The sequence below is a fragment of the Trachypithecus francoisi genome, unplaced genomic scaffold, assembly GCF_009764315.1.
Source record: "Trachypithecus francoisi isolate TF-2019V2 unplaced genomic scaffold, Tfra_2.0 Lachesis_group6, whole genome shotgun sequence".
Lineage (NCBI taxonomy): Eukaryota > Metazoa > Chordata > Mammalia > Primates > Cercopithecidae > Trachypithecus > Trachypithecus francoisi.
This window is the reverse complement of record NW_022681471.1, coordinates 111,976,257-112,048,345: the sequence shown is the minus strand read 5'-3', so window position 1 is coordinate 112,048,345 and position 72,089 is coordinate 111,976,257.

Sequence of the window (72,089 nt, the reverse complement as noted above, 5' to 3'; positions counted from 1 at the left end):
AGTCAATATTGGAACACTTAAATATATAAAATAAATATTAACAGAATTGAAGAGAGAAATAGACAGCAATACAGTAGGGGATATCAATACCCCACATTCAACAATGTATAAATAATCCAGGGAGAAAATAAAGACACAGTATACTTGAACACCATAGTCCAAAAGGATCTAACAGGCATATACAGAACATTCCATCCAATTATATATTGTAGAATACATATTCTTTACAAGAGTACATGAAACATTGTCCACAATCAATCACATATTGAGCCACAAACAAGTCTTAAGAAATTCAAGAAAATTAAAATCATATCAAGTATCTTTTGCAGCCACATGATATAAAACTAGAAATCAGTAACAGGAAGAAAATTGGAAAATATGCAGGTGTGTAAATACACAAGACACTCCTGAACAACAAATGGATTAAAGAAACCAAGAGAGAAATAAAAAATACCATTAGACAAAAATGGAAACACATCACACCAAATCCTATAAGATCCAGAAGAGTTCTGAGAGAAGTTTATAAAGATAAGTGCCTACATTAAGAAATAAAAGAAAGATCAGAAATAAACAAGCTAACTCTTCACCCTCAAGGAACTAGGAAAAAAAACTAAGCCCAAAGTCAGCAGAAGAAAGAAAATAAAGATCAGAGGAGAAATAAATGAAATAGAGACTAAAGAAACAGTAGAAAAGGTCAACAAAACTGAGGTTTTTTTTAAAGAGATAAAACAAGATTGTAAAACCTTTAGCTAGACTAACCAAAAAAATAGAAAAGACAAAAATAAATTATAAGTTAAAAAGTAGACATAAAAACTGATACAGAAGCAAGAAGTATCATAAAATACTACTATGAACAATTATACACGAATGAATTGGGTAACCTAAAAGAAATGGAAAAATTCCTAGAAACATACAACATACTAAGACTGAATTATGAAGATATACAAAATCTGAACATGCCAATAACAAGTAAAGAGATTGAATCAGTAAGAAATAAAATCTCCCAGTGAAAAAAGCCCAGGACCACATGGCTTCACAGCTGAAGTCTACCAAACACTTAAAGAATTAATATCAATCCTTCTTAAAATCTTCCAAAATTGTAAGAGGAGGAAACACTTCCAAACTAATTTTATGACACCAGCATTACCCTGGTACCAAAGTCAGACAAGATCACTATAAGAAAATAAAATTATAGGCTAATATCCCTGATGAATATATAAGCAAAAATCCTCAACAAAATACTAGTAAACTGAATTCAGTAGTACATTAAGAGAATCATACTCCATAATCAAGTGGAATTTATCTCAGGGATGCAAGAATGGCTCAGCATATGTAAATCAATGTGATACACACAGAACATTAACAGAACGAAGGATAAAATAATATAATCATCTAAAGAGATGCAGAAGAGTCATTTGTCAAAATTCAACCTCCCTTCATGATTTAAAAAAAAAAACTGTCAACAAATTAGATGTAGAAGCATGTACCTTAACATAATAAAGGCCATATATGGCAAGGCCACAGCTTACATAATACTCAAAGTAAAAGGTGGGAAGCTTTTCCTCTAAGATCAAGAAAAAGACAAGGTTGCCTACCCTCACCACTTCGGTTCAACATAGCACTGGAAGTCCTAGCCAGAGCAATCAAAGGAGGAAAAGCAAATTGGATTGGAAGAATTAAAACTGGCTATGTTTGCCGATGACATGACCTTAATGTACAAACCCCTAAAAAATTCACCAAAACTTAAAAATCAATTAGAAAAGGATAAGCACTCCAACAGGAACATGGGAAAAGGAGATGGATATTCCATTAAAGAAAACAAAAGCTAAAAACATAAATACCAGAGTATTATCAAAGTTGTCCAAGTTTCGGTAGTTAGCAAAAAACACTTCAGATTCTGATTTCCCCTATCAACTTGGGAAATAGTCACATAAAATTGTGTGTGTGTGTGTGTGTGTGTGCATTTGTTTACCCTCTAATTGATAAGAGATGATCTGGAATTCAATTTGGTGATATGCTTTCAAATTCTAAATCAAGAGATTCCATGAAAAAAAAATTCAGGTGAATTATGCTTAGGAAATCTTCAATGATGTACACAAAGTTTAGTGTATAAGAATGATTACCACAGCATTCATTTATTCAACAAATACGTATGAAGCATGATCTGCATAAAAATTAGTGTTCTGGCCCTACTTCCATAACATGCATTATGCAGCTTATTTTTTATAGGAGAAGGCAAACAATTAAAAGTGCAATGAGAAATGCTAATTACATAAGAACTATGAAAATAATAAAACATGGTAATATGGTAGGCAGTGAGAAGAAGAAAATAACTCCCCAAGGCAGTGACATTCCAGCTAACTAATATAAAGAAGCCACCATGGCTCTGGGGAGATAATATTTTCCCAAGCAGAGGAAACAGCAAGGACAAGTAGGAAATGAAAGTGGAATGAGCAACAGAAAAAAACATAACTGTATGAGTAAGACTAGTCAGAGCATAGTAAGAGGAGGAAGAGACGTAGAAGATGAAGAGATAGACAGGCAGGGAGATTTCTAAACTTTGCAAAATAATATGGCTTTTGTTCTAAGCCCAATGCAAATTACTGGAGAATTTTCAGCAGGAAAATACTGAAAACTGATTAAACTTATTAGCAGAATCACTTTGGTTGAAGAGAGGAAAATGTAGTGTAGTATGGGAGAAGTAGTAGAGAGACCAGTTAGGAAGCTAAAGAAATTAGAGATGGTGGTGATTTTCAGCACAGTGATTATATTAGTCTGTTCTCATGCTGCTAATCAAGACATACCTGAGACTGGGTAATTTATAAAGGAAAGAGGTTTAATGGACTCACAGTTCCATGTGGCTAGGGAGGCCTCACAATAATGGTGTAAGACAAAGGAAGAGCAAAGGGACGTCTTACATGGTGGCAGGCAAGAGAGTCTGTGCAGGGGAACTCCCCTTTATAAAACCATCATATCTTGTAAGAGTTATTCACTATCAGGAAAACAGCATGGGAAAGACCCACCCCCATGATTTAATAAGCTTCCACTGGGTTCCTTCCATGACACGTGGGAATTATGGGAGCTACAATTCAAGATGACATTTGGGTGGGGACACAGCCAAACCATATCAGTGATTCTTCTCTAACTCTGCTGTTGATATGATTCTCTTATGAATCAGGTTGAAGTTCAGATTCTGACTCAGTATGATTGAGATAGGGCCTGAGATTTTCTATGTTTAACAGGCTCTTTGGTGATAGGGGTACCGATAGTCCACAGACCAAACTCTATTAATGCTCTAGTCTAGAGGGCATCTTTAAAATTTTAAGTCAGAGAAGGAAGAATGCAGTTTCCATTTACATTTGGAGTTATAGCTCATTAATGCTGTTGAGGGGTTGAATATAGGGAGTAAGGAAAAGAAATGAATCAGTTATGATTATTGGCTTTCTTGTAATATTTTTATAAATTAACAGATAAAATTATATGTATTTATTGTGTACAATATGATGTTTTAAAGTATATATACATTATGAAATGAGTAAATCTAGCTAATTAACATATGCGTTACCTCACATAGTTATAATTTTGTGATGAAACAGTATCTACTATCAGCATTTTTAATAATACAATACATTGTTATTAACTATAGTCACAATGTTATACAATAGATCTCCTAAACTTATTCTTATCAACTGAAACTTTGTATCCTTTGACCAATATCTCACCAATCCACTCCCACTAACCACCCCAGTCTCTGATAACCAGCTTTCTATTCTCTATTTCTATGAGATCTACTATTTTAAGTTCCACATATGAGGGAGGATCATGTCGTATTTATCTTTCTGTGCCAGTCTTATTTCACTTAACATAATGGCTTCCAGGTTCATCCTAGAATTCTTTATGATAGTAAAAACTAAAAACAACATAATTATTTAATAATAGATCAATGGTAGCAGGTGATAAAAATCGTATTTTAAAATAATATTTTTACGTAAAAAACAATGTTTTTGATAGAATCCCAACTGTACAACAGGTGTAGCACATATATACATCAAAATGATATAATTTTTTCTTAAATTTTAATAATCAACATCGATTACTTTTATCATCAGAAATACTTTTTTCTTTAAATATATAAAACCTATATAGCAAGATGGCATCATCTGCTCAATCTATAGTTGTGAACACATATATTTGTTATATATTCTTCTGTTATAGGCATGTTTGAAATATAATTAAAAACGATCTATAATTAAATTAAAATTAAGTTGCTATTTAAAAATGACCTCTTATTCTTAATTTCGCAAAGTGTAATGTAACCTCATGTCCATTTGCATTGCTTTACCAGGTATTCAGGTAAAGGAATACCTGAGATGGGGTAAATTATAAAGAAAAAGGTTTATTTTGGTCCAAAGTTCTGCAGGCTATATGAGAAACATGGTGCCAGCATATGCTTGGCTTCTGGTGAGGGTCTCAGGAAGCTTACAATCATGGCAGGAGGTGAAGAGGAGCCAGTGTGTCACATGAGGAGGAGGAATAAAGTGCTATCCTCTTTTAAACAACCAGATCTCCTGTGAACTCAGAGGAGAACTCACTATTACCATGAGAAGGGCACCAAGCCATTCATGAGGGATCCACCCCAATGACCCAAACACCTCCCAGTAGGTCCCACCTCCAACACTAGGAATCACATTTCAACATGAGATTTGGAGGGGACACACATTCAAACCATATTACCCCAGCTATATACAAATATCTGTTTTAGTATGTGGACCACCTAAATCAGTGTTTTGACTGATTTTTTCTCTCTACTGTGTGATTTATCTACCTGAAGAGTTTATTTTCGTTGACTGTATTTCAGCAACCTCTTCATAGCAACTTTACTCTTTAGTCAAGGGTTCACCTTTTTATAGTGTCTGTGTTTTTAAGGGTAGCCACAACTTTCAAATTCTGCTTCTACCTTTATACAAAATAATCCTGCTAGAAGAGCCAATAGCCCAAGTTCTGATGGTTGGGACATGGTGCTTGGCTGAGCAAGTACGATTCTTGGAGACATGTGGAATGGTGGATATGACCCTGGCAGGTGGCTTGCAGTAGGGGTGAGAATGTGTTGGAGTGTTTGGCATGGCAGTATGGAGGGGACATCCATGTGGCCCTGCAGAGCCAGCAGGAGTGAGGAAGCACAATTATGTTAATAAGAAAAGGCCTGATTCCATTGCTGTTATGATGTGACAAGACAAGAATGGACTTGGGTCTAAACCTGTGCTTTTTAAATAATTTATCAATCTGCAAGTGTGAGTGGACAATACCACATATGAAGTCCTGAGGGACACAAAAGCAGATTTTAGGTCCTGTTCCTCACCCTTGATGCAGTTTAAAACCTACAGAAAAGATCTACACAAAAGTACCAATTTAACAACAGATTTTAAAAGTTCTACAAGAAAAAAGTAATATCTTTCATGATAAACAGCTGATTGTATCAGTTGCTATCACTGATTTTGCTTAACCAAGTCTTCTCAATGTATTATGCCTAAAGTAACTTAAATATCTGTTCATTTTTTTCTGTGTAAAATGATTTTAGATAATAGCAAAAATGAAATTTGTACTTGCTTTGTATTTTCGCAATTGTTTATCCAATTGGTTTCATCCACAAGTAATGAAATGTGAAGGTGCCCAGCAGTCTATTAACATATGTTAAGAGGATGAACACTATGTACAAAGTCTAAAACATTTACCTTAACTGGACAAAATGTGAGTTATTTCCCATCAGAGGTTCTAAGAAATTGGAATATGCTCTCTGTTAATAACACTACTATGAATAAAAAGAACCCATATGCATTATATCTCCCATATGCATATATCTATGTTACACATTATATACGTGTATATTTATATATATTACTAATTTTCCATTATATCAAATGTATATTCCTGTGTTAAATATGGATGAGAAGATGAAAATCATAAATATCTGTGTTCTCTGAAGCAATGGTATTTTTTTAATATGAAAAGGCTAATTAAAAGTTATGAGGGCTGGTAAATTAGAAAGTCATTTTGTATAGTTTATTTCATCTAAATATGTATATTTAATGAGTGAATAAAATGAGGTCAGCAACTTTGTTTGCATTCTCAGGCTTCATTTCTTGTCTCAATAGTGTGGCACAAGAGGACAGTTAGGTTGGGACAACAGCATGACAGAAGGGAAAAGGAGTATCAGGATTGTGGGGAAAATAATTTATTGACAAAAAACTGTCCACCTGAAGAAAAGCAGAGAGCGGCCATTTACAGTTCTCCCGCTGGTTCCCTGAGTGGTCACTGTCTCAGAGACCCAAAGTGAGGATTAAACATTGGAAGGAGGGAGGAAATGGCTGGGTGTTTGTTATGGTTTGGCTCTGTGTCCCCACCCAAATCTCATCTTGAATTGTAATCCCCAGGTGTCCAGGGAGGGAGCTGGTGAGAGGTGACTGGAACATGGGGCAGTTTCCCCTATGCTGTTCTCATGATAGTGAGTGAGTTCTCACAAGATCTGATGGCTTTATAAGGGACTCTTCCTCTTTCACTTTCTTCTCTCTCTCCTGCCACCATGTGAAGAAGGTTTTTGCTTCCCCTTCACCTTCTGCCATGATTGTAAGTTTCCTGAGGCCTCCCTAGTCACATGGAACTGTGAGTCAATTAAACCTCTTTCCTTTAGAAATTACCCAGTCTTGGGTTTGTCTTTATAGCAGTGTGAAAATGGGACTAATACAATATTATGAAAGACTCTTCCATTTATTAACATGTGTCTCTTATTTCCACAGGCCAAAAATGGTATTAGAATACCATCATAAACTGTCAACATTACAGAATAAGCAAATTAGTTGAAATTCTAAAGCACTTATTTTTTACTCTGGTTATAAAATTCAACTGACATGGGAATTTTGGGGGTTGATTAAAAAAATTTGGCCTTTAAAGTTTTAAAAATCAATCTTCTTTTACTATAATACTCTTTAAATAGTTTCACGTATAAGGTGAAACTTCATTCCTGACAATGAAACTCTAGTGAAATAAAAGTAGTATATAATACCTATGTTTTCATATAAATGACAAAATTGGTTGTTGTTCATGGTTTTATTTATAAGTGCAACACTTACCACAAAATTCCTTAGTCACTGCAGTCTACTGCTGGTATTTACTTTCCAGGATTATTATTTGTGGAGGTCGATAAATGATTAACTGCAGCTTATTTTGTTTTAGCTATGGCATCGGATAAACTGCATTTCTCACTTTGTCTTCTCAGCAGTTGTGTGGATTATGGAGATGAGCTGTGGCTCTAGGTAGAAAATGCATCATTTATATATGTCAGGTGGATGGCATCACGCTCCTGTTCTCGGCTTTTTCACAGAGGCTGTGAGATTTATGACCATCATAGAGCCTTTTCACCCCCATAGATCATGTTGGTAGAATACACATACCTTTTCTGGACTTCACCCCTTCCAAAAGCAGCTGGAATCAGAACAAGGTGCTGTTTTGGTAATTTTTTCCCCCCAGAGAGAGAGAAAATTACTCCATCCCCCTAAAATTTTCCCCTACGGCCAAACAACTAATTATTCAAACTAAATAGAGAAATCTAGCGGATTATTTTTCCTTTTCAACATGTTTTCTTTGAGAAAAAAAATGTATTTATTTTTATGAAAAGCTTTTTCAAAGTAAAAGGTATTAAATTGCTTAACTTGGCAGAGCTACTAGGATAAAACCCATGTCCACACACAGAGCTGTTTTTGCTAATAGTCTCTCCAACTCTCAGGAATATATATGTAGCTCAAGTTGTCTTATACATATAGATGTTTATCTTTCATTGGTATCATGTAATCAGAAAATAATTTTCAAAACTGGAGACCCCTCCTGAGGCAGTCGTATGTTTTAAGGCAATTCAAACTTTCACTTTATAGGATTACTAAGTCAAAGCTGCCATTCATGAATTAACTACTTAGAAAGTGGAAGGCAGTGTTTGATTTCTCCTTCTCTCCATCTACCCTGCCTCTGTCCCTCTCTCCCCAGCAAGGCAAACAGGAATAAAACCTGATCTATAACTCCAGCAAAAAGAAAAACATAAACAAAAGAATACATACCATAATAGATGATTATTTATGATTACAGCAGAATAACTTGATTACCTAACCAAGAAAATGGATATAGTTTTTATAAAGGAGATGATGTTTGAGCTGGGGTTTTCTAGACATATATTTCCCTTCTGGCTGGAATTTTTCTATCAGTAAGAAAAAAAAAATCTGCAAATCAAAATATTAAAAATATAGGTAGTAGAGCATGTAGAATCAGAGAAAATATAAAAATGTTTGAACCACTCAGATATATTAACAGAGGTACTTAATATATACAGATTTATCTTGATACATGCACACATGTATCAAGCATATGTAAGAGCAAACACAAATATCAAGAGGCAAAACTTGCATTTGAATGAGTCAACAATGAGCAAGTAATGTTGTATCATTCATTTTTAGTTATTCTTTCTTGCAACATCCTCACAGATTACAAATGAAATTTCTTTCTCTACCAATATTCACCTTTTAAATATAATCCTCATTGATTTTACCCTTTTTATTTGCACCACACTTTGAAATTAGTAAAAATGGGTTTTATATATTCACTTCATAAGCATGTATTAAAGGCTAATTTGTGATATGGAAATAAGATTATAAAAGGTTTAGATTGAATATGTTCTAACTCCAGGAAAAACAAAAATTAATAACAACAAATAAAAAGTCCTGATATGGGCTGCTTTACTGGTGATTTATCTCTTTTGTCTAGATGTTTAATTTATCAAAAATGTATGCTATTGCATCTCATTGTCCTTAAGAATGCCAGGTTTATGAGCGCCCCTGGGTTGTATTCACCCAAAGGTCATATGATCATCTAAGTTATTAACAGGGAGTCCACTCATTACCCTGACAGCACATGAAAAAGTACCTGAATTAACGGATTCAAGAAATCAGATGGAAAGATCATGAAATGTTTGAACACATCTCAGTCACAGAGAAGGAGAAATTGAGATATAAAAAAAAAATGACATCACAGTCCTACCTTATAGGTTGCTTTATTATATTGGCTTAGTAATTTGAGGTTTTTTTTTTTTTTTGACAAAGTCTCACTCTTGTACCACAGGCTAGTGTGCAATGGCGTGATTTCGGCTCACTGCAACCTCCGCCTCCCGGGTTCAAGCGATTCTCCTGCCTCAGCCTCCCCAGTAGCTGGAATTACAGGAGCCTGCCACCACGCCGGGTTAATTTTTGTATTTTTAGTAGAGACCAGGTTTCACCACATTGGCCAGGCTGGTCTCGAACTCCTGACCTCAGGTGATCCGCCCGCCTCGGCCTCCCGAAGTGCTGGGATTATAAGCTTGCGCCACCGTGCCCAGCCGAATTTGAGTATTTTTAAATGAAATATTTTTTAGCAAATTCAGCAACTATTTTGTTAGTGTGTCTATATGCAGTAAAGCTGAATCCATTTTTATGAAACATTTATTAGTGCTGCTTATCCTTTATTTTAAAAAATTCTTTTTATATACAAATTTTATATAGCTAATCAAATGTTTTCAAATATTTTGAGTTAAATCCTTTATATTTTATGCTGTATTTGAAAGCCTTCTGAACATTCTTGTATGCCCTAAATTAAACAAGAATGCTTCAACTAGAGTTTTTATTTTATAGTGTAATGGAACTGATCTATCCTCAGGAAAATTAGCCTTCCATTTAAATATCTGTATTCATTTGATAGAAAAGCAAGCTAGATATATGTGAGAATGTATATGTGTTTTTCACAATTGTTATGCACTACCATTAGAAAGTGCCAGAATATCTGCAAATAAAATTCTTTGTCAAAATCAATTTTACATGAAGCTTGATTTAATGAACAATTTTTATGTGGCACACAAATCTCTGGCACTCCTCCTTTTATTGCCAACCAGTTTTATTAATCATGGAGCAGCTAGGTTTCAAACCAACTACCCATCCATTAGGATTTATTTCCAGAACTTTGGCAGATCTTACCTCCACAATTTTTTCTGCAACACAGAATCCATTTCTCAAAGAATGTAATGTACTGAGCTTAAAATCTTGTAGGGTGAAATAGGCGTTCTAATTAATAGGGGTTGGTGATGGGATATATTTTGTATCATCTAATACTAACTAGAACAAAAATGTTACCCTCCTATCATTCTAGCAAAAAGTTTACACGAAATCCTTATTACATGCTCAATAATAGAAGGGGATTAGTAATGTGGTAACCTTAATCATAAAAGATTGGGCAGATCTACAAAACCTTCCTAAATTCAGAGCAAGTGTCAGTCTGAAGACACTATTATAATGTCCCCAGTCCACATAGTTAATTTTCAGTTGTGTCAAGGAAGACTATCTTGTGGTAATTCCAGTAGTTCCTGCAGTGCTGCTTACTTCTTAGATCATCAACATTTACTTTCTGAGTTCTAACTTTCATAAATATGTCTTTCATTTTTCTGACTCTCCCCACAATCAGAAAGGCCATTCATGGTCAAAGAAGAGTTGCACAGGATATTCTGTTTCCTGAAGGATTCAGAAATGCATTACTTCACTAAGCCCTGGACCAGCTCATAGCAAATATTTTATAATAGTTCCTGGAGTAATTTTAATTTATGAATGTTAATATTTCAAAATTGAAATAAAAGTTAGTGATCAATTGAAAATATTATGTTTGAGATTTTAAATGTGTATAATCCCATTCTTACAGAGTTTAAAAAAATTCTTCTGAGGGAATTGAGTTTCTGGTAATATGATCCATTAGATACCATAAACAACCCTAAACAACTATAACACAAATGTGAATGAAATACACAAAAATAACTGTATACATCCCTAAGCTGGTAAGATTTTTTTAAAATTCCAACTTGAAAATAAAGTGAAAGTGGTAAAACTGGAAGATGAATGTTGAATTAGTTTTTCAGGTTGATGGTAACATCAGAAATATGGTGACCCTGAGCTTCTTTCCTGTCACCTGATCAGGAATAGGAGACAGGAGAAAAGTTGATGACGTGTGTAAGCCAGAGAGTCTAATAAGAGAACTACATTCTCACTATCTTAAAAAATAAGTTTGTCACATAGGAGAAGATATCAACACAACAAAAAGGAAATTTACCTATTTTGACTTTGATGCTTAAAATAACTAAGGTAAACACTAAAATATTATATATAAAGAATGTAAAGTGCACTCTAGTAGAAGGAAATAAATGATCGCAAAAATAGAACCTCAATTAAAAAAGACAGAAAGGAAAGGAAATAATGAGCAAAAACAGGATATATTGAAAACAGAATAAAGATAATAAATAAAAGTGAGCAGATAATCATTAAGTACATATGGCTAAAATTATTCAGTTGAAAGTAAAAGACATTTAGTCCTGAATTTACTACATCTAGCCATATGTTGTGCATAAAAGACACTGTCAAAACATTAGAATGCAGAAGTTTGAAAATCAAAGCGTGGAATCATATTTACCTGTCAAATGCTAACAAAAACATGAGCTTGTAACAAACAAAATAGACTTAACTAAAAACTAATACTTAACATAAGTAAGGTTGTGTCATAATGATTGAAGTTTCAATTGACAAAGAAGACATACAAATTCTATAGTTTTTGTATATAATACATGGGCTCAAAACAACTATTGGAAAAATTTACAGACATAAAAGAGGAAATACACAAGTATATCATGATAGTGGAAGATTTCAGTACACTTTTTGTCAGTAACTAATAGATCAATAGTATAAACATAGGTCAGAATATAGCAGATTAATAAGGTTGATCTACTAGACATATATAGGATATTAAATCAAAAAGTTATTCTCATTTGTCTTCAAGAAGACATGGATATTAAAGAAATTAATTATGTGGTAGGTTATAAAAGTGAGTTTCAACAAATTTCACGGGAGTGACATAATGCAGATTGTAATCTTTAACCACAAGGAATGTACATTCTAAATTAATAGAAATAAAAATAACTTTAAACACCCATATCCTTGGACATTTAAAGATTACACTTTCAAACAACCCACCAAATAAAAATAATACTGGGTATTAGAAAGTATTGAGAAATAAAAAATATAATAACTACAATACATATCAAACTTATGATATGCTTATAAAACAGTTTGTAGTAACGTAGAGCCTTAACTATGTCAAAAAAGAAGACAAGCTAAATATTAATAACCTAAAAATCTAACATAAGAAGTTAAGAAATAAATAGCCTAATCGGCTGGCAAGTATTAGAGAAAAATAAGAGGAGAAATTAATGAAATGTAAAACAAACATAAAATAGAAACAATCAACAGAGCCAAAAGTAGTTTTTTGATAAGGCTAAGAAAATTGATATATTTGTGGGAAGCACAGTAAAGGAAAAAAAGAATAAAAATAGAAACGGAAAGGAGGAACATAAATTACAACAGAGATTTAAAAGGTTATAAGAACACAGGCTGACACATTTTATGTTGAATATTTGAAACGTTACTTGTTACTGATAAATTTAAAGGAATTTGCAATTTACCAACAGAATTGAGATGACAAAGAAGAGATAATAAACTTGAAAAATTATTCCATGTAAAAAACACTAGGCCAGGACTGCCGTAGAGAGAGAGAAAGTAAGGCTATCCCAGACATTTAAAGAAGAGATAACTCCAGATTTCTACAAAATCACTCACGGAATAGAATAACAGAGAGAGTTTTCAGTGGGAGCAAGAGCATTAGAGACAACCACCACTATTATAGCAAACTAGTAGATAGATGACTTTAAAATAATGAGGGCAAGTAGGCTAAAAGATCTACTGCCAACAGAGGGTAACATGTGTGAATAAGTGTAGAAATTCACCAAAGCCAAGTTAGTTATTTGAAAAGATCAATAAAATTGATAAACCCCTAAAAAAACTGACCAAGAAAATAAGAGAAGCAGGAATAAAAGGAAAAAAAGGAACTCTATAAACCATAGAACTCTAAATTATTTTAAAAACAAGAAAATAAAGGGATAAAGAAATATACAATACCATAATTTGTTCAATTGGCTTAACAACACATAGCTCTCCCTCTGCATAGCTGAAAAAAAGATGAATGATTTTGGAAAAAAAAAAGCAACAGAAATCATCTAAATCGAATACAAAGTCTAAGAAAATGAAGCAGAAGACCTGATATCTGTGGCACAATATTTATGTTCTCTTTGAACTCTGCATAGAAAATAATGTTTTAAACAAGGATCAAAAACCATAGCCATAAAAACTACCTGAAAATTAAGAACATTTGATTAATAAAAGACACTGTAAGGAGAATGAAAATATAAAGAAGTTATTTCCAATTTGTATGACTGATAAAGTAATATCTATATGTGTATCTATCGACCTTCCTATCTACCTAATGGCAGGTAGATGATAAATAAGAAAAAATAGTAAAATAGACGAAAGAGCCTTAAACAATAGTTCCCTGAGGAAGAAAACTCAACAGATATTAAGATTTTTAAAATGTTGCTGAAACTTACTATGAATAAGGGAAAGTCTGAAAAACCAAATGATATTGAGTACTATAAAAAGTTAAAACTGCAAAAGGAATTGTCATACACAGGTGATTGAAGTACACATTCAAACAAATACTTTGGAAAACCATATGACATTACCAAGCATTTTGATAGTGAAGATGATGATGACACAGCAATTCACTTCCTAGGTATTATACAATGAAGAAACCCTTATCCTTTAGCTCCAGGAGACAAACGTAAGGAAGTTCATAGCATAGCACAGATCTCTCTTCTCTCTCTTCCTCCATCACCCCTTCTCCGAAAATGTCAATGTATTTACATACACACATGCACACACACACATATATATCTATATATATATCTATAAATATATCTCTATATCTATCTGTCTATCGCTGAACTGCTGAATAACTCATTTTCGCTTCCAAATCCACTCTATCCTTCTTCATTTATTCTGGACTTTGAGAGATGGATGAATCAGTTTGGACACCATCGATTGACTGACTCTTAACTTCCAGCTCTTGATTTTTTTCAGCTGCGGAAGGCACTGCCGGAAACTGGGAGGTTTCTTAGAAGGGTGGGGTTGAGTTATGTATTTGTCAGCAGCCTCTCTGCAAGGTCATTCTGACTCGGCAGCATTTTCACTCTATGAAGACCACAGTTCTTGGCAGGCAGCCCCCTCCTTCTATCTTCTATCTACCTTCTCAAAGTTTGTGTAACTGCTTTCTTTCCCTTCAGATCTAGGGCTGAGTAGGGCTCTTCACTGTTGCCAGCTATGGGGTACTACGTTACCACTTGCGGGTTTGCTGAAATCCTCTCACACTTTGGAGAAATAGTTCCTTTATTAAACTCTAGTCATTTGGTTCCTGTGGGAATTTTTACTAATACGAATTCAATCACACATTCCTAATTAAATAAAAAATATAACTTGTGTTGCATTTATATGATTATGTGCATTTGTGTAAGTACAATAGAGTGGCAAAATGAATAAGTTTTGCATGAATTAACATGGTTAGATCTTCATAGCATATTACTGAGTGAAACAGTCTGAAAGAATGACATTTAAACATATAAAGAAATTTCATATCAGCCAAGGTAGCATATTCCATCCACTGCAACTATTTTAAATAAAGGTTATAACTTATTGAGCTATAGCTTGTTCTAGGTATGTTATTTCTGCATACATTTTGAATCTTAAACATTGTGATTACAGTTAAGTCATAGTTTGCCATAGAAAGATCATTTCATTCATTTATCTGTAACATGAGTATGTTTAACCAATGCTCAGATTCAGAGAGAATCTTCTGCATTCTCACTCATAAAGGAACTGTTTATTTCCTTTCATATCACAAAATATTCCCCAAAATATGCAGGGATTTAGTGCCCAGAGATATCACATTCATTCATTCCTTCATTGCATTCAGCAAATAATTAGTGATCAGCCAGTATAGGCTGGGCACTGTCCAAAAAAGGTATGCTGGGCAGGGACTAAACAATGACTTGGGTAGTGGAAATGTACATCATTCCTGCAGGGTGGTCATATGGCACAATGCTGGATGCTATACAACTGAATTCCTCAAATGTCTCTTTAGATACCTATATAAAGACAAATATGTTATCTGAGTTCAGGCCACATGCATTCCTGCTCATTAGAGTGGAGGCAGGATGAGCCTGACTTCACTCTCCAGTGGCTCCTTAGTCCTGTTACAAATGATGCTGGCTTCAGACCCAAGTTGTCCATGAACTTAGTATCACTGCAGCTCCTAGGTTCTCAAATAATACTCCTCTTGATGGCAGTGTGCTAATCTCTTAACCAGTCGAAAAAATAAAGCAGATGGGCGGGCACATTGGCTCATACCTGTGGTCCCAGCACTTTAGGAGGCCGAGGTGGGTGGATTGCTTGAAGCCAGGAGTTTGAGACCAGCCTGGCCAACATGGCAAAACCCCATCTCTACTAACAATACAAAACATTAGCCGGGAGTGGTGGCACGCACCTGTAATCCCAACTACTCAGGAGGCTGAGGCACAAGAATCACTTGAACCTGGGGAGGTCGAGGCTGCAGTGAGCCAAGATCTTGCCACTGCACTCCAGCCTAGGCAACAGAGCAAGACTCTGTCTCAACAAAACAATAACAAAAGAAAGAAAGAAAAGAAAGAAGAAAAACAGAGCAGGTGTCTGTTCTCACAGAGCTTAAGGTCTATGGAGTGGATTAGAGGAAAGCAATGAATTATAATGCAGTGCCATGGTGATATTAGGCCAAGTACAGGATGCTATAGGAGAATGGCAGTATGAATATAACCTAGATTTTTGCTATCTATAGTATCTGTGTGGACATCCAATTATAGAATTACTGCTGCTGCTTCTGTTATTATGAGTTTACAAGGATATGTCACTATGCTCTAAAATGATGATCATCAGAGCTCCAGTTTCAATTATTATATGTACACCATATTTGGGCTTCAGTATCCACAGCTTCTTAATGTAAACTCAACTTTAACAGATATAGGGCCCACACATTTTAAAGAGAAAACTTTATTAGTCCTAATAGCAAGAGGAAATTTTGAGGTTGTTCCAGTAAGATGAAAAACTGGGAGAGACTACAGACAAATGAGCCCCACAAGAGATGGAATTCTGTTGCACACACTATCACTTCCTCTTACTTTTTGTTTTTGTTGCCTTCCCACTCTTAATAAAAATGGAAGCTGGCTACAACTAGATTTTCATTTAGTTGAAGCAACAGACAGGAACATGTAACTATTCCAAGCCAATAAAATAGTAAATTCAAGTGAACATCTAACAGCAACATGGAATGACAAATAATTTTGAGACATGGGCTCAAGGTTTACTTACTCCCGGCATCAGTCTACTCATTTTTTCTTCACTATACTTCCTATTGTCAAGTAATGAGTATTTAAGGGATTTAAATATGTGTGAAAAAAAAAAACAAAAATTTTAGTAGCATACAGGTGATAAACGAACATTTCAAACCCTTTTCAAATTGGTCTATGCACTATCAGGCCCAGGTGAAGGGGGTCATTGTTAGAGGAAAGAGAATGGATAAACAGAGATAACACTATAACTCTAGGAAGGAAAATTCATAATTGCTGATGAATCTCCTGTATTTTTCTTATATTTCTTACTAAATAAATTCTTGAAGAGCAGGGTATTTATTCCTTCATTACTGCTTCCTTAAAGTGCTTATAATAAATAAGTAAATATTTGCTGGTAGATAAATAAAACCAAATAATAATTTCTTTTAATACTGTATGCTCTAGACTGAATGTCTGTCCTCCCAGAATTCATACGTTGAACCTAATCCCCAATGTGATGGTATTTAGAGTTGAAGCCTTTGGGAAATAATTAGGCCATAATGGTAGAGCTCTCATGAATGGGTTACTACCCTTAGAAATATCAGACAGCTCCCTCACCAGACACCATATCTGCCAGAGCATTGATCTTGCACTTCTCAACCTCTAGAACTATGAGAAATAAATGTTTGTTGTGTAAGCCACACAGTGTATGATATTTTGTCATAGCAGCCTAAACAGACTATGACACTATGGTATCTACACAGCAGATTTACTGAGAGGTTAGTGTTGCATGACCTGTCGATTTTATTAGAAGTTGAACTAAAAATTACTCAATGGACTTCTGATAAAGTATTGCTGAAAAAAACTATAAAATCTTAAAAATCTTCAAGTTCAAAATTGCCTGAAACTAGAGGCTGCATTAGGATTACTGGGGAGGAGCTATGAGGAGAAAAATCTTCGTACCATTTACTCATTGAATCATTCATTTATCCATTAAATACACATTGAGTGACAGGCAGCATTTTAAGTGCTAGAGATATAAATATGAATAAGATAATTTTTGAGACTTAGGATTTCAGGGTCTATTTTTGGATACAAAAATATTATATATTTTAATACAAGGTAACACAAACATAGCAAAAGCATTAACAAAATGTTACATGAAACAAAGATGTCACTATGCCTGGGAGATTGAAGGGAAGGTTGACACTGGATGTGACATTGTGTTTTTATGGATCAGTAGTAGAAAAGTTAGAATGATGTACTCAGCAAAACTGTCTAAATATGATACAATGATGAAACTTCCATTTTTAAAGAACTATCCATTTTCAAATAATTTTAGGCAATGTTGTTTCATTTGATTGCTTTAATAAACACACAAGTTGGCTTTAACTCCATATTTTTTAAAAATGGAATAAATAAGTTCATATAGATTAAATTTTTTGACCAAATTTGTATGGCTAATAAGGGAATAAATGAAAACCGACAAAAAGGGAATTATTATCTGTCTCAAAAAGTAAATAGTTACCCACTACAGCGAGTGATTGGAAATAAATGGGATGAGCAGTTGATAAGAAGATTGTAAGGAAAATTCCAATGATAGATTAATGACAGGTGTTAGTTAGGTAATACATCAAGACATTTAAACCTTGTCATTTTGTGATGTTCAGGGTTGCAGTGACTATGAATTTAAATAATAAATATAGAAAGTTTTGTTAATAAGGAATAACCATTGGTAACTTCTTTTATCAGCCATTTCTTTAGAAACTACCCTGTAACAGAAATGCCATATTGGGGCTTTGACATGATAACTGAATAAGGTTTGGTCTCTGCTTTAACAATGGAGATAACAGGCACTCCACTTACATTCCTGTAAAAGATTTTTTAAAAATAATTAAGACCACTTAATTATCATTTTCATTAAGATTTGTCCCAAATAACGAAAAGTTAACAGAATGTTTTTGATATTAATAGTCAAGAAAAAAACATGTGACAAGAAATGATATGTAAATGCAATTATTCATACTGCTTGGCCAAAATCATTTATTGAGAAAAACATTCAGATGTCAAAAAGCAAAAATTAAGCCAATTATTCAACTGGTTAACATATCCAAGGGCTTATACTCATACAGGTTGTAAGAATTAACTGATTATTTTTATTTAATTCTTATGTTTAGTTTTCTAGGAAAAGGCTGAGTGCATATGATAGCTATGTGTAACTTTTACAGTTTAAAAAGTACTGTCAAACAAACACTTCTTTAAAAGTCTTATACAAACTTCATGAGACAAATAAAGGGATACTGTCTATTTGGAGATGAATAAGTTGAGGCATAGAGTAAATGACTTGCCTCCATGCAAAGAGTAATTAAGAATATAGGCCCATACTTAAAGCCTAGCCTTCTAACTTTAAATCCTACGCACTATTCCACATAACTAGAGAGTTAATCACTATAATAAAAGTATGTCAAGGTCAATATATTAGTATAATAGGTTATTTTGTATTGGTATTTTGTGATATTGGAGCTTGATCTCATGAAACACATTACAAAAAATTAAAATCGACAAAGGCCATTAAAATTCCTCTCTCTCCACCTCTGAGTCTAGGAAACAGAGCAACACTTATTCCTCAACCACTCACCTTCTGTATGTTAAACCTAGAGAAGCTTGAAAAGTAATCTTCTGACTTTGGATAAGTTCAACCATTGTGGAAAGCAGTGTGGCAATTCCTAAAAGAGCTAAAAACAGAACTGCCATTTGACCCAGCAATCCCATTACTGGGTATAGACCCAGAGGAATGTAAGTCATCCTACTATAAAGAAACATGTATGCAAATGTTCACTGCAGCACTATTCACAATAGCAAAGACGTGGAATCAACTTAAATCCTCATCAATGATAGATTGGATAAAGAAAATATGGTACATATACACCATGGAATATTACGAAGCCATGAAAAGGAATGAGATTACATCTTTTGTGGGAGCATGGATGGAGCTGGAGGCCATTATCCTTAGCAAAGTAACGCAGGAACAGGAAAGTAAATACCGCATGTTCTCACTTATAAGTGGTAGCTAACTGATGAGAACTTATGGACACAAAGAAGGGAACAACAGATACTGGGGTCTACTTGCTAGTGGAGGGTGGAAGGAGGGAGAGGAGCAGAGAAAGTAACTATTGGGTACTAGGCTTAGTACCTGGGTGACAAAATAATCTGTACAGCAAAACCCCATGACACGAGTTTACCTGTGTAACAAACCTGCACATAGACCCTTGAACCTTAAATAGAAAAAAAAAAAAAAAACCCAAAAAACAGAGGAAGTTCCAAAACATGCTGCCCTCTGCTCTTTGCATATTCCTTCTCTTTTAGCAGTCTTCAATTAGGTATGCACAGTGTTGCAGACCCCCCAGTGAGCTGATACATTAAAAGACATTTTGTTGTTAAATATTTCCTTGTTATGATGGCACACTTAAATCTGAAGAGCAATCTGTGAAAGAATGAAGTATTCAAAGATTTTATAGTCCATAAAACAACAAGAGAATTACGTTTAAGGGAACTACAGCATCATGGAGGCATTTCCCTGTTTCCCGCTGATTTTTTTTTTCCCTCTCTTTTTTTTTTCCAACCCAACCACAATACATCAGCTCTGAACCACAGAAAATTACACACTCTGAGCCACAGGTCACCAAGGGCATTGGATAATTAAAGACTCAAGATCTTGCTGCTTACTTTGTTCACTCCGCCTTTAGGATGGCTCATTTCCAAGTCTGTGATCGATGTTCTCCCACTACAACCAAGAGGATGTCAATTCTGCTTTCAGTCACAGCAATTAACAAGTACTCCCACTGGTACTACAAAAACATTTTCTCACACAACATACCTGTAATGGGAAACTGAAGAAGGTAAGAGGAACACATCAAGAGAAAGACAGGTATGGAGTACCACTGAAATACCAGCAGAGCCCAGACTCCTTGTATAACAGTGATGCTGAGAGGGTGAGAGATGCCAACTTTGGCAAGCTTACCTCTGGCTCTATGCCTGCCCTAAAGCATCTTTTCTCCATTACTGAGTTTCACTGAAAACAACACCCTTCCCTTAGGGTCCTAAAACTGCGCAGCTGTGCTAAGCTGACAACTATATGGTTTTCCATCACACTTCTTCTAGAGTGAACATACTAAGTTGGATCATTGTCTCTTCCAACACAGATAGTTAAGCTCCACGTATATTAAGATAACAAGCACTAAGGATATTTAACAAGTTGTGCTACCACTAATTTAACAATGAACAATAACCTTTAAAAAAAAAAAAGGTATATAGCAGGCCAGGTGCAGAGGCTCATGCCTATAATACTAGCACTTTGGGAGGCCGAGACGGGCAGATCACAAGGTCAGGAGTTCAAGACCTGCCTGGTCAATGTGGTGAAATCCCATCTCTACTCAAAATACAAAAATTAGGCCAACATGATGAAACCCTGTCTCTACTCAAAATACAAAAATTAGCCAGGTGTGGTGGCAGGCGCCTGTAATCCCGGCTACCTGGGAGGCTGAGACAGGAGAATCACTTGAACCTGGGAGGCGGAGGTTGCAGTGAACTGAGATTGCACCATTGCACTCCAGCCTGGGTTACAGAGTGACAGAGAGAGCCAAATCAGGGGTGAACTCCCATTCACAATTGCTTCAAAGAGAATAAAATACCTAGGAATCCAACTTACAAGGGATGTGAAGGACCTCTTCAAGGAGAACTATAAACCACTGCTCAATGAAATAAAAGAGGACACAAACAAATGGAAGAACAATCCGTTCTCAAGGATAGGAAGAATCAATATCGTGAAAATGGCCATACTGCCAAGGTAATTCATAGATTCAATGCCATCCCCATCAAGCTACCAATGACTTTCTTCACAGAATTGGAAAAAGCTACTTTAAAGTTCATATAGAACCAAAACAGAGCCCGCATTGCCAAGACAATCCTAAGCAAAAAGAACAAAGCTGGGGGCATCACGCTACCTGACTTCAAATTATACTATAAGGCCACAGTAACCAAAACAGCATGGTACTGGTACCAAAACAGAGATGTAGACCAATGGAACAGAACAGAGCCCTCAGAAATAATACCACACATCTACAACCATCTGGTCTTTGACAAACCTGACAAAAACAATAAATGGGGAAAGGATTCCTATTTAATAAATGGTGCTAGGAAAACTGGCTAGCCATATGTAGAAAGCTGAAACTGGATCCCTTCCTTACCCCTTACACAAAAATTAATCAAGATGGATGAAAGACTTAAATGTTAGACCTAAAACCATAAAAACCCTAGAAGAAAATCTAGGCAGTACCTTTCAGGACATAGGCATGGGCAAGGACTTCATGACTAAAACACCAAAAACAATGGCAACAAAAGCCAAAATAGGCAAATGGGATCTAATTAAACTAAAGAGCTTCTGCACACCATCAGAGTGAACAGGCAACCTACAGAATGGGAGAAATTTTTTGCAATTTACCCTCTGATAAAGGGCTAATATCCAGAATCTACAAAGAACTTAAACACATTTACAGGAAAAAATCAAACGACCCCATCAAACAGTGGGCAAAGGATATGAACAGACGCTTTTCAAAACAAGACATTTATGCAGCCCACAGACACATAAAAAATGCTCATCACTGGCCATCAGAGAAATGCAAATCAAAACCACAATGAGATACCTTCTGACACCAGTTAGAATGCCGATCACTAAAAAGTGAGGAAATGACAGGTGCTGGAGAGGAGAGGATGTGGAGAAACAGGAACACTTTTACTCTGTTGGTGGGACTCTAAACTAGTTCAACCATTGTGGAAGACAGTGTGGTGATTCCTCAAGGATCTAGAACTAGAAATACCATTTGACCCAGTGATCCCATTACTGGGTATATACCCAAAGGATTATAAATCATGCTAGTATAAAGACACACGCACATGTATGTTTATTGCGGCACTATTCGCAATAGCAAACACTTGGAACCAACCCAAATGTCCATCAGTGACAGACAGGATTAAGAAAATGTGGCACATATACACCATGGAATATTATGCAGCCATAAGAAAGGATGAGTTCATGTCCTTTGTAGGGACACAGATGAAACTGGAAACCATCATTCTGAGCAAACTATCGCAAGGACAGAAAATCAAATGATGCATGCTCTCACTCATAGGTGGGAATTGAACAAAGAGAACACTTGGACACAGGGTAGGGAACATCACATGCCAGGGCTTGTTGTGGGGTTGGGGAAGCGGGGAGGGATTGCATCAGGAAAAATACCTAATATAAATGACAAGTTAATGGGTACAGCACACCAACATGGCACATGTATATACATGTAACAAATGTGCACGTTGTGCACATGTACTCTAGAACTTAAAGTATTATTAAAAATAAAAAACAAAAAGGCCAAAAAATAAAAAAGACAAAAAAGGTATATTGCAGAAAAGGACAAAAATGATCTAGTTAATTCTTTCCCTCCTTTATTTTTAAAACCCTAGTTTTAGAGATGAAGATTTTGAGTTCCAAAAATTATGTGACTTACCCAAAATGGCATAAATGGTTAGTGATGGAGCCAACTGTCCAAGGTACAATAATATACTACAATAATAAGTTTCCTTGTCTAACAAACAATTTTTAAAGCACCTCCATAATATTTGTTTCATAATAAGCATACTCAGCCTATGTCTAAACACATTCAGGGATAGAAAACTCATTTCTTGAACAACCAAAGCATTTTTGGTCAGCTTTAAAGATTGGGAAAATTTCTTACCATTCACCTGAATTTATTTTTCTGCATGTTCTATTTCTGGTTTCCTTTTGATCCTTTGGAACTAAAGGAACAAACTTTATTTTGCTTCGACATGACTTACATATTTTATTCATTCTTTCAACAACTTTATTTAGCCGCTGTCTCATCTTTCAGTCACTCTTTCTAGACATCCAAGATAAAGCTTTTATGTCTGGCCTGAATCTTCTTTTCTCTCTGCAAAGGGCTTCATATTCTTCAAACTCAGGCTTTCTAGCTACTTTATATTATCTCATCAGTATAAGTATATGCTGGTGATGTAACACTGTTGGTGTCCGTTTTCCTTAGTTTGTTATTATTATTATTATATATTTTTTATAATTTTGCTGTGATCATCTGCCTCCATTGCTGACTTATATGAATAAATCCATAAAATAAAATGTTAGCCGTTGAATTGCTGGATGAAAGCATTTGTGTGTTATTCAGGGGAATCTTCCATATCTTTTTTCCAGTTTGTCATCTGCCAGTTATATTTGGCCAATTTTCTGTCCACACAGCAATTCTAAAGTATTTGAAAATAGAGTATGCTGTAGTGGAAATCAGTACTCTGAATATCATAAAATGGGTTTGAAACAGGCTCCTTGTGATTTTGACAATGTATGTAGGGCAAAGTGTCTTCGCTAATAAAAAGGAGTGTTATTTCACTATCAGGATTCTTTCTGCCATTCCTTCATGGCACTTCACAACTAGTACTTATGTTCATTATGTATTCATTATCTTGAATTCCTTTAATAACCCTCACATGTATTTTCATTGTTTTTTGTTCTCCCTTTTCTAAACGTATGATTTGGCAAAGACCCTTTAAAAATGTGATATTAGAACTGAACACAAAAATCATGATCAATATAAAACAATGGGATACCAGCTCACTTGTTGCAGATACTATAGTTCTATTAGTGTAGGCTTACATGGTATAGGTTTTTTTTTTTTTTTAATTTTTGGTTTAATTTCTAAACTGAGGTACACTGAACTTCTTAATTAAAACTAACTTTTTGACTATTGTTGATGTACCTCTTACTTGTATGCTAATTAATTACTATTTGATAACCAAAGTACAGGTCAATGTGCTTATCTTAACTAAATTTCATTTTTGGGGCTTTGGTATATAATTCCATTTTATTTGGAACGTTTTGAATGTCACTTTTGCTACCAGCTATGTAATTATTACTCTTAGTTTTTATTCTCCCTGAACTTTTTTTTCACATGTTTCTTGGCATTTGCTGAAGTCCTTATTATAAAGTGAAGCAGAATGGCTTGTGGGAAGAAAACCTAGGGCATGTCATACAGCATGCTGCAAAGTGACAATGAGCCATTAATCTATCTTGTGAATGTACATGTGACAAGCAATCCAAGTATTTACCCTTTGTTTTAAATCTTGCCCACAGGATCTAGTCAGAGATTCTGAAACTAAAAGTCTTTCTGAAATTAAAATATAACACTTGCAGGCCGGGCATAGTGGATCACGCCTGTATTCCCAGCACTCTGGGAGGCCAAGGTGAGCAGATCACCTGAGGTCAGGAGTTTGAGACCAGCCTGGCTAATATGGTGAAACCCCGTCACTACTAAAAAATAAAAATAATTAGCTGGGCATGGTAGTGCGCGCCTGTAATCCCAGCTACTTGGGAACCCGGGAGGCAGAGGTTGCAGTGAGCAAAGATCATGCCACTGCACTCCAGCCTGGCAACAGAGCTAGACTCCATCTCAAAAAAAAAAAAAAAAATATATATATATATATAGTATTTAGTAAAATCTTTCTTTATTCTTAGTACTCTTAGTTACTATAAGTGGCTATTTTAAGAGCAACGAAATCCTCTAAATTTCTAGCGTATATTTCATAAATGACTCCGCATTAAGATAATCCTTAAAATGGTTTTATATTCATATTATATACACACATATATACATATGTGTGTATATAATATGGGGGCATACATATGTGTGTATATATATTTACTTTTTTCTATTTTTAATTGTTATATCATAGTTGTACATATTTTGGGGGAACATATATTTTGATACATGCATACAATGTATAAGAGATTCATATTTCACCTTACCATGCTATAACTTCTATGAAGTGTTTTTGAACCCAGAATTTCAAAGTGATAACAAAACATTATTAGGTGGAATAATTCTTTGGGTATTACTACAGAAAGGCAAATTTTGCAGTGTACTTGAAGCCACATGCATTTCATATGGAGTCAGACTCAAATTCCAATTTCTCTGAGTCCTTCCATCATAACTCCTAGAACTTCTGAATATTCATATTTCTGAATTTATAACTATATTTTATCATTTACAATTTTATTTTTATTTAAATATTTTATACACAATATATTACTGTTAATACTACAAACATTAAACATTAATCATCAATATGTTAATGTAAATACATTATATAGTATAAAGCAATACTTTAATTTTATTTGTCATATTTTTATTTAAAATGAATTTTATTTTTATCCTGTTCTTCATGTAAAAAAAGTGAATAAGATATTATCTTGTCTTATATTTTCCCTACTCTAATCAATTCCTTTTTATTTACTCAGGTATTCAGGCATAAACTAGACATATTTACCAAGGCTTTTCTGCAAACAAATTTCTTCCTGCTGGATTTTATTCATATTTAGTAATTATTTCATTCATTTATACTATAGTGTTCATTATTTTAAGTTTGAATTTAAATTTATTTCGTATTCTAGTATATAATTCTATATTCTGTTTTCCGAAATCAGATTTACACGATATCATACCTTCTTTAATATAACTGCAATTAACTTGTGTTTCACAGGAGACAAAAATAAAATAAAATAGTGTAGTGATTGACCATTCATGTTCAGCAAGCAGCTTATCTTGGATTCTAATTCTGCCTCTGATGTCACTTAATTACTGTTGTCTGTTTCTCATTTGTTAAATGAAAATAGCTCCTTTTTCAGAAAGTTGCTGCAAGACTTCAAGTTAAATGACAAAACATATAAAGTATCAAATAGAGTTGCTAAAAATAGTAATCACTTCATTCAGTATAATTTACATTCAAAGAAACATGCTGTTCTTAAATAGACGTTTCAGTGAACTTTGGCAAATGCATACATCTATGTAATGTACATGCCTCCATCAATATATAGATCATCCTAAACACTAGTTACACTTTCCAGTCTATTCCCACTCTCCCCAGACACCAACAGTTTTAATTTCTATCACCATATATTGGTTTTGCCCATTCTAGAACATCATATGAATTATACAGTATGTGCTTTTGACTATTCTTTTGTTTGGAATATTTTAAAGATTCATCCATGTTTTGTGTATATCAGTAACTTATTCCTTTTTATTACTGAATTTCTATCATGCACATTTGTCACTTGTTAGCAATATAACACCCCCAAATTATGCAAAAGTATGCAAAGTATCTTTGATCCTTACAAATATAGTTTTGTTAAAAATCACACATGTATCTTCTGTCTTTTTCAGTTTTGTGTTTATTTGTGAATTGAATTATAAATCCACAGTAGTTATTTTAAAAGTGATATTCTTTTCTCAATGATATTATTTGGAATTACAATCAAAATATATTTTCAGCCTGTAACTCATATTAAACCTTCCCCTGTTGGAATTTTTAGCAGTTCCAGTATTTCCCCTGAGATATCAAAATGTTCCTGATGTTCAGCCACATCTAAATATGCTCAGTTTCATCTTTCTTTACTCTTATCAATTCCTAAGCCTCATATTATATTCCTCCAAGATTCCTTCTATGTCCATATCACTGACAAGTTTTTGTTGCTTGGAATTTTAGAGTTGCAACTTCCATGAATTTCAACATCGCTATTTAATACTTGCAATTTGCTGTCAAGGTTTGACCATTTTATCTGCATCTGCCCTTAGAACTTTCAGCCAAGTCTTTAACTCTTCCTGTCATTTAGCTTGTTTGTAAAATAAAGCATTTTTTTCTGTATTTATATTTTAGTGTCGAAACCAGAATATCGTACTAACATGTATATTTTGTTATTTTGGTTTAAATAACATTTAAATCATGCTATTTTAAATAATGTTTAGTGGTTCATTTAATTGAAAATAATTAATGGATTTAGTTATTCATTAATGAGTTCCTCCAAAGGCTATGATTTACCTTATTCATCTTCAAATTCCAATTAGTAAGCAGGCAGACACCAAGGTACAATCAACCTTATTGATTAGCTGATGTAATACTCCCTGTTCGAGTTAATATAATTAAATTTAAAACTTCTTGTTTATATCTCCTCTATTCTGTTTATATTCTCAAAACTTCTAAATAATAATATGCTATAAATAAAGAAGACATTTCTGAAAAGACCCTGAAAAGCCAAAACAATCTTGAGAAAGAACAACAAAGCTGGATGTATCATACTTACTGATTTCAATATATATTACAAAGATAGAGTAACTAAAACAGTATGGCTCTGGCATAAAGACAGACATATAGACTAGTGGAAGAGAGTAGCAATCCAGAAATAAGCCCATACATATATGTTCAATTAATCTTCAACAGGGGTGCAAAGAATAGTTTCTTCAAAAATAGTACTGGGAAAACTGAATATCCATAAGCAAAATAATGGTATTAGACACTTATATATCACACGAAAGTCAACTCAAAATAAATTAAAGACTTAAACATAAGACCTGAAACTGTAACACTCCTTGAGTAAAACATTGTGGAAATGTTTTGGCTTTTGTTTTGGAAAAATATTGGCCTCGGTAATGAATTTTTGGATATGACACCAAAAGCATAGGCAACAAAAGAAAAAAAATAGACAGCAGGACTACGTAAAATCATAACATTTCTGCACAGCAAACAACAGAGTGGAAGAAAACAGTTTCAAATTATATAGCTGATAAGGGATTAACATACGGAATACATCAATAACTCCTACAACTAAAAAACAGCAAAAATAATAAAGCAATTTAAAAATGAGCAAAGGACTTAAACAGACACTTATCCAAAGAAGACATACAAATGGCCAACAGAAATATGAAGAGATGCTCAACATTACTAATTATCAGGGAAATGCAAATCAGAAGCACAATGAAGTATCACCTCACACCTTTAGAATGGCTGATATCAAAAAAACAAAGTGTTGGCAAAAAATGTGGAGAAACTTGAACCCTTGTACACTGTTGGTGTAAATGTCAAATGGTGCAGCTGCTATGGAAAACAGTATAAAGGTTTCTCAAAAAATTAAAAATAGAACTGAGAGGGGAAACCAGCTGGACTTCTGGGTCAAGTGGGGACTTGGATAACTTTTCTGTCTTACAAGAGGATTGCAAAACACACAAATCAGTGCTCTGTGGCTAGAGGTTTGTAAAATGTGCCAATCAGTGCTCTGTGGCTAGCTAGAGGTTTGTAAAATGGACCAATCAGCACTCTATAAAATGGACCACTCAGCGCTCTGTAAAATAATAGAATATCATTCAGCCTTAAAAATGGAGGAAATATCGCCATATGCAACAACATGGATGAAACTTAAGAGCCTAATGCTTAGTGAAATAATCAAGTCACAGAAGGACAAATGCTGTATGATTATACTTTTATGAGGTATCTTAAATAGTCAAACTCATAGTGGCAAAGCATTGAGTGGTTGTGCTAGGGGCTGAAAAGAGGAAAAAATAGGCAGCTGCTATCCAACAAGTATAAAGTTTCAGTTATGCAAGATGCATAAGATTAGAGATCTGCTGTACAACATTGTGCCTATAGTTAACAAGTCTGTGTTGACCCTTAAAAATTTAAGAGGATACATCTCATGTTAAATGTCTTTACCACAATAACAGAATGGGAAAAACTTGGATGGGATATTGAAATTTACTAACTGTGCACCCTGGACAAATTGCTTCAAATACTGTTCTTTTTTAAAAATTAAACTGAGGGTCATCACAATACTTCTTGGGGTTGTTATGTTGGTTAAATGAGATAATTCATGTAATGTGGTTTCACCTAGCATAGCAAGTGTTCTATATATGTCAGCTTTTAGTGATCAATATTACCACTCCTACTACTATTATTACTGCTTGTGCTATTAGTTATTATATATTAAAAGGCACCCAAGTGAGAGTACAAATAGTACATCTGGTTGTTTACATAAATAATTTTAGGATTCAGGAGTGAAGTTTATACTGTGTTAAGTCTATGCAGAGGAATGTCCAGATCCTTAAAGAATAGGTCTTATAATCACATTGGATTTTAGTCTTGAAATGAAAAGATCAGTTGAGAACTGAGTTCAATAAGGCTCATAATTTTCAAGCATCAGTCTGAAATGTCAGACACAGCTGGGTTGGAATAATATATAGCTTGAGACAGTACTGAATCACTTTAACATTCAAGCAAAAAGGTAAGACAGTTACATGTCTCTTAAAACTTCAGGATGACTAAATTTTGTCACAGACATGTCCCTATATAGTAAAAAAGTCGTAACTGTTACCAAGTTGCATGAAATTAAAAGATATATGTTTATCCTTATGACAAACATAGACTTAATAATTTAAACCACAACTATATGTAGACCTGTAATGCTGTCTCTTAGAATTTCTATTATCACTAGAGAGATACACATAAACAGATTAAGACAATCTTTGACTTCTTTTTTTTTTTTTTTTTTTTGAGGCGGAGTCTCGCTCTGTCGCCCGGACTGGAGTGCAGTGGCCAGATCTCAGCTCACTGCAAGCTCTGCCTCCCGGGTTTATGCCATTCTCCTGCCTCAGCCTCCCAAGTAGCTGGGACTACAGGCGCCCGCCACCTCGCCCGGCTAGTTTTTGTATTTTTAGTAGAGACGGGGTTTCACCATGTTAGCCAGGATGGTCTCGATCTCCTGACCTCGTGATCTGCCCGTCTCGGCCTCCCAAAGTGCTGGGATTACAGGCTTGAGCCACCACGCCCGGCCGACTTCATTTGTTATAGTAACGAAGTGGAAAATAAAATTTGTAACAAGAAAATTAATAATTATTGAAAATACATTAAACTAAAAACTGTTTTTTCAAAAGGAAGGCCATAATTATATATAGCTATAATTATACATAGTTAAAATTTACAATCCATTAAAAGAAGCTATGTGTTGAAAAACAACTTGAATGGACATAGTTCCTGTTCTGTGAATCCACAGTAACACTAATAACCTGGTACAAATTTCTGATAGAAGAAAAGAAACACAAAGGATGCCATGGCCATTCCACATATATACATGGGAACAAGATGTAGAGATCCTCTGAGCATGTAAGACTTTCAAAGACTCTAAAATAAAGCCCCAATTAATTGCATATTGGGCATTAGGTGGCAATAGAAGCTTAATTTAGTGAGACAAAAGAGAAATTTGATAATTTGTGTCATTTTTAGCAAATATCAAAAAATAAATTATTTCTCAAGAGTCATTGGTCAAAAGTGCTATAATTTCAAAAGTGCGTGGTAAAGGCTGGCTAAGGCAGACTGTAAGGGATCTTTTTGCATGGAATAGACATCTGACACATATTTCATGATTGAATATGAAGAACTAATGAAGAAAAGCAAAAGTTATTGAGGTCAAGTTAAACAGTGATATCAAATTTGGGAGAGAATTGAAACACACACACATGAGCACACACATAATTTCCTGGCTCTTCCAGATCATAACAATCCTTGTCCTCTCCAGTTCCATCCTTCCCAAATCTTGGACTCCACTCTCCACTGCAGGGTTTGTAGAACTCTCATCTGCAGATTCAGCTTCATCACTCAGTTCTGAGCCAAGATTGCCTGAGTTTGCAAGAGCCCTATTCTTAGAAGCAATTTAAGTTTGAAGTTAGTTTTATTGTCCTCAAACTAGTATCTAGTATGCTATGATTCTGAGACACATCGTACCCATCAAACTCCAGCTCTCAAACTCTCACCTTACTTTAGTTCATTTAGCAGGACTTTTGTAATGCTTTTGTGTTGGGGAACAGTTTGCCCACTTTCATGTGATATTTGAAGGTGACTTTTCTTAAAAGGAACTATTTAAGAGAAAATTGTCCCCTGCTTTTTGATAACTCTGGTCACTGTCTGGAATTCTGTTTCTTATGGAAAGAATCCTCTGAAACATAACAATCTTATTCATCCAACCAACTTCTGTAAAGGCATGGCAAGATGATCCCGTAAAGAGTGACACTGAGTCTACTGTCTGTTGTTTCACATCCTTTGATACTCTGATTATCCCTGAAGCTATATTAGCACTCATGTATTTCTCACACTCTGCAAACATATACTGTATCAGACAGCATGTTAGGAATTACTGACTCAAGAAAATCAAAAATCTCTTCTTACTCCCAAAAAAACTTCCCAGACTAGTCATCCTGGTAATAATTGTTCAACTCTTCTTTTCCTTTCCCCATAATCTAGCAACTCAGATTCCAAAATGCTGTGTGATATAGGAGAAATTTAGGTGAAAGCTACTGTAATGTAAATCATTCCCCACTTGCATCCTAGCTCAGGAAGAATTTATAAGACTCTATCACTTGGGTCACTCAACATTAAGTCAATCTTGCTTTTAGTATACATGGTTACCTGATCCTTGAAAGCAATTTCTACTTTCTATCCCTTTTCCAGTAACAAGATTCACATTCTTGTAATCTTCACAGTTGCCTCATATTTGAGACCCTCTCTTATTTTTCCTAAGGCCAAGTAATCATAAACCTTCATTAGCCCAGTTATCATGCACTTTTGACCTAATAATGCAAAATTACTTCCTGCCTGAGTTGTCTTGAAGAAATTCCTAGGAGTAGAATTTCTGGCTACTTTTAAGACTTTTATTTGTATCACAGCCTTTCTGAAATTTTATTATGATGTGTTTGTGTATGCATGTGTGTGTTGATCTACCGGTATTTGTAATACATCGAGATTCTTGAATCTATCTCTTCAGAGTTTTTCAAATATGTGAATGTTTTGGCATATTTCTTTTCTCTCATCCTGACTTCCTCTTTTGCCTGTGACTTTAATTACACATATTCTATAGTACTTGATAATGTCATACAGTTCACTGAGCCTTCCCCCACTCCTGTTCTTTATTTTGTATAATTTGTCTTCTTTTCTCTTGACCTTTTCTTGTGCAGGTCTAATCTTCTGTAGTCCCATCTAGTGAAATTTTTATTTTAAATATTGTAATTTTCATTTTTGTAAATTTATTTTGCATCTTTTTTACATCATCCATTTCTCTCCTCATTATGTTTGCTTTCCTTTATGTCCTTGAACATATTTGTAATAGCACGAAAACTGTAGCAATGAAAAATTAGCTTATCAAGTTGTTTCAATATACACTGAATATCCTGTGGTCCTCTGATCACCCCTGCAGCTAGATTAGTACTCATATATTTGTTATGTTTAATACAGGTCTGGAAACCAATGGAGAGCTTATTATAATAATCTAAGAGAAAATGAGGCCCCATAGCACAAGGACAAGTGGCAGAGGAAAGAAGAAAGTAGATAGAAAATAGACTGGCAAGATTTCACATGAATAATAGTATAAGAATCAACTGACAAGAAGAAAATCAACACTGATTCTGAAGTTTTAGACCTGCATAACAGCAAAAGATTATACTTTTACTGTTATTGATTTATTTATTTCAGAAAGCCTAGAAGGAAAGGAACTTTAGTAGGAAAGATGAGTTTTAACATTTGGAATGCTATTTAAGAAAGAGACATAAAATACGCCTTTGGAAATTTTAGTCAAGACTTTTAAAGAAAAAATGGTTATACCAGATGTCAAAGTAGATGAGGTCACCAAAATAGAGTCAGCAGATGACAGAACCCTTGGGTACACTGACATTTAGTGGTCAAGAAAAATTGCAGAATATACAAAACCAATTTTATTTGAATGGGAAATAGTATGTTTGTAGACATTTTGGGTCAAGAACTTTACTTATATAAAATAGAGAAAGAGAAGATTTTATGTACTTTTCTTAAGGCTTCTTGAAATTGGAGTTAATGAGTAAATGGTAATAATCACAAGAAAGTAAAAAATGCTTTAGTAAAACCCTGGCATGCTTATTTGGTTTCCAATTGTGTTAAAGTTAATTATTTGACAGCTGGGTTTATTTTCAAACAGAGAGAGCTTGTTCTTTACTCCCTGTGGGAGAGAAAACACATGTTAATCAAAAAATAGTATACATAAGCCATTTATATTGTTACACCAAGCATCCTATTGTTTAATAGGTGATTTAGCTTTTAAGCAGGCCTGTTTGCTAAGGTGTCAAAAGTGTAATAATATCCTATCATTTTTAAAGCCCTAAGGACTTGCCTATTTTTTATTTCCCAATCAAAGCGGAGGTTTAATGTAATACAATGTTATGGGAGGAGAAAACAAAAAAACTAAAATTCTATCCCTGGTATTTGCTCAGGGAAGAGGAAGATAAATTTTGTCTTCACCCCTAGCCAACATAGACATACATGTAGAGAAAGAAGCACAGGGGCCATGACCTTCGATCCTGTCTGAGGAATTGATCTGAGACCTGGGAAGTTCTGCAAGAAAAATGGCCATTTCAAAGACTGTGTATTCCTAATGATGAAGTTTCAAAATAATTTTTGAAGATAAAAAGTACTTCTTATTGGAAAATACAGGTGAAAGGGTCTCGAATCAGATCAAGCTAAAGAAAAATACAAAATGGCAGGGTTCAGAACAATAGGGAGCTTATATTCCCCTGTATATTAATACAACATGGTTATTTTATTTGAGGAATTTTTAAAGAATGCTTTTAGTTGTCCTTGTGTCTGAGATAACAGTTTATTAAAGGAATCTTTAAGTGGATTAAAGAAGGTATTAGAGAAATTATCAGCTATATCTTGATTCCTAATAAAGCAGTTTCAATACAGAAAGCCAAGGCTAAGGGGGAAATAAAACTCCCTGGTTAAGAATTCCTTGTTCCAGACTTTGGAAACAGTATTATGTGATATATAAAGTTATTTGTTCTGCCATTCTGTAATTACTTTTACCTCCATTGTATCTTCTACTTTTAACAATTAAAAGAATTATGATGGTGATATGGTTTGGCTGTGTCCCCACCCAAATCTCATCTTGAATTTCCATGTGCTGTGGGAGGGACCCAGTGGGGGGTAACTGAATCATGGGGGCAAGTCTTTCCTGTGCTGTTCTCATGACAGTGAATGAGACTCACAAGATCTACTGGTTATTATAAGGGGGAGTTTCCCTGCACAAGCTCTCTTTCTTTGCCTGCTGCCATCCATGTAAGATGTGACTTGCTCCTCCTTGCCTTCTGCCACGATTGTGAGGCTTCCCCAGCCACATGGAACTATAAGTCCAATTAAACCTCTTTCTTTTATAAATTGCCCAGTCTTGGATATGTCTTTATCAGCAGTGTAAAAACAGACTAATACAGATGGTAAGTGTATTAATTGGAAATCCAAGGATAAAATGAAATAAATAGAAAATGCAAAGAAATACTATAATAAAATTACATGTGACTGAAACAAAATCAAAATTTTTGAGGCAACTTATATTTTTTCAATTCTGAATGTTACATTTACTCTCCTGCATGTTTCCTCTTTGTTTTTGACATAGAAGTACTCACATTTTAATATCTTTTGTCTTGTATTTTAAAAGTTTTCCTTTAAAGTGACTGCTAGACACCTGGATATATCAAAGTACAGTTTTTATAGATAGGATAGTTCTGCCTCACTAGTTTGAATTAGAATTAGATATGTTTGAATCACAGGTGAGAAAACTGGAAATCATCTACCATACTTTTGGAACTTCTAATGAGTATTTTCTTCAAGAAAGAATCATAAAGACACAATAAATTGCCAAATTAGACTCAATCATTTCCAAAAATTCTGATAAATATTAAAGAAAACAAGGGTTTTTTTTTTTAGAAGTCTTGCAATTATCTTAACAAAAGAAGAAATAAATGAAATTGTCCTCTTTTTTAAAAAAATTTAGGTGCAATAAATACTTTTAGATGTTTCTAGTAAATACAGATAATATTTCTGATAAGCTGCATGTTACAATGGTCTTAATGAGAAAACTAAATAACTTTTAAATATAAAAACAGAATGTATTTTGGGATTTCACTTTTAATTACAGGGATTAGTTATTTCATATTATCATTACTGCATGGTGATATTCTGAAATGATTTTGTTTTCCCAATATTTCACAAATCCTAGAAAATAAAGACTTCCTTTTTTCCTCTAGAAAGGTATAAACAGTTGTAAGGGATTATAGAAGTGAGGAAATAAGGACAAAATGGCATTTTCTTTTTACCAAAAAAAGGTAAGTAAAATTTTTTCTATTAATTTGCATTTATATAAGTTTTATGTTGAATTCTTTAAAATATGAAGAATGAATACAGATTAGCATATTATTTGAAGATAGAAAAACATTTATTCCTCCCATAATTATATATATATTCCTCCATACATACACACACATACATATGTATTCATCATCATAAACATGTATACACAATCTGAAGCAACCATCAAGACCTCAGATCCATGCTGATATGATGTGTTTCATACACATCTGTCACTGAAATTTATAGATGTAGAAGTCACAGGCATTAAAAGTAGTTTTGGCATTTCGTTGCAATGCTCTTAAATTCAACTTCCTTTTCACTTTACTGTCTGTTATTTTTTAATGACTGGTATTCTTAAGTAATTTTGTGGCCTTTTGCTTAAAAGATATCTGCTCTTAATCTTCATGCTTAGACAAACCAATGTTTGAATAATATAAAATATGAGCTGGACACGGTGGCTCATGCCTGTAATCTCAGCACTGTGGAAGGCCGAGGCGGGTGGATCATGAGGTCAGGAGTTCTAGACCAGCCTGACCAACATGGTAAAAATCCTGTCTCTACTAAAAATACAAAAATTAGCAGGGCATGGTGGCACGCACCTGTAATCCCAGCCACTCAGGAGGCTGAAGCAGAAGAATCCCTTGAACCTGGGAGGCAGAGGTTGCAGTGAGCCGAGATCGCACCATTGCACTACAGCCTGGGTGACAGAGGGAGACTCTGTCAAAATAAGGAAGAAGAAGAGAGAGAGAGAGAGAGAGAGAGAGAGAGAGAGAGAAAGAGAGAGAGAGAGAGAGAGAAAGAGAGAAAGAGAGAAAGACAGAAAGAGAAAGAAAGAAAGGAAGGAAGGAAGGAAGGAAGGAAGGAAGGAAGGAAGGAAGGAAGGAGGAAGGAAGGAAGGAAGGAAGGAAGGAAGAAAGAACCAGGAAGTTCTTATTCCATGTGGACACTGAATATAAGGAAATAAATTTCTAGTGACATTACAGAACATTACAATAACACTGCTTATACAAGGCTTACTTTCAAGAGACTCATCTATCTAGAATGTTGCTTAGAAATATGGAAACATTTTCTTTTTTTAAAATATATTTTAAGTTCTAGGGTACATGTGCACAACGTGCAGGTTTGTTACATAAGTATACATGTGCCATGTTGGTGTGCTGCACCCATTAACTCGTCATTTGCATTAGGTAGATCTCCTAATGCTATCCCTTCCCCTCCCCTCCACTGGCCACAATAGGACCCGGTGTGTGATGATCCCCTTCCTGTGCCCAAGTGATCTCATTGTTCAATTCCCACCTATGAGTGAGAACATGCGGTGTTTGGTTTTCTGCTCTTGCGATAGTTTGCTGAACATGATGGTTTCCAGCTGCATCCATGTCCCTACAAAGGACACGAACTCATCCTTTTTTGTGGCTGCATAGTATTCCATGGTGTATATGTGCCACATTTTTTTAATCCAGTCTGTCACAGATGGACATTTGGGTTGATTCCAAGTCTTTGCTATTGTGAATAGTGCTGCAATAAACATATGTGTGCATGTGTCTTTATAGGAGCATGACTTATAATCTTTTGGGTATGTCCCCAGTAGTGGGATGGCTGGGTCAAATGGTATTTCTGGTGCTAGATCCTTGAGGAATCGCCACACTGTTTTCCACAATGGTTGAACTAGTTTACAGTCCCACCAACAGTGTAAAAGTGTTCCTATTTCTCCACATCCTCTCCAGGACCTGTTGTTTCCTGACTTTTTAATGATTGCCATTCTAACTGGTGTGAGATGGTATCTCATTGTGGTTTTGATTTGCATTTCTCTGATGGCCAGTGATGATGAGCATTTTTTCATGTGTCTGTTGGCTGTATGAATGTCTTCTTTTGAGAAAGTCTGTTCATATCCTTTGCCCACTTTTTGATGGGGTTGTTGTTTTTTTCTTGTACATTTGATTGAGTTCTTTATAGGTTCTGGATATTAGCCCTTTGTCAGATGAGGAGATTGCAAAAATGTTCTCCCATTCTGTAGGTTGCCTGTTCACTCTGATGGTAGTTTCTTTTGCTGTGCAGAAGCTCTTTAGTTTAATTAGATTCCATTTGTCAATTTTGGCTTCTGTTGCCATTGCTTTTGGTGTTTTAGATGTGAAGTCCTTGCCCATGCCTATGTCCTGAATGGTATTACCTAGGTTTTCTTCTAGGGTTTTTATGGTTTTAGGTCTAACATTTAAGTCTCTAATCCATCTTGAATTAATTTTCGTCTAAGGAGTAAGGAAAGGATCCAGTTTCAGCTTTCTCCTTATGGCTAGTCAATTTTCCCAGCACCATTTATTAAATAGGGAATCCTTTTCCCACTTCTTGTTTCTCTCAGGTTTGTCAAAGATCAGATGGCTGTAGATGTGTGGTCTTATTTCTGAGGGCTCTGTTCTATATCTCTGTTTTGGTACCAGTACCATGCTGTTTTGGTTACTGTAGCCTCGTAGTATAGTTTGAAGTCAGGTAGTGTGATGCCTCCAGCTTTGTTCTTTTTGCTTAGGATTGTCTTGACAATGCAGGCTCTGTTTTGGTTCCATATGAACTTTAAAGCAGTTTTTTCCAATTCTGTGAAGAAAGTCATTGGTAGCTTGATGGGGATGGCATTGAATCTATAAATTACCTTGGGCAGTATGACCATTTTCACAATATTGATTCTTCTATCCATGAGCATGGTATGTTCTTCCATTTGTTTGTGTCCTCTTTTATTTCACTGAGCAGTGGTTTGTAGTTCTCCTTGAAGAGGTTCTTTACATCCCTTGTAAGTTGGATTCCTAGGTATTTTATTCTCTTTGAAGCAATTGTGAATGGAAGTTCATTCATGATTTGGCTCTCTGTTTATCTGTTACTGGTGTATAAGAATGCTTGTGATTTTTGCACATTGATTTTGTATCCTGAGACTTTGCTGAAGTTGCTTATCAGCTTAAGGAGATTTTGGGCTGAGACCATGGGGTTTTCTAAATATACAATCATGTCATCTGCAAACAAGGACAATTTGACTTCTTCTTTTCCTAACTGGATACCCTTGATTTCTTTCTCTTGCCTGATTGCCCTAGCCAGAACTTCCAACACTATGTTGAATAGGAGTGGTGAGAGAGGGCATCCCTGTCTTGTGCCAGTTTTCAAAGGGAATGCTTCCAGTTTTTGCCCATTCAGTATGATATTGGCTGTGGGTTTGTCATAAATAGCTCTTATTATTTTGAGATACATTCCATCAATACTGAATTTATTGAGAGTTTTTAGCATGAAGGGCTGTAGAATTTTGTCAAAGGCCTTTTCTGCATCTATTGAGATAATCATGTGGTTTTTGTCTTTGGTTCTGTTTATATGCTGGATTACGTTTATTGATTTGCGTTGTTGAGCCAGTTTTGCATCCCAGGGATGAAGCCCACTTGATCATGGTTGATAAGCTTTTTGATGTGCTGCTGGATTCAGTTTGCCAGTATTTTATTGAGGATTTTTGCATCGATGTTCATCAGGGATATTGGTCTAAAATTCTCAGGTCATCATTCATACCTTATTTTCACTTTCTTTCCATTTTCTTCTTCTTTCTTGTTCTTTTTTGTTCTTCCTTCTTCCTTCCTTCCTTCTTATTTTTTTGAGATTTACTTTTCTAATTGTTTAACTTAGGAAGCTTAACAAAGTATGAAGCTGCTGGTCAAAAATGAGCACACAGATGATTGTCAGAAATAATTACTGCCAAACTGAAAGTGCCTGAGAAATCAGAAAATAATTCTAGTATGTTTTGAGAAAAAAACAAAAGAGTAATCTGAGTACATTTAGGGTATGAATAATGAGTCATACACATTCCAAATTTCCTTGAGGTTATAGCTGCCTTTTATCATGGTAAAATAATTGATGCACAGCCTTATAATCTTCATGATTTCAATAAACGGGCTACAATTAACTGTGATATAGTTTGCTGATGTCACCATAGCATTGTTAAACTGCCTCTTTTGTAATTACAGGAAAAATTTGAATTATCTAAAAAATTCACTTGGCCTTGAATGGAATCACTCCCTTCTTTATCGGTTTGGTATTACGCAACATTTCTTGTTGCCTGGTCACATATGAGAAATGATGTGTGATAACATCATTACATAAGTATTCCATGAAATATTACCACTCCTGAAGCAAAATCTGCAGCTCTGAAATGCTTAAATTCGCCTATCTTTGTCTTACACACAAAGCAAACAAAAATGTCAATGCCTTTAAAAACTATATTTTGTGTGTGTGTTTGCCAAATGGCATGTTGTTTGTGTCCTTCATTATCTAATGTGGTAGATGCTATAGAATCATTTAATGTTATTTCTAGGTACTCTCTAGTCCAATCCTCTCCTTAGATCATGAGGAAAAAGACTCAGAGAGCTCAGAATATGTTTCCATGCTCTTACCATTAGTATTGTTAACTATGAAGCACAGATTTAAATTTCTTAATATCCAGCTTGTATTTTCTTTCTGTGACTATACCTTTAAGTAAAACTTGAACGTTTGAAAAAATACCTCAAGTTGGTTGGGCACAGTGGCTCACACCTGTAATCCCAGCACTTTGGGAGGTTGAGGCGGGCGGATCACTTGAGGTCAAGAGTTCAAGGCAAGCCTAGCCAACATGGTGAAACCCCATCTCTATCTACTAAAATACAAAAATTAGCTGGGCATGGTGGTGCGGGCCTGTAATCCCAGCTATTCGGGAGGCTGAGGCAGGAGAATCGCTTGAACCTGGGAGGCGGAGGTTGTAGTGAGCCAAAATCATGCTACTGCACTCCAGCCTGGGTGATAAAGCGAGACTCTGTCTTGGGGAAAAAAAAAGAAAAAAGAAAAAATACCTCAAGTTGATCTTACATCCTTATTTTCATAATGTCTAAGCTAAATTTGGTATTTTCTATGAGCATGAATTTAGGCAACATACCACAGTACTTTTAACATTACCTATGAGTTTTTACCAATAGAAATAATTTTAGTATTACATTGCAATTTTGTACATGACTTGAATTGTCTATTTTGAAATTATAGATTTTTAGATTTACCAGTAGTTCTTATTAATGTCTCAATTAAAAGCAAATGTATCTCAATATCACAGTTTGCTTTAATTTTTTTGTTAACTATAGTTTAATGTAATGAATTTTGTTTATAATACCATATATTATGTTTTATGTATTCAAAACCTTATTTTGGGAAGGATTTCATAGGCACCAGAGTCTGTAGCAAGAAAAAAGGTTGAAGATCCTCTGACAGATCCTCTACCATGCTCTGCAATCCTTTTGCCATGTCAGATGTGGCACCATATAGCCTTTGGGACTCCCATGGAAGCTTTGTAGCATCTCCCAGTCTAGGCCTGGAAATGATCCCAAACCCTAGGGATCCATCACCTTATTGTTGAAATAATGTCTGTGTATAACTAGACACAGAACTTTTCACTTTATCACTTTCTCTTCCTCCTCCCCATGCAGTACTTGGGGGACATATTTCCACTAAAAATCGTTTATCTGAAATTGAAATTTAACTAGACATCCTGTATTTTATCTGATCACCTCAGTCATAAACTCCACAAATATCCCCATAGGAATTTGAGCCAACATTACAAATCCCATCAGGTGACATCAACATGCAAATAGAACCAGGTGGATTTGCATCTGGCAACTGAAATCTGAGAACTCCTACCAACTAAGTGTACAGGTTTGTAGTGGTCATTATTCTATTACATTCACAATTTCTTCATCATGTTGACTCCATGTGGATTGAATTTCCTAGATCTTATTCACTGCATTATGGTAAAGCTTTGCTGTTAATTAGCTCTTTATATTCATTTTCTCATTTAAACTTCATAGACTCTCAGAGAGTGGGCATGTTCCCCTCATTTAGAGAGGAAGCTATAGGGATTTGGGGAAATTAATAAACTAGCCTTAATTTACACAACTATTAATTTGTCAAAGGCAGGGATCTAACTTAAATCTGTTTGATTCATGCTTTTTCCATATGCTACATTGCTTCCCATGTCAAGTCAGAAAGTTTCAGAAGTAGAGCACATTATGCTAGGTGTGTTAGAGAATTTCATATTTTAATGGAGGAAAATAACAGAGCAGAATTTGAAAACATTTATAATTGTATAGCTCCACTGGAACTAAAAAAAATAAAAATAAAATGGCCTCTTTTGTTTAAACATCAAATCAGATTGTGTTGACAAAGCAATGCTTTTTCCCTTGGCATTAAAAATGCTACAAGAGATGTGATAAAAATCCACAAAGATAAAAATGTATATAGGTTTGTTTTTAAATTAAATGTGATTAAAATATCAAAAGCCCTAACATCATAACAGAGGATGGAAAATCCTAATGTTTGGCATGCAAAATAATGACAGAGCAGAAAGCTAGTGATTATAATAAGAGAAAAGCAAATAATACACAAAAAGTAAGTGCAGAATATTGTATTTAACCAATGAAAAACACAGCTGAATGGATGCACGTGCAATGTCTCCCTCGTATATTAAAAAATATGAGCTCTGTTTTCTTTTATGTATGTCCCTGGGAAAAACCAAAACTATTAGTGACCTTAAAGGGGAAGAAATTCCAGAAAAACAAAGGACGATTATGGTTGCTGAGTAAAATAGCATTAAGTTTACACTTTTAATTGTATCATTATACTAAATAAGTCCCTTTTGCTTAAAAGAGGACACATTTCTAGACACTAAAGAAGCTTTCCAAAAAAGATAATATGCAACTCTAGATAATTATCAAAGAAATATCCTTGTAATAGTTGAGTATTGATTGATGTGTGTGTGTGTGTGTGCATGTGAATGTGTGTGAATTAAATATTTTAAATAAATTAGTGTAGGTCTTTTAAAGAACTATTCATCACATCTGTTTGAAAGCATATTATTACTTTATAATTTGAATAAACACCTAATACTTTGACTCTACAAATTTTTGATTTTAAAAACTGCCTTTTAAAATTCAGGCCAAGTTTTTATTACAATATAAGCATTTACAGAATGTTTTTTCTTTTTTCTAATTCATGTATTTCCTTTGTTTAGCATATATTATAATTTATACATATTCATCATTGTATCACAAATAATTTGAATGAAACCATTAAGGTAGTCCATGGAATAGGGCAAGCTATGGTTATACATTAGAATAGGAATAACTATTATGATTTTAGTTACATATAATTTATTAGAGAGGTGTAAGTAAACAACCAGATGGCCTTATTTTTTATTTATAAGACTCCCTCTCCCATTCCGAATGGTAGAATATTCATAGCAGTTGTTTCTACATTAGTCTTGCTAAGTTGACTCTTGATATGCTAAGCATTTTCTTAGATGCGAGATATGTGCAAGGCCAAACAAAAGATTCAAAATAAAAAAACACTCCACCAACTTGTTGATTTTTTTCCAGAATGTCAAATAATGAACCTCACCCTTATAATGGTCAATAAACTGAGTCCTCAGAACGCTCTTTCTTTGCTACTGACACTTCTGACTAAATGTGCATCTATTCCCCAAAATACTACTGTGCCAATTGGCTTGTGTGGAATAGCCTGAAAATCACAGGTAGTTTAACTAAAACCTTTATACATTTGACTGTTAACCTTCATTGAATGTACCTGACTCTTCACTTTTGTATTCTGTGACTTAGACTTGGAAATTTCAAATGATAGATTAACGTAAAAAATAACAATACAGGATATATATTTAAATAACAATAAATGCATTTGCCTGAATTGCTCCCTGACATATGAAAAGAAAAATCCAGGGATGGGGCATGGTAGAAAGCTCCACAGGTATATTAAGTGTGTGTCATGATTTAAAGACAGTTCTTAGATTTGTACTTTTTCATTCCCTTTCCTCCTTTCTCTCCCTATTGCCTGACATATGACCTTTAAATTTATATATGTGCCCTGTGTTTAATATCCCTGAATTTAGATGGGTAAACCATTTTCTTGTTTTGGGCTTTAATTCTTTGGTTAATTTATTTTGGTTTCAGTTTCTACTTTCTCTCCATGAATCACACATTCTCCCAACTTCTAATTCCCCATCTTCAAAAAAAAGGTTTTTTTTTTCATTCTCCAGAATATTTTGTTGCATCTCAAAATACAATAATCTCCCCTGTCTTATCTCAAAATTAGGAAAATAAACAAAAAAAGCCTGTTATTTGTTTTGAGAATTTAGTGTAACGATTCTGTGTTATTTATAATTAATCATTCTATAAATATGCAAGGGTTTCATAGACAATATATTATAAATTGAATTTGATCTATCAACCCTTACAGCTAGTGAGCATGGCAATGTTTCTAAGTGAGGGATTTTAGTGATAGTTCCAGGTTAGAAGTTATGGGTCAGGATGTTTGGGTCTGGCAAAGGAACTCCTATGCTACTCAGGTGTGACTCTAACACCTTTAAATTCCAAGGCCTGGCTCACATTATTGAATCATTGCTCCAAAGGCATAAAGGCATTCAATATTAAAAGCATTAATATTTTATTTTTTTGCCTGCCAGCTAAAACATTTCTCCTACTACTGTGCATCATAAAGTCATGCTGATAAAGGGTGGACAGGTGTAGGCATATTATTCGGTTCACTTATTCCTAGTTAATTACCTTTATGGTTCAAATACCAAGTGATAATAGGAAAGCATGATAAATAGCTCTCCATTAAAATGCTTGGGATATTATAAAAAATGACTTGCTTTCTGCCACCCAATTCTAAGCATATTTTTATCCCATAGTATGTTTTCTTCAGAACAAGACATATTTTTCCTTCATCAGATAGATTTGTGATAACACGTCAAGCTAGTTAAAATATGCCAATAAAATATTTGACATAATCACTTGAACATGTAATTACTCTTAATTTGTTAAGAAAATACATTTAAGATTAAATTTCTACATGTATTTTATTGATACTTATAAATTCAAGTATTATAAAGTATAAAACATATCTATGCTGTAAAATGTAATAATGCTGGTAAAATGATTTTAAGTATTAGCATTTGAGGGTACTGCCATTTTTGTTGGTTGGTATATTAATTTTTTGTAATTGTTTCCATGAGAGTAGAATGAAAGTTAATCATGGTATGTGTAAACTACTGAAGAATTAGAATGATCTTGTTGATGAAATGATACTAATCATTTCTGGGAATTCTAAATAACAAAAGGTGAGGAGTAGGCAGAATAATAAGTCCCGCCTCACCAAGATATCCAAATTCTAATTCCCAGAACCTGCCTATTTGTTATGTTATGTGGCAGAGGGGAACTGAGGATATAAATGGAACTAAGGCTGTTAATTAGATGACCTTAAAATAGAGAGATTAACCTGGATTATCTAGGTGGGCCCAATGTCATCACAAGGGTCCTTATAAGTGAAAGAGAGAGGCAGAAGAGGAGAGTCAGAGAGGGAGATGTGCCTATGTGAATCAGGGTCAGTCAGATCCAACACTGATGGCTTTGAAGACAGAAGAAGCAGACCAAGGGTCAAGAAATATGGATTTCCTCTAAAACCTGGAAAAGGGAAGAAAGTGGGTTCTTCCCTAGAGTCCCCTAACAGAACATAACCTTGCTGAAACCTTGATTTTAGCCCAATGAGGTTTGTGTCAGACTTATGACCGACAGAACTGTAAGGTAATAAATTCCTGTCGAAGCCACCAAGTTTGTGATTATTTGTTATAACAGCAATAGAAAACTAATGCAGGTATGTAATTCATCAGAAAAGATACCATTTAATTCTATTTTATTGTAGTCACTGAGTTGGAAATATGTCCAGGGAATTTCATGTTAATGTTATATGCTTCAGTACTTGGGCAAACTTGATACTTATATGAGCAATAAGAACTGGAATAGAGATAACTGTTTGAAAGAAGCAGTACGCTATATTCTACAGGTGTTATAAAAAATCAGGGACTTCCACTTATGGTTGGAAGAAATGGGTATATACAAATTCTCAGGAAACAGTTGTTCCCATTTTAACAGTAAGAATAAACTGAATAAAGACATGCATACTTATTAAGCCTATTGGAGAGCTGAGGAAGCAAATAAATCCAAATAGGTTACATTCAGAAAGCTTAGAAGAAAAGGTACATGTTTGCTTTAACTGCAACATAGCAGTAGAAGGTATCTGCCATAGCTGGAATTAAGAAGAAATCAAATTTTTAACAAATGGCTGTGATTGGAAGGACACGATGTATTAGAAACCTGAGGAGTTCCAGCCGGAGTAAGTCTTCCCTGACCTGCCAAACCTTTCCTATAATACGAACTTTCACTTGACACACAGAAGTGGTACACTGAAGTCCTGTGCAAGGAAGGAGAGCTCAGAGATAATCCTTGAGGTATGTAGGGCCTTCTGCAAGCTCAAGGCAGCAGTCGTCTGAAGGCTTAAAGCAGGAGAAATGAGAAAATTCCCTATAAGGTACATCAATTCTTCATCAAGTGAACTGAAGCTGACCTCCACACCTGAGTACAGAGGAAGTAAACTGAGAAAAGTTCCTTGAAGGCACCAAGACTTTTCAAGGTGGATTACCACCAGCTGAAGTTTGAATTCAGAACAAATGAGCTAAGATAATTCTCAATGAGTATACCGAATTAACCTCTGGAAGCTGGGAAGGGGCTAAGAGACGATCTGATATGCAGGAGTTTATGGTGAGAACTGATTAGCAAAGAGAACTTTATAAAGAACCAACAATCCATCATGGAGGCAAAAAGCAGGGTGATCTCTCCCAATTTTAAAAGATAGCAGCCAGCCTGAAAAACATTTTTAAAACTTCAGTGCTCAGATCACAAATGTTGCTGAAGTATAATTATTGATCCCTACCTCAAAATATTGAAAGTCAGTAATCTAACATAATTGAACTTGGCACAAAATTCAAACCCTACCTGAAAACAGATTAAATTTGTCACCCAATCTATTGACCTGAGAGAAGAGACAATTTACCAATTTTGTGGTAAAACAGTATTATTCCAGTCACTATTGTTCTTTTATACACAATATCTGGCATAAAATAAATAACTGTGAAAGAAGGAAGAAAAAAATTGACCTGTGATCAAGAGAGGAAATATTCCATATAAGCAGGTACAGAGATGGCCCAAATGCCTGAATTACTGCTTGATGACTTTAAAATAATGAGGGTAATTAGGCTAAAAGATCTAGTACCAAAGGAGGTAACATGCATGAACAGGTGTAGAAATTCATCAAAGCAATAAAAGACATAAAAAACTGGAAATCTATAAACCATAGAACTGTAAATTATAAAAAATAACAAGAAAATATAGTGAATAAAGAAATACACAATACCATAAATGAATAATTAATTCAATTGGCTTAACAACACACAGCTCTTCCTCTGCATAGCTGAAAAAAAGATGAATGATTTTGAAAGAAAGCAACAGAAATTACCAAAATCAAATACAAAGTCTAAAAAATGAAGAAGACCTGATATCTGTGGCAAAATATTCATGTTCTTAGAATTTCAGAACAAGTATAGAGAAATAATGCAGCAGAAGGATATCAAGAGAAGTTATCACTAAGAACTTTTCAAAGTTGATTAACTACATCAACCCACAGATTCAAGGTCAGGAAACCCCAAACAGCATAAACACAAGAAAAGCATAACTTGGCATATAATCATAAAACTGCTGAAAACAAAAGGTACAGAGGATATCTTAGAGCAACCAGAAAATACACACACACACACACACACACATGCGCACATATGTTTTCTTTTTAATTTCTATTCTTTTCTTTTTTCTAAAAAAAAAAAAAAAAAAAAAAACCAGGATACATGTGCAGAACATGCAGGCTTGTTATACAGGTATATGTGTGCCATTGTGGTTTGCAAACCACCATCTCAATATATTTAACAACTTACATGAAATGAATAAATTCCTTAGACGAATACAACTTACAAAACTGAGTAAGATAGAATTGAAAACTCTGAGTATCTATGTATGTTACGAAAGTAAATTGATTAAAATATTTTATATAAAGAAAAATTGATGCTCACAGAGCTTTACCAGTAAATTGCTTTACACAGTTAATTTAGAAATTCTTATGCAAATACTTTCAGGAATTGAACACTTCCCAACTCATTCTATGAGGTCAATATAATCTTTGTGTCAAAACCTGACTATTCTTCCAGGTACTTATCCAAGAGAAGTGAAGACATGTGTTCACAAGAAGATATATACAAGAAAATTCCTCACAACTTCATTCATAATAACAGAAACCAGAAACCACCCAAACGTCCATTAACAGGTGAAAATATGAAAAATATACGTTATATTGATTTAACAGAATACTCCTCAGCAACTGAAAGGGATAAACTTTTCATTCAAACAATAACTTAGATGATTCTCAAAGATACAGTGTTGAGCAAGAAAAGTCAGATATAAAAAAGGTATAACCTATGATTTTATGAAGTTCTGGGACATATAAAACTAATCTACAGAGACAGATATCAGAAAATTGTTGATTCCAGATGTGGGGAGCAGTGATGGCAGGATCTGCTCAAAAAGGAACATGAAGGAAAATTAAGTGGTAATGGAAATGTTTTGCATTTTGCTTTGGGTGGTGGTTACATGGGCATATGAAGTTGTCAAAATTAACCAAACTGAAAAGGCAAAATCTCTCTATATTTACAGTGTTTTAATTATACTTCAATTTGAAAAAAAGGCTTGCAAAGAATGGAAGCAGCAGGAACCTTGGGGTAATATAAAGCTGAATGGAGGGGTCCTTAAAATTGAGCAGAGGAGCAGGAAATAGTGTTGTTCATTTGTTTTGGCAAACCTCTATCAATATCTTATAATTGTATAAATTCAAATTTATCAAAGATTTAATATAGAATGTCTGCAAGTATGGAAGTCTCAAGTTTTAGTCTGTGACTTTCCTACATTTCTGAGTGTAATTTCCAATCAAGAGAAAAATTGTAAGCCAAAAGCTATCACAAAACTCTTTGTATTACATTAGCCTCTGCAATAAAAATTATTATTAGCATTCCAAAGGTGAAATCCAAAAGCAATTTTAATTGTAATCTGCGCAAATGATGAATTATTTTAAAAATTGTAAAGTAACATATTTGCTCAAAATTTTTAAAGTGAAATTATACCAAAGTATATACATTGCAAGGTGAATCCCTTTCTCAGTGATACCCTCCCAAGTTTTACTTCCCAAGAATGTTTGCCTTTAAAATTTTGGATGTATTCTTTCAGGCCTTGCCTATGAGCACAAATTGTTAGAGCTGTTTTGTTTTGTTGTTTTTTGTATGTGAAACGGAAAGCAGGCTTTTTTTCTTAGTATACTATGTGAGGCACAGGCTTGCTCTTGCCCTTCCAAACACACATAACAACAGCAACAAAGGCTATCCTTGTTTAGAATTCGCTTTACTTTCACCGTTATGACTTGATCATCTAAAGCGAATTGCTGAGCTAAGCTAGATGTCAATGTAGATTTACAATTGAAAAAAAAGAGGCTCTGCTTTCGAGGAGCATGTAATCTAATCAGGAAGGACAAAAAAAAAGAAACGACTTTGGTACAGATAAATAAGTTAAATACCAGAGAGGAAGAATTAAGTCATCTTGTATCACTATGGAAATACCAGCCAACATATAGTCAGCACTGGCAAAGCTAAAAAGTTACAGTTGCCTTTGCCATTAGACATTGCTAACACCTAATAAAAAAGCTTCTGTAGAATGATTTGGAAATTGACAAAGATCAGTCAGCAGTGCTCACTGGTCAAGCATGGGCACATGTATAAGTGATCAGCCACCTGTCACTTCGTTGCTATGAAGCTGCTTATACACCTATATGAACTTGGTTGACAAATCAGCACAGTTACTCATATAGATATACAGTGATCTCTGTAACTCAAAGCCTGGCCTGAAATATCCGCTTTGCTTTTGTGTAGTTTTGTAGTTTGCCTAGGTTATACGATAAAATATTGCATATAATAAGATCCTTGTCACCAATTCCTCCAGCAAGATAAAGTATCAACTTGATCCTCTCAGCCGAGTATCATTACTGCATGATAAATTACCACAAAATGTAGCAGCTTAAAATGATCACAAGATGCTCATGGATTCTATGTTTAGGAATTGAGATAGTGAAGTGAGATGGCTTGTCTGTGTTCCAAATGCCTAGGGTCTAAGTGAGGGAGACTTCACACTGTAGGTACATCAATGGCTGAGGACTGGAATTATCTGGAGATGTCCTCACTTCCATTTCTGGTGCTTAATACTGGCTGTAAGCTGGGACTTCAGCTGTGTTTGTTGACCAAAACTCATAAACAGGGCCTCTCCATGTGTCCTGGGTTTTCTCAGAGCACACTCATCTCAAGGTAGTCAGATTTCTTAATGACAGTTCAATGCTCCAAAAGTTAATGTTCCATTGAGTATAGCAGAAGCAGCATTGTCTTGAATTACCTAGCCTCAGAAATCATGAGGTGTTACATTCACCACATTCTATTTTTAATTAGTCAGTCACAAAGGCCAGCACAGATTCAAGGGGACAGGACTTATATCTCATTCCTTGATGGGAGATGTGTAAATGAATTTGTGAAGGTCTTACAAAAGAAAAAATTAGGGAAGGTTTTCATTGCAATGAGAAAAACAATTTAAACAAAAAGCTACCTCGTGAAAAAAATTGTGTAACAAAAGGAACTAAATGGAAAAGACATATGCTATAACAGTATTGATCCTACTACAGTGAAATCATGTTGCACACATTACACCAGCCAATGCAAATTCCTACTGAAGGAAATATGTATGTTGCAAAACCATGTTTCCTCCCATTGTCAATCCCAGTGAGAGTTTGTAGCCATCACTGGGATATCTAACGTCACCCACTGTGACGTTTTGGTATGTAAAGTTTGGGAAATATTAAAAATCTTCTGAACTGAAAATATCTTTAAGGTGATGATATTTTATTTTGGCAGTTATAAAGAGCTATAAAAATTAGCAGTGTCTCAGAATGTAAATTTGCCAATTCCACAGTGTTAAAGTTTTTCTATTTTGGTTTGTTTATGAAATTTTAGAGTGCCAGGAAATACACCATGTCTTGCAAATAATTTTTTAAAGAATAAATGGTATGTGCCCACAAAATCCACTGTCTATGAAGGGAAAAAATAAATATAATTTTAAAAGTCTATAAGCAAGGATGAGATTGCCAAATTTCATTGGAGATAATGACATTTGCATAGCGTAACCTTCCTTCAAGGTGATAGCTTCTTAAATTTACACAACTGTAAATGAAAAACCACCAAATAATTACTAAACTGTTTCCTTTTTTGGATATCAAGGGTAATAAGCAGATACCAAATAACTGAATTCTCCAGGTAACAAAAATCTCCCCCTTTTAGCAAGCAGGTTAAGAATTTTCTAAATTATATTAGATGGCTTATATTATCTTTAAATTAACACACATGATATAATTTAACCTTTTGGGAGATAAGTTTATTATAAGTAAATCAATTATTGCATTCTGTTTTAAATTCTGGTACCATCGTCACAAACAAAAGTCATGGAATTACCTATAGTTACCTTAGATATACTCAGCCTACCACATTTACTTTTATATTTTGGCCTGTGTGTCTGAAGTGAGCAGGAGTGATGGAAGTTGAGTTTCTATATGTTAAAAAATAAACCACAGTATTTTCATCACCTTGATTCACTAACACTTGTGTCACTAATTGTCACAACTGTATGTAGTCTCTCTATGCATGTGTTTACTTTTCTAAGTCATTTAAAAGTTATTATATGATATATATGATGTATATGATATAGATGATATACAATATATGATGTATATATGATGTATATATTATATATGATGTATATGTGATATATGATATATAGGCTGTATATATGATATATAGGCTGTATATATACACATATATATATCAGCATGGATCCCCTAAGAATGAAATATATAACTATATTATAAACACACAAATTTATGTATACAGCAATATTAAGTTTATCCAATATTACAAATAATGACTTTATACCTTTTTACACATCCATGATTCTGCACTGCATTTACTTATGTTTCTAAAATGTCATTTAATTCAGAAGTGTATCACCTTCATGATATTGACATCTTGGAAGCATCTAGATCAATTGTTTTATAGAATGTCTTACCATTCAGATTTGTATAATTATTTCCACATAATCAGATTCAGGTTAAACATGTTTGGTAAAATTTCTACAGGGGTGGTAGATGCTTCCTTCACATCGCATCAAGGAGACAAATAATATCAGTTGACCCCATTATTGCAGACAATTTAGTTAAATTGGGGTTCTCCACAATATCCTTTTAAAAAGTACCCTTTTACTTTTGTAGCTATACATAGTCAGTGGGGTGACAGTTTTTTTTTTCTTCAGCTTTTAAGTTCCAGAGTACATGTGCAGGATGTGCAGGTTTGTTATATAGGAAACTATGTGCCATGGTGGTTTGCTTCACAGATCAATCCATCCCTTAGGTATTAAGCCCAGCATACATTACCTATTCTTCCTGACACTCTTCCTCTCCTGTCCTCCCTAGCAGACCCCAGTGTGTTGTTCCCCACTCATGTGTTCCCATCCTTCAGCTCCCACTTAGTGAGAACATATGATGTTTGGTTTTCTGTTCCTGCATTAGTTTGCTGAGGATAATTGCTTCCAGCTCCATCCACATCCCTGCAAAGGACATGATCTCGTTCTTTTTATGGCTGCATAATATTCCATGGTGTATATGTACCACAATTTTCTTTATCCAGTCTATCATTGATGGACATTTGGGTTGATTTCATGTCTGCTATTGTGACTAGTGCTAAAATGAACATATGCATGCATGTATCTTTATAATAGAATGATTTATATTCCTTTGGTTATATACCCAGTAATGAAATTCCTGGGTCAAATGGTATTTTTGCTTCTAGAACTTTGAAGACTTGACACACTGTCTTCCACAATACTTGAACTAATTTACACTCCCATCAACAGGGTAAAATTGTTCCTTTTTCTCTGTAACCTCACCAGCATCTGCTGTTTCTTGACTTTTTAACAATCACCATTCTGACTGATGTGAGATGGTATCTCACTGCAGTTTTGATTTGCATTTCTCTAATTATCAGTGATGGTGAGTTGTTCTTTTTTAATATGTTTTTGGGACACATGTATGTCTTCTTTTGAGAAGTATCTGGTCATATCCTTTACCCAGTGTTTAATGAGTTCTTGTAAATTTAACTTCCTTGTAGACTCTAGATATTAGACCTTTCTCAGATGGACGGATTACAAAAATTTTCTCCCATTCTGTAGGTTGGGGAAGTTCTCCTGGATGATATCCTGAAGTATGTTTTCCAACTTGGTTCTATTCTCCCCACCTCTTTCAGGTACCCTAATTAGTCATAGGCTTGGTCTTTTTATATAATCCCGTATTTCTCAGAGGTTTTGTTCATTCCTTTTCTGTTTTCTCACTCTCTATTCTTGTCTACTTCAGAAGGATAGTCTTCAAACTGAGATTCTTTCCTTCACTTGGTCTATCCTGCTATTGATACTTGTGATTGCATTGTGAAATTCTCGTGTTTTTCAGCTTGTCAGGTCAGTTATGTTCCTCTCTAAACTGGCTATCAGTTCCTGTGCTGTTTTACCATGATGCTTCTCCTCTTGGCATTGGGTTACAACATACTCCATTAGCTCAGTTAAGTTTGTTATTACCCACCTTCAGAAGCCTACTTCTGTCCATTCAGTCATCTCAGCCTCAGCCCAGTTCTGCGCCCTTGCTGGAGAGGTGTTGCAGTCATTTGGAGGAGGTGAGGCACTCTGGCTTTTTGAGTTTTCAGCGTTTTTGCATTGATTCTTTTTCATCTTTGTGGGCTTATCTACTTTGTATCTTTGAGGTTGCTGATCTTTAAACAGAGTTTTTGTAGGGGTCTTTTTTGTTGATGTTGTTATTGCTTTCTATTTGAACAGTCAGACCCCTGTTCCGTAGGGCTGCTGCAGTTTGCGGGGGTCCACTCCAGATCTTAATTGCCTGGGTCCCTCCCACATCTAGCGGTATCACCAGGGAAGGGTGCAAAACACCAGAGATGGCAGCCTGCTCCTTCCTCTGGGAGCTCCATCCAGAGGGGCACCGACCTGATGGCAGCCTGAACACTACTGTAGGAGGTATCTGGAGACCCCTTTTGGGTGAAGTCTTACCCAGTCAGGAGGAACGGGATCAGGAACCTGCTTTAAAAAGCAGTCTGGCTGCCCCTTGGTGGAGCAGGTACACTGCATTGGTTGGGGGACCCCCCTTGTCCAGACCACTTGGACTCTCCAGAGCCAGCAGGCAGAAAAGACTCAGTCAGCTGAATCACAGAGACCACGGCTGCCCCTTTGCCCAGGGGCTCCATCCCAGTGAGATGAGAGTTCCATAAAACCCTGGCTGGAGTTGCTGAAATTTCTGCAGGGAGGCCCCACCTGGTGAGGAGGGATTGATCAGGCTCCCACTTAAAGGAACAATCTGGCCAACATCTGCCACAGCAGCTGTGCTACACTGTGGGGAATTCCTCCAGGTCCAGACCACCCAGACTCCCAGGAGCTGGCGGAGGAGAACGGCCCACTGGAGCTGCAGTGATGGCGGCTGCCCCTCCCCAGTGGGAACTCAGTCATCTCTGGGGCAGTCTTCAGCCTGCTGCCACTGGCCAGCTGGAATTCCAAGCCAGTGGGTCTTAACCTCTGAGGTGCTGTGTGAGTGGAGTCTGCTGAGTGATGCTGCTTGGCTCCCTGGCTTCAGCCCCCTTCCCAGGTGCATGGTCAGCTCTCCTGCCTCACTGGAATTCCTGGACAGGAGTATGCAAAAACTCCTGTGTCTCCATGCCTGCCTGAGTGGCTGCCAAGAGTCCACACAACTCTGCTTTGGATCCAAGGCCCTGGTGGCATGGGCTCATGAGAGGATCGCCTGATCCATGGGTTGCAAAGATCTGTGGGAAAAGCATGGTTTCCTGGACAGGGTCGCAAAATCATTCATCACCTCCAGTGGCTGGGGGTGGGGGTTCCCCATGCTCCTTACCATTCTTGGGCAGGCCATTGCCCCACCCTGCTTTTCCTCGCTCTCCGTAGGTTGTGCCAACCACCTAGTTAGTCCCAATGCAAGCACCTGGATACCTCAATTGAAGGTGTAAAATTTACTTGCCATTTTCCTTCTTTATGAGAGCCATGGATTGCAGCTGCTTCTGATCAGCCATCTTGGCCCAGGGTAATAGTTTTCAACAGAGTGGAAAGTTCAGATCCCCCAAAACTTTTACCCAATGGCTTTAGCATCCATTAACGTTCCCTACCTAAATCAGTTATCACTTTGCTCATCTATAATTGTCTTTTTCTAATTGTTTTATTCCATCTATTTTGGCTGTCATTCTTTCATTAAAAAAAACTTTCACTCCTCTGTTCCCTCTTTTTGAATACTAACATGGATTCAATGATTTTTCTCTCAATTGTCTATGTTATAGCTTTTACTGTCACTATCTTTTTTCTTTCTTTCTTTCTTTTCTTTTTTTGAGATAGAATCTTGTTATGTTGCCCAGGCTGGAGTGCAGTGGCAGGATCTTGGCTCACTGCAACCTCCACCTACTGGGTTCAAGTCATTCTCATGTCTCAGCTTTCTGAGTAGCTGGGATTACAAGTGAGTGCCACCACGCCTGGCTATTTTTTTTTTTTTTTTGTATTTTTAGTAAAGACAAGGTTGTGCCATGTTGGCTAGGTTGGTCTCAAACTCCTGACCTCAAGTGATCCACCCGCCTCAGCCTCCCAAAGTGCTGGGATCACAGGTGCGAGCCACTGTGCCCAGCCTCACTATTCTTTTTGATGTTCAATTGAACCACATGCAGCCAGTGGGAGCCCTTTTAAGCTGACATGCCCTCATTGATATTTGAGCAAGTCTTTGGCAAAAAAGTTCCAGACTCTGCTCTTTCCATATTCAGACCTAGAATCCAAGGAGGACTAGTTCTTTTCAGTAAGTAATGGTATTTAGAAACAAATATTTGAGTATTAATTGTTGTGACAGTAATCAATTTATTACCTCTCAGTTCCAGCTGCACACTTCAGTATATACTCTGTGGTAATACACAAAATTCCTTTGTTTCTCCTGTGAAGTGGGAATGATGTTAGGCTTTCTTTGGAGGCACAGGAGGGACATATTACAGCAGGAAAGGATCCTCTTGCAATGTGGTAGAACAGTTGTGTCAGTGAAAGGACACAGGGTGGAACTCTGCCCCAGCGATGCACGTAACGTGCCTCATCCTTGGCAAACTGAGATCCTTGGCCCGGTTAAACCAGTACCTCAAAAGTTTCCTCCTTACACCACCTGATTAACCTCTGCAAGTCCCACGCTATTCAAATGTGGCCCAGAGGATTTTTATTTTCTGGTTGCAGGTTGCCTGGTGATTGTCCACTCTGGTTGCACTCTGAAAGGTTGCTTCCTACTTGTCCAGTTGACTGCAGACCAGCTCTGGCCTGGGAAAACCAGCAAACTTCTCCACTATCTAGTGGGCTGAATGACACCTTCACCTACAAGGTCTGAAACGCAACCTTGGGGCAGGGCCTCCTTCCAAATTTGTCCTTCTTTCCGTACTGTCCTTCAGCTAGAGTACCATATAGAGTTTCTATACATCTTATAGTCACCTATTATCACAGTCTAATTCTTTTTATTAATCTTCTCCTGTTTAACCCACATTGTGATTTCTGTATCCTGATTGGGCTCAGACTGATACAGGGGTGCTCATTGCAATAAGTGCCATTGTTTGTAGGTTCTTTGAGTGGGCACAGATAGAATGCATACATAAAGAACTCACACTGATATCTCCAATTCAAATGCATCCCCACAAGTTGTTCCTCACTCTTCATAGTTGTATCTCCCTTTTCCCACAGTGAGAAACTTGTTTCATAACAACATCAATATATTAATCATTAGAACAGATACACACAGGATATATACTCTATAATATACACAATACAGTTTAGAATCACTAAACCAATACCACTACTAACAACGAAACTACTATGTAACACTCAATGCTTATTTGAAGATTTCTGTTCTTAAAATATATCTACTAAGTATTTAATCACAGTCCTGGATACAAAAATGAATTATTGTTTCTGTAGAAGGACAAATTTGGAAGGAGGCCCTGCCCCAAGGTTGGGTTTCAGACCTTGTGGGTGAAAGTGTTGTTCAGCCCACTACATAGTGGAGAAGTTTGCTGGTTTTCCCAGGCCAGAGCTGGTCTGCAGTCAACTGGACAAGCAGGAAGCAACCTTTCAGAGTGCAACCAAAGAGTGGGCAATCACCAGGCAACCTGCAACCAGAAAATAAAAATCCTCTGGGCCACATTTGAATAGCGCGGGACTTGCAGAGGTTTATCAGGTGGTGCAAGGAGGAAGCTTTTGAGGTACTGGTTTAACCGGGCCAAGGATCTAAGTTATACATATAATCAGTCTGATATAGATTATAGGTTCATTTATCTATGTTTTCAGTTTTTGGATTCAGTTAATTCCCTTTTTGATATTTATGTTTGTTATTTCTTAAATTATTTTTTACAGGCAAGATCTTGCTTTGTTACCCACATTGGAGTGCAGTGGCATGATCACAGCTCATTGAAGCCTCACACTCCTGGGCTCAAACGATCCTCCTGCCTCAACCTCTCAAGTAGCTTGGGAATACAGGTGCACACCACCACCCCTGGTGAATTATAAATAACTATAGAGACAGAGTCTTTCTATGTTGCCTAGGCTGGTCTAGAACTCCTGACCTCAAGTGATACTCTTGCCTTGGCCTCTCAACGTGCTGGGATTGCAGGCATGAGACACTGAGCCTGGCTCCCTTTTTGGTCTTTTTAAAATTTAAAATATTCATCATTTCAAAGTGAATTATACTTATTAAAGACTTTCTAACTCTGTTTTCCCTCTATTAGACCATCAGTTATTTCAGAGAAGTGCTATGACTGCATCCCTAATAACTCCTTTATTCTCTCAAACATTATAACTTTTGACTTTTAATGTTCTCCTCTCTGGAAAACAAAATATCCAAATGTGTTAAAATGAAAGTTAAACTCTGAGTAAACAGACTCTACCTGAGAACGTGTAGTGTTATTATCCAAATGGTATGTGTTTAAAAGCCTATTAGTGAATTAATTTCTTTAAAATAGTAAGGCTTTCAAATGTCTTTGTATGTTCTGCTGTATTCAAAATTATTGACATTCCAAGATGAGTGACTGCCAACACATAAAATATTGGCATACTCCAATGAAATGTTAAAATGAACTGTAAGAGTATGATGATTCTTCCTAGGATGATGAACAAAGTGGTATACAAAGGCTTTCCTGAAAACCTAGAAACTCATTATTTTAATATTCACAGCCATTAATTGCTACATACTATAATAAACCATTAATATCAACTAATACACATATACACATACTCTTATAGAGTTTATGACTTTCGTTTGTGTGTGTATACATATGATATGCATTTTAAACCTATATTTTATATATTTTCAAATGAGATGAAAAGTATGAGAAAGCAAGCCCTAAAATAACAATAATAAACAGTAAGAGTAAAATTAGTTTGCTTATAATGGCTCTTGAACATTTGACATAATCATGATATAAAATCCACCAGTCCACATTTATTTATGAAAATGATGAAAGTATATCTGTGTGGCATGAGCATGTCTACTCACAAATGAGAACACATTTATACTAATGCATCCATTCAATCTAAAGTAGGACATATGTTTGCTGATTTTTTAGTATTGGTGAATAAATCCTGAGTCATACAAGTATAATATGTAATGCCTTCCCAGAATTGTGTTATGTCCTGAAAGGAATAGGAAAAAATATTGTGATGTATGTTATTATTAGGCAAAGGAGAATACAATCTATTGGAGAAATAATAATTGATCAAATTGAATTGATAACACATAAAATCATCAAAATACGAGTTAGCTTGAATTATAAGTATTATACAAATAATTTAAATATTTTGCTGACAAAATTATCATTTTTTTCTTCATTCCTTTTTGTATTCTAGACCAGGGGTCCCCATTCCTGGGCTGTCAACCATGGCCTGGTAGGACCGGGTAACACAACAGGAGGTGAGCAGCAGATGGGTGAGCATTACCACTTGAGTTCTACCTTCTGTCAGATCAGTGGAAGCATTAGATTATCATAAGAGAGCAAACCCTACTGTAAACTGTGCATATAAGGGATCTAGGTTGCACCCTCCTTATGAGAATCTAACTAATGCCTGATCATCTGAGGTGAAACAGTTTCATCCCGAAACCACCCCCCTCCCCCACCAAGACTGTCTGTAGAAAAATTGTCTTCCTCAAAACTGGTCCCTGGTAAAAAAAAGCTTGCAGACCACTGTTCTAGACTACTGTTTCATTAAATATTATTTCCATTTTTGTCCAATATTATAGTTAATTTATTTTAAATATAAGCATGTATTAATACATAACATGTATGTACTTTGTGTAAAAATTAAGTATGATAATAAAGTAAGTACCCAAGAACCCATCATCCAATTTAAGAACTAGAACGTAATATACTTCTTTTATTTGTAGACTTTATTTTAGATATTTATTCTGCCTTGTCAGAGGTAACCACTATTCTAAATGCTGTGTTTATTTCTCCCTTGTTTTAAAAATATTACGTTAATTGATACCTTTACCCCCTCCCAATTTAAAAACCCTAAAATACTTTGATATTGCTATCTTTTGACTATTTTTATATTTTGATTCTGTTCATTTTAAGATCAGACATTACTTTAAATTTCTTTAATTTTCAGCTCTTCATAAATCTCTGCCTTTCAGAGATTTATTTATTGGTAAATCTGAACCTTTAGAATTTCTTTTAGACTGGGTCTGCTAATGGCAAATTCCAGTTTTAGCTTCATTTTGTTTCATTTCCTTTATGTTAGTTCTGGGAGAATGTTTTACGTGGATATACATATAGGATTTATTTTACTTTTTTGAAAGGCAAATTGAACAAGTCATTCTACTTTCTCCTGAATTCCATTGTGACTTAGTCTGTCTCCCTTTTGAGGGTTACCTTATTTTTATTAGATTATTTTTAATGTTTCTTTCTGCTTTTTATTCTGTTTCACTATGTGTCTAGTGAGAGTGTGTGTGTATACATGCACATATGTACTTAACATTGATAGAGATTTGTTGGGTTACTTGAATCTGTGGAATAGTATCTTTCATCAGTTTTACAATATTTTTCAGCCATTATCTATTCAAATACTGCCTTTTCTCCTTTAATTCTCACTTCTTCTGATATTAACTATATATTCTATCTTCTTATTGCATCCTCCATGACTTTTATCCTATTTTGTACTTTTGTTTAACTGTGCTTTATTCTAAGTATTTTTCTGATGTATTTTCTGGTTCATCAGTAGTCATTTTATAATTTATAAAATGTTCATATAATTTATAAAATGAACATTTATAAATGTTCACTGACTTGCTTCCAGTTCACTAATTCTCTTTTCAGTTGTGTTAATCTGATGTTAACCACATATACTGAATTATTGATTTTAATTATTTTATTTTGTGTTCTAGTAATTCTTTTTTTGTTGTTTTTATATCTACTATGTCATCTTTATGGTTATTCACTGAATATATTTTAAGCCTTTATTTTAATGTATTGAAGGAAATGTACTTATTTTATACCCTGATAAGTTCAACAGATTTTCATGGTCTGTTTTACTGGTTCTCATTTTTTTGGTCTTATTTTCTTATGTGACTCCCAATATTCCCATAAGGCCAGTTAAAAACTACAACTTAGTTTCACAGCTGTTTCTTTATATGAAACAATACCCTGAGGGAAAATAATCACTTTGGTACCAAGCTTACTTCTCTTGATTTTGCAAACCCACCCCACACATCTTTATCTGGTAATTTCTTACTCTCTTGTTAGCTATTTTATGCACTTAGCGATTTATTTTTTGAAGTTCATCTAACTCTTTTAATTGTCCTCAGCAGGATGCTTAGTAATTCTCTAAGCTTCCTTCCCAGAAGTAAAAGTCACCAGATGGCCTCTTTCCTTTAAAAAAACTGTTTTGTCACATTTGTTTAAAAATACGCTGTTTAGTTTTCCATATTTTTGGCCCACATAAACATAATACTGCATAATATATATTATTCTATGACCTAATATTTTCACTTATTGTAGCAATTTTATGAACCCTATTGATATGTAAATTTTCCTTCTAAAGATACTTTGAAATCTTTGAATGATTAGAAAAAGCAATGAAACTTCATAAATATCCAATTAAACAGTCAGAAGATAACTTATTCTATATCATTTTTGGGGGAGAACAAAAAATCTTTCACTATAAAGAAAATACAGAATTGCATGTGAAAAAAATCTCTCAATTTTCCCACCAGAAATATAATTGAGAATGATTTGCTATAATCTCTCCCAGTTTTTCTCCTACATGTGTGTATGTATGTATGCATTCTAAAATTGTAGTGTAAAATTGTTCAATAAACCCACTGCATATGTGATCTATTATGAAGTTTTTAAATACTCTTATAATGTTGTTAGTTTACTATTTAACACTGGACATTAACAGACACAATGGGTGGTGTATATAGCTCTAGAAAATCACATTATTCATGTTTCACTTTTCCTAAAAAATAAGGCAAAAGTATTCTTGACTAAAATATGGTTAACAATGATTTCAAATGTAGCAGTTTTAAGATTTATAGTTACACTGACTCATATCATAGAAATGTAAATTTTAAAATACATTTCTTTAGATAATTCACTTTGCTCATTCGTTATTTTAACCTGTGACAAAAAAATGGGATATTCCCACTAACAGTTATATTTGTAAAAAGCTGTGCTTTCTCACTCACGAACTTTGTATCGAACTTGTGTGCCAAATGCAGTTTTCAGAATTGATAAAGGCAGATAATTGCTGGAAAATCTGAGGAGCAATAAATACCAAGGAGGAGATGGTAGCAACTATGCACCACCCAAAACTGGAGTTAATCGATTTAAAAAATTACAGGAATGTTGAAAAACAACAAGTTGTATGACTACTTCTCCATCATTGAAGTTGTTTTCCCAGTAGTTTTTCACACTAATCCATGCTCCAATAAGGACACTAAGAAAATTTCATAAAGAAATCACATCCTTTTGAAGGTTCTCTACTATAGCAGTTTCGTCTCGATCTCTAACTAGTCTGGATTTCTGCTTTGACATTTTAGTCATCTCCAATCTTATATGAGCCTCTTTTGCATTAATGTGATCTCTACTGAGTAAATACACAGATTCCAAGGTTTATCCTTTCCATTTCCAAAGGTCATATCTGAGACAAAAACTCACTATGGCACCAGAGGTGAACAATCTAAGGGCTGTACCCCGGTGGCCCCCACTGAAAAGTCTTTTGCCATTTTGTCTCTGAATGTTGGTTTTCACTGATCCCTGCCATGATTTCTGGTTTAAAGGTCATCCTTATCTCAATCCTTGATCCTTGGCTACTGACTAGCCTTTATAGCACTTACATACTCACTTGGGTCATATGGAAACTTATTTGTAAATAAAGTGACATTCCTTGTCTGTATATCCTGTTACCAATTCTGATCTTCCAAAGCAAACCAATCTTGACCTTAGAAATGAAACCTTGTTCAGTCCCAGAGTTCAATTTTGAAAATTAATCATTGGCCCTCACTGGTTTAGATTCCATCTTCAACCTAGCTGGGGCTTCTCCTTTCTCTCTCAAATGCCTGGGTTTTGAAATGAAGACCCGGTTTTCACAACTCTTATTTCTAAAGATTGGCTTTTGAAAGCTCTTTTAGATTTAAAAATGTGAACAATGACTCTTTCTCTTGCTTTCCAGATATAGCATAGGACTCCCTGAGGAATGAAGCAATGGAGTACTCTGGCAGCATAAAGAAAAATTCAAAGTAAAGCATATTAATAGTCTTTGAAATATTACTTTTCTACAGAAATCATGACGCGAATGAAGATATGTTTTATTAAACTCATAACTTTCCATTATGCTCTAAAAGAAAAGATATAATGATAATTAGATAAGGTAATAAAGAAAATAAAAGCACCAATTTTATCATTAAATTCTTAAGTTGTTTCTTTAGTTTGGTTTTAAAGAGACAATATCACAATTACTTAATTTCAAAGTCAAAACCCCTATATTATTTAAATCTACTTTTATATTGGCAGTTAACTTCATCCACTCTCTTGAGTTAATCAAAGGAAATCATGTTTCATTTCCGTTAGTGAAATGCCACACTTCCTCAACAGTTGGTTTGGTTTTGCTTCAGCATTTGCTCATCTTGACTACACATCACTTTTTAGCCATCCTATATGGGATACAGAGCATGGCAAGTTATTTAATACTTGTGCCTCTGTTTTATTATTTGCAAGCTATACAATTAACAATGTGCTGATCCCTGTATTCTTATGAAGGCTACATGAGATTATGTAGGTATCAAGCTCACAGCACAGTAGATGTTCAGTATGTTAATGATTCTTTCCTCCATTTTTATTTTCCCATTCACTTTCTAGGTTGCAAAGGGAACATTACAATTTAATGCATTTGCTTTTTCTCATTTAAGGATTTCTCTTATAAGGAAAATAATAAAGCTCCTGTTTTGTTTTGTTTCTTGTCCTCATAAAATATACTGGTCTAGGTTTTAGATTTAATCACTGGTCTAGGCTTTAGATTTAATAGGTACTCACTAGTTTGTAAGTAGTTTTGATTTTTTAATTTAATTTAATTTTTAATTTTTGAGACAAAGTCTCATTCTGTCACCCAGGATGGAATGCAGTGGCATGGTCTTGGCTCACTGCAACTTCTGCCACCTGGGTTCAGGTGACTCTCATGCTTCAGCCTCCCAAGCAGCTCGGACTATAGGTGTGCTCCACCATGCCATGCTAATTTTTGTATTTTAAATAGAGACAGGGTTTCACTATGTTGGCCAGGCTGGTCTTGAACTCCTGACCTCAGGTGATCCACCCACCTCAGCCTTCCAAAGTGCTGGGATTACAGGCATGAGCCACCGCGTCTAGCCATAAGTAGCTTTCTTTAAAAGCAATTTCAAACAAAAATGGCTTTACTCTTAACAACAAATTTCTTATTATGGTTCTAGATGGCTTAAATACTAAAATAAAAGTAGTTGAATATTTTACTTTAAGGGATACTCTGTATTTGTTGAAAAAAGAATTATACAAGAAAATAACCATCTCCAAAGTCACAGGGCCCACATTTCCAAATACACGAAATATTTAAATCAGTCATTTAAATATTGTACTCTGAGTTGGTAAGAAATGTTCTCACCTAACATTCATGGTTTTCCTAAAAATGGTAAATGTGTAAATCTTCAAAATATTGCATAAATTTGTAGGCAAATATGCTATTGCCTACCACATTAGAAAATTTCCTAGGAATAATTTCTGTTAGGCAATCCAGAGTAGTAGAATGTAAGCTAATGAAGTGAAAAATCACATGTACAGTTGAAGCAAGCACGGAACCTCCAGATACCCACTTTACACCATAAATAGAAAAAAAAAAAAAAAATTCCCACATATCTATCTAATCTTCCTAATTTACCTGAAATCCTTCCAATTTAACACTCTCCTCCAGTTTAAGTATTTATCTCATGAAGAATACTCTTAAAATGACAATATCTAATGCAGAGAAAAAACACATTATGGCATTGTCTGCCATTAGCCTACTTTCTATGATTAGGTTTGGACTGGTTTCCAGGCCCATCTCTCTTAGAATTTTATACAGTAAGACTGAAACGTGGCCAAGATATCTGTATATCGTATCAAGCACCCCTCACCCCCATCGAGTGTGTTATGGTTGGTCTAGTAAAGGACCCATAGGAATTCTGTCTAGAAAGAAAGGGCTGCTTCATAAAACTAATAAACAGCCAGGGGAAACTTTGAACTGGAAAGTGATTATAAGGTAGGAGAAAGGAACTTTGAGAACAAATCAATTGTGTATATTTGGCCAACGCTGGCTTCTGATGGAATCCCTTTCAGACTGCATGGCCATACCTTAAAGTAACTGAAATCTATGAGAATACATACAAAAGTAAAAAACAAAAAAAGTACTATAAAGCATGGCATATTCACAAGGCAGATTCCAAAAAATATGCTTTCATTTAAATTTTTACATACATGTGTCTCTGAGTGAAATAAAAACTATCAATTGTGAGTCTGAAGTTATCAATCATCAAATATGATTGTTTTATATTAATTTTTATCAGGTGGGAAGACCATAAAAAATGAAATATAATTTCCTGCTTTTTAATGGTCCTAGAAACTAGAGCACATTTGCCCTTAATGGGGTTAATTATATATATGTGAAGTAATTTGATAAGAATAGTTTATATAATATTTTGTTTTAGATATTTTTAAACTAAAGAAATATATGTAATTTTAATATTTATGATTAAAATATAACTTGGCACCTCAGTATGTTCAATTTAAATTAGACTTTGGTTATACATTATTAATGCACAAATAGGTTTGAGAATACAAAGTCATATTTTAGAAACTTCTTTACAGGCCTACTATTTAAAACATGTCCCAGGTAGCAGTAAGATTTATGTTACATTTTAAAGTCTCCTTATTCTTATTTTTCAAACTTTTTACAAAGATTAAAACTTGTATCACTGGGATAGGAAATATCCAAGACTAAAACTGTAATTTTATAGACAATTTGTCTTTGTGTTCATATTTGTATAATTGATGATAAAATGCATTCAAAACTGGCCTCCACAGGCAGGAAATCATTACAAAGAAATGCTGTTCAATAAGCTTTCCTAGTGATCCTTAGTTCAATTTGAGTTTGAACCTTCTTGAAACTAAACAACCAACATTGTTAACTAGGTGTTGTAGTTGGATTTTAATAGCTTTTAGTTTTTTAAAAATTATTTTCTGTAGGATAAAAATGAAAACTTTCCAATGATAAAAGGAAACTTAGTGTTCATACTCCAAGGCTTTAGAGCAGATGGGTAAATGTTTTCTGGAATAAGCCAGATAGTAAATATTTTCAGTGGTGTAGACCACATATAGTCTCTGTCACAGCCATTCAACTCGGCCACTGTAGCTTGAAATCAGCCATAGACAGTACATAAACAATGGATATGACTGTGTTTCATTAACACTTTATTTACAAAAAAAATAGCAATGTTCTGACCTGATTTAAAACAGAGTGAAGGCATAAATAGTGAAACGGTTAAATTACTCATACAGAAGCTTAGCCCTAAGCCAGGTGTATGAATTCCACATGAGCTATTGATTGCGACATGATGACTAACCATTTCTGCACCTCTTAATTCACATGAATTTTGTGAAGACAAAGTATAAATACTACTTTCCTTTATCTCCTGTTACTTTCTCATTCTTTGAGTACAGAGCCTATGTATAACCAAGATAGTTATGTGTTTGCTATTAGATAAATACAAAATCATTAAAAACATTGACCACGTCTACAAACAATAACTGTTTGTCCAAAATAATAAAAATGCTCTATAAATCCATGATACAAAGTTTATCAAAGGAAAAATAGTATTATTATTGTAAAGAAGGGCCATGGATTGACAATGGTAGAGGATTATTTTCCTATATTCAGTGGACATATTTAGGACAAATATTTATTCAGAGTTAAATACATGAAAGAATTGGCATAAAGTCAAGCTACGTGTTTGAAAATACTTAAGTTATCTAAGTAAAAAACCATTGTTGTTCTTCTTGTGTTCCTGAAGATGACAAAATCCAATTTTCGGAAATAGTCAATTGCTTAAGTATAATGTGCACATCCTCATGGTAGAAAAGATGTGACAGAATGTTACTTCTCCTTAATATCAATGTTCTCTTTTTTTGAGACAGTTTCCTTACCCCTTGGCAGTTATGTGGGGCCATGTGGTTGCATTCTGGACAATGAAATATGAATGGAAATAATATACATTACTTCAAAGATTGGTTTTTAAAACATCTGTAGAAATTTGCATGCTCTTTTTCTGAGTTTATTCAGTGGTAACAAATAGGGGACACAGTAGAGGGCTCCAAAACTCAAGAATGATTGGGACATGAAATCATGTGATTAAAGAGAGTTCTGGCTAGAAGTGGGTTTAATAGGTAAGGTTGTAATGTCTTAAGATAAATAAATAAATAAATACATGAATTTTAAGCATATACCTGTCTCTAGTATGAAATAAAGGTTACATCTGTAACAATTAGAGTATATATGTATTATTTATATATGTGTATATTTATATACATATATGTATATATACATATTTATACATATGTACATATATGTATATATACATATTATTTATACATATATACATATACGTGTATATGCATATTATATATACATCTGTAATAGAGTATATGTTTGTGTATATTTTTATTTAGTATATATACAAATATAATATGTATATTTATATATATATATACACACACATATGGGTATATTGTATATGTGTGTATAAATTTCCCAAGGGTCTGCTTAGAATAAGTTTCAAATTATAGCTCAGAAAACAAATACCAATTTTCTTCAACTATCTTTTTACATAGTATTTAAATCTAAAAAGTGTTCAATCCTACTCATACAATCTTTCTGAAAACTAGACTAGTAAAAATTTAGTCTTTTGTTAATCTTTCCTCTTCCTAAGTGCCAATGTATATGAAAAAAACAGAAAATTTTTTCTTTTAATAATTGGTATGACAAATGCAGGCACAAATAATTTGCTTTATTGTATTTCATAGAATAATGTATATCCCTTGGAAAAATTTTTGAAAGAAAATGAATCTAAGCAAAATGGATTTTAATCTTAAAACAGAAAAATAAGGCAATCACATTTTGAAGTCTGATTTACAATTTGTGACAATCAGTTGTGCCACTTTTGTATATCTTGCTACAATAGAAAAAGAACTGAAAAAAGAAAAGGAGTCAGCTATAAGTTAAATTGTAGATAAATGTTAATGACATAGATTCCTACTTTTTTTAAAACAAGCTTTTCTACCTAGTATGCTTTAAAAAAATCATTTTGCATTGATCCTATTCAAATTAAGTTCAATAACCAATTTCAAAAATTTCAGTAAAAGAGACAGATTGCATTGTGAATTCAAGGAAAACAACGGCAAATTCTTATTTTAATGCATCTGGTCTTCAACTTTCATTGTCACTTTCTTAGGTTGTGCAAAAGTACTAAGGAGTTACAGGCAAAACACCTGCTGAACAACTGAAATGATACAGTAACTGCTTTGAGAGTTGCACTAATGCAATTCAATAAAATTAATCATTGAAGAGAGTTAGCATGTTACTAGTAAACGAATTTAGAAATACAAGAAATAAGTTGTAAAAATGGCAAGCATTAATAATTATTAGATGCATACAGTACATTACAATGTAAACAGTAAATCACCTTTTAACACAATAAAATAGTAACTATGTGATACAATGAACTTTAGAGATTCAGAAAGGGGAGGGTGAGAGTGGGGCTAGTGATAAAAAACTACACATTAGATACAATGTACACTAATCGGGTGACAAGTGCACCAAGATTTCAGAATTTACCACTATATGATTCATCCATGTAACAATAAAAAAACTTGTACTGTAAAAGCTATTTAAGTTTAAAAATTAAATAGAAATTTTAAAATTACAGAAAAACATGAACATGAAGATGAAAATGAAAATGATCATACACAGTAGTATCAAGTCAGAAAAGTACTCTATGGATGACACAAAAATAACATAAAACTATGATACAAACCTAATTCATGTCTGGGTTTTGTTGACATAGTATGGAATCGAAATCTATTTATTATATTATTTTACTTGGTATATTTATATTTAAAGAATTAAGATACTATTTGTTAACTACACATATATAATCCTAATCAAATTTACATTTAAATAATTGTAATATTCCTTTCCTTTCTGTTATGAATTTAATGTGTCCCCCAAAGTTCAAACACCCCATGTGATTGTATTTGGAGATAAGGCCTTTATGGAAGTAATGAAAGTTAAATGTAGTCATAAGGATGGGGTCCTAATCTGATAAAATTAGTATCCACATAAGAAGATACACCAGAGCACTCTCTCTCCTTTCCTCCAAACACACACCTAGGAAAGGCCATGTGAGACCAGAGAGAGAATGTGGTCATGCAAACCAGAAGAGAGCCCTCACCCAAAAGTGACCATTCTGGCACCTTGATCTTGGACTTCTAGCCCACAGAACTATGAGAACATAAATTTCTGTTGTATAAGAAGCCCAGTTTATGGTATTTTGTTATGTCAGCGTGAGTGAACTAACACACACTATTTGAAAAGCAAAATTTCATTCCTGAGTCTGCAACTCTGAGTTCATTTTTTTTTCACACTTTTTAAAAACTTTTAAGTTCAGGGGTACAAGTGCAGGTTTATTACACAGGTAAACTTGTGTCATGAGTGTTTGTTGTACAGATTATTTTATTTCCCAGCTATTAAGCTTAGCACCCATTAGTAATTTTTCCTGATTCTCTCCCTCGCCCTATCCTCCATCCTCCGAAAGGCCCCCGTGTGTGTTTCCCTGTGTGTGCCCATGTGTTCTCATCAGTTAGCTCCCGATTATAAGTGAGAACATGTGGTATTTGGTTTTCTGTTCCTGTGTTAGTTTGCCAAGGATAATGACCTTTAGCTCCATCAATGTCTCTACAAAAATATGATCTCAATCATTTTTATGGCTGTGTAGTATGCCATGGTGTATATGTACCACATTTTCTTTATCCAGTCTATCATTGATGGGCATTTAAATTGATACTATGTCTTTGATATTGTGAATAGCGCTGCAAATGAACACATGTGTATGTATCTTTATAATAGAATGATTTATATTCCCTTGGGTATATACCCAATAACAGGATTTCTGCATAGAATGGTGTTTCTACCTCTAGGTCTTTGAGGAATCGCCACGTTGTCTTCCACAATGGATGAAGTAATTTACACTTCTCCCAACAGTGTAAAAGCATTCCTTTTTCTTCACAACCTCACCAGCATCTGTTATTTTTTTGACTTTTTTTTTAATACTTTAAATTCTGGGATATATGTGCAGAACATGCAGGTTTGTTACATAGGTATACACATGTCATGGTGGTTTGCTGCACCCATCATCCCGTCATCTACATTAGGTATTCCTCCTAATGCTATTTCTCTCCTAGCAAGGCTGGTTCAATATGAGCGTATCTATAAATGTGATTCACCATATAAACAGAATGAAAAACAAAAACCATGTGATTATGTCAACAGGCACATAAAAAGCTTTAGATGAAATCCAACATCCCTTCATAATAAAACCCTCAACAGACTAGGCATTGAAGGAATATACTGCAAAATAATACAACTCATATACAACAAACCCTCAGCCAACATCAAACTGAATGGACAAAGCTTGAACCATTCCCCTTGAGAACTGGAACAAGTCAAGTATGGTGACTCTCAGCATTCCTATTCAACATATAACTGGAAGTTCTAGCCAGAGCAATCAGACAAGACAAAGAAAGAAAAGGCATTCAAACAGGAAAAGAACAAGTCAAACTACCTCTGTTCATAAAGAATGAGATTGTATACTTTGCAGGGACATGGATGGAGTTGGAGGCCAATATCCTTAGCAAATCAACACAGGAACAGAAAACCAATACTGCACGTTCTCACCTATAAGTGGGAGCTAAATGATAAGAACACATGGACACAGAGAGGGGAACAACAGACACTGGAGCCTGTAGGAGAGTGGAAGGTGGGAGAAGGGAGAGGATCAGGAAAAATAACTAAAAGAATTTTAATAGAAGTTAGAGTATGTCATATAACCTGAGTCATTCTAGGGAGGCAGAGAAGTCAAACTGGACATTCCATCAAGTAAGCAGAAGACAACGTTATGGGTAAAACTAAATGACATCTAGGCAAACAGGCAGTCAGACTAAGGACAATGCACTGGAAAAAATGAATATTCTACTCTTTCTATAACTAAATATCATACAATGATACTAACAGTATTAATAACAATAACTACTATTTCTTGACCTCTGGTTACATGTTAGGCGCCTCCTAGGTGCATTTCTTATATTCTCTCTTATTGAGGTCAGTCTTATTGGCCTTATGTTATGGGAGAAGAAACTAAAACTCAGAGAAGGCAATATTCATAGTTTTGCAATTAGTTAGGGGGAGAAATCTGGGTTAAACCCAGGTTTGCAGAACTTCAGGGTTTTTTTTTTTTTTTTATCACTAAGGGTGCCACCTTCTAGAAAGACTTGGTTACTGGACAGGCTACCAAGAAAACCTGCCCCAAACAAGCAAGCAAACAAACAAAACAAATAATTTTCAGAATTTGGATGCAGGGCTTATCTTAGGATCATTTGTCAGTAGTGGGACTAAAATTCAAAGTAGGACAAGTAATAAGAATATCTTCATGCTGAAGCCCATATTATTGGCTAAGATCAGAGACATTTACATATTTAGATTTAATTTTTTGTTCCTTTTCAATGACTTTTCATGGTCTCTTTCATCCTCCCTCCCAGTTTTACTGAGGTTTAATTGACAAATATGAAGTGTATATATCCTCACATAGTTGGTTCTTGTTGTTGTTGCTGTTTTGTGGTGGAAATGCTTCAGATCCACTCACTTGTTTTTAAAATAAGTCATACAATCAGAAGCCCTCCACACTGGTTATTCTCATTTCTTCCCTTAAATTCATTCTTGTGCATTTTCTGCTCTACTCTAGATCCCAGAGGGTTGGCCCCTACAGAGGACATCACATAACGTGTCCTCAGGATTCTGGTTGGATTTGACCAATAAAATTGAACCAGTAGGAAATTGGAGAGTGGGAAGATAGAGAAGGCGGGAAAGTATTCCTGCCCACTTCCTCTGTCCCTCATTCCAGTCATGGCAGTGTCTGCTTTCCTTCACTTTTACAGTTCTGAAAGGCAGTCCTTTTCTGGCCATGACTCCAACTCTCACAAGGCTCTAGCCGGCACTGCTCTGTTTTTTGCCCCCTCAAATCTGCTATTGTTAATCCATGGAGTCTTCCCATCCCTTATCAGATGTCTTACGTTACCCATGTCTCTATACTTACTTCCTTTTTCAAATTCTTTTCAGTTAAACCCTTCCCAATTTGTCATATATTTTCTGCCCAGAACATTAATACAAAAGGTGAGAATATACCACACGTTACACCTATTGCTATATGGTATTTTAATACTCATGTTTCACTCTCAAAATACCCTGGTTTGGGGTTGATATATGGTCATTCTATTGATACTCCATGTAAGTATTCATTGCAAGTTCTTTTTATTATTCGAATCCCAAAACAATGTTGGAATCCATAATTGAATTCACAAGGGCAGGATGGTAAAATAGACAATGCATCAGACTCAGAAAGGGGAGGATTTTACTTATTAGCTGTAAACTTGGACCACTTAGTTAATTTCTCTGAATCTGTGACATTAGCTGTAAAAGGAGAACAACAAAACCCACAGTGAAGCGTTGTTTCAAAGGAGCAGAGAATATGTAAAGTTTCCTGAAGATATGTGCTTAATATTATAAATTATGAAAATTATTTTATTGGAAGTATTTATTTTTGAGTTCTTGGACAGTCCTTGATA